Below are 60948 nucleotides of genomic sequence, written 5' to 3'. Positions count from 1 at the left end.
TCTTAGAGAGAAAGGGGAGGTTAGATATGGGCCTATAGTTGGCTAAAACCTCTGAATCAAGAGTTGGCTTCTTAAGAAGTGGTTTAATGACAGCTACTTTAAAAGACTGTGGTATATATCCTGTCACTAAAGACAGATTGATCAAATCTAATAAGGAAATGCTAACAGAGGGAAAGACTTCCTTAAACAGCCTAGTTGGAATCGGGTCTAACAGACAGGTTGATGGTTTGGAGGAAGTGATCATTGAGGTTAGTTCTATAAGGTCGACTGGAGAGAAACAGTCGAGATAAATATCAGGTTTAACAGCAGTTTCTGAGTTTCCTGTGTTAGAGGATGAATCAGTGTGTATTGAGGGCAGGGGGTGATTAATTGTGTCCCTAATAGTTAAGATTTTATCATTAAAGAAACTCATGAAATCATCACTACTTAGAGTTAAAGGAATACATGGATCAGTAGTGTTATGACTCTTTGTCAGTTTAGCCAAAGTACTGAAAAGAAACCTTGGACTATTTTTATTCTCCTCTATTAGTGATGAGTAGTAGGCGGCTCTGGTGTTACGGAGGGCCTTCTTATATGTTTTAAGACTGTCTTGCCAGGTTAGGTGAGATTCTTCTGATTTAGTGGAACGCCATATTCTTTCTAGTTTTCGTAAAATTTGTTTTAATTGTCGAGTTTGGGAATTATACCAAGGAGCTGTTTTCTGTTGTTTAATTACCTTCTTTTTTAAAGGAGCGATGGAATCCAGAGTTGTTCTCAGTAAGTCTGCAGCGCTATCAACAATACAGTCAATCTGGGGGGGGCTGAAATCAGAATAAGTCATCTCTGTTGTATTGACACATGGCATTGAGCTCAACATTGATGGAATTTTTTCTTTAAATTTAGTGACAGCACCATCGGACAGACATCTAGTAAGAACATGTCTGTCCAATGGTGTATAGTCCAGTAATAAAAATTCAAATGTTATTAAGTAGTGGTCTGATACAGAAGGATTATGAGGGAAAACTATTAAATGTTCAACTTCAATACCATATGTCAGAACAAGGTCGAGGGTGTGGTTGTAACAGTGAGTTGGCTCATTCACATTTTGAGAGAAGCCAATTGAATCTAATAATGCAATAAATGCAGTGTTAAGGCTATCATTCTCAACATCCACATGAATGTTAAAGTCACCTACTATAATTATTTTATCAGTACTAAGGACTTAATTTGATAAAAGCTCTGAGAAGTCAGATAAAAATTGGGCGTACGGGCCAGGAGGATGGTATATTACAACAAATAAGACAGGCTGTAAAGTTTTCCAGGCTGGGTGAGAAAGGCTGAGAACAAGACTTTCAAATGATTTATAATTAAGTTTAGGTCTAGGGTTGATTGTTAGGTCTGAGTTAAAAATGGCTGCAACTCCACCTCCTCGGCCGGTGTCTCGAGGGATGTGGGTATTGATATGACTGGGGGGAGTGGATTCATTTAGACTGACATATTCATCCTGACGCAGCCAAGTTTCAGTAAGACAGAATAAGTCAATATGATGATCTGATATTATATCATTGATTAATACACCTTTAGAGGAGAGAGATCTAGTGTTTAAGAGTCCACATTTAACTCTCTTATTTTGATGGTCCATTACTGGAGTGGTATTAATTTTGGTCAGGTTTTTATGTATCGCTCTTCTATTAAAAGCTGTTTTAATTGGTTTAGGAGGTCGGGGGACAGACACAGTCTCTATATGTAATTGGGTGGGTAACTGCTCTAGTGGAATCACAGAGAAGCGTGTATGTTTTGGGATAGGGTTATAATTTGTGTGTTTGACACTAAACAGCTGTTTTCACATTCATCTTGAGGTGGAGGAAAGTTTCTCTGTGCTCACTGATTTTAAGGGGCGTGCCTACGAGTTGCAACATCACAACTAGTTTGAAAGGCAGTCCTGGTCCAGTATTCACATATTATAAGTGAGGACTGGAAACTTTGAAACCTCCATTGAACATGGACTTTTCAGTGAAGCAAGAAACTTTTTGTGTCCAACAGTCAAACTTGAAATGTTATATATTTGCATATTTATATATTTATAGATGAGGATAATTATTTTTATTTTCTTAAAGTGGCCCAAAATGTGCAAAAATGAAAAAATTTAAAAATGTTATATTTTTGTATAGGTGCTACACATTTTTGGCTATTTTTTAGTTCTTGTCATTTTCACTTTCAATAAAATACATTTAAATAATTATTGCTATGTTATATTTTCGTGTCTTAAGGATAGTATAGGACATGATAATGTGTGATATTGGGTGTTGTTTTCTCCAAAAATGAGTGGTGTAAAACCTAAAAAATACACTGTCTTTGCCCTTTTATTGATTTACATTTATTGATCAGTCATATCATGATGCTTTCTAAACAGATCTGTGGTTCAAAATTTAGTATAGACACTTTTTTAAGAGGGTATTTATACTGTGAGGGTGCAGAATATGAACAGTAAGTGAAATTTGGTGAAATTTGACTCATTTTGAGAGATCAGTAAAAACAGCCTAAATACTGTTTTATTTTAGCCTTAAATTTGATGATTTCTCCTAATATGACCCAGAATATACACAAATTGAAAATATTTCGACTTCTTATGTACATTTGTATGCAGCTGATATACATTTTTGTCGAGCGTTTGACCAATATTTAATTAAAACATTCATAAATTACTGTTGCATTCTTTACATTTACTATAATTCATTGATCTCGTCATGTTCCCCTGTTTTATCTAACATAGGTGTGATTGTAAATGTAAATGTTTGATTATCCATAAACAAAAAGCATAAAAAGAATTATTAATACTAATAATAATAATAATTTCTGCTCTCTAAAAGCTTCCTTAAGGCTTAATCACACATTTACCTGGTACTGATGAGGCATTCATTAATCATTTGAGAGACTAATTATGAACAGTATGTGAGGATTAAATTAATATCCAGAATATGTTTTATTGTTGTGAATTGTGGTGCTGTTGCACCTCCTGACCAGCAGGTGGCGCAGCGCAGCTTCAACCTCACTTTATAATCCTCCATTAAAAAACAACAGAAGAAGAAGAATCTCTGCTAGTTAGCCGACAACATAAACATTTGACCATTTGCGTGGAGAGTTTAGCTTATTTTAACCCTTTTAACTCGTGCTTTATCGCCATTTTTTTGCTTTAGAGTAACTATACGATGCGGTAGCTCGGTTAAATGTCTTATATTCAACAATGCTCGTTTTTATTTTGGGATTTAAGGACGTTTACCGAGGCCTTGAAGCTGCCCTGCTAACTGGATGGTAAGAGACCCTGCAGCGGGTTTCTGCACGAAAATATGATTTTATTCAATCTGTCAATGATGTTTATACTCCTCTTGAACGCTGTATAAATGCAATTTAATATTACTGAATTGGTTTAGTTTGCAGTGCATCATTTGGAGGATTAGAAAGAAAGGAAGGAAGGAAGGAAGAGCTACTAGAGTACTAGCCGCCTTTAAGAAAACACAACACACATAAATTAACCTCTTTATTGTTTTTTTGTCCTCTAATGTGGAAACTTAGCAATATTAAAACAACCTTTAATGAGTTTGTAATTGTCAAGACCTTCTATTGAAAAGTCATTTAACGGTTTCCTCCAAAAAAAAGGCCTTTAAAGTCTTACATTTAATTCACTCAATCAAAATTCATTTTTATAGCATCTTTAATACAAACTAGTATAGTTCAAAGTGCTTAATAGTTGATTGACAAGCTGATAATAATAAGATAGAACAAGTAACAACATATTCAAATAACAAAAATTGAGACCAATACAAAAAAGAGAAAATAAGGATGATAAACATTACATTAAATAAGTACATTAAATAAATATGTAAAATAAGAGGTAAAGATGTATTCAAAGTTAGAGTTTTAAAAAACTAGGTTAAAAAAGACAAAAGAAAAGTGGAATAAAAGAGATGTTTAACAAAAGCTTAGACTAAAAGTAGGTAAAGATAAAAGCTTATTTCCATTGTTTGTCCTCTAAGTTTAAAATATAAAACATAACATTACACACTCAACCAAACCAACAGACAAAAACAGAATAATTATACAAGAAGATAGTCATACAGCAACAGTATAGATAGATAAAGTACTTCCCAAAGTGAAATTAAAGTGTTACAGCAGCCTGTTGACATGAATAAAAAGTCAAAAACAATGAGGTAGGTAAAATAAATAAAGGGAATTAAGGGCTAAATTATACATGATATCTAAATAGACTAACTAAAATATAACAAGAATAAATAAATGCTGAAAGATCTGTACTTGATTTGACTAATTTGGATGACTGATATTAGCTTCAAATAAACTATTAAATACATTTTTGCACAGAAGGAGGACTGTGGATTTGTCCTCCGTCACTTACAAGTAAGTAAGTACATTATGAAGAGATCTTTTAATGGTCAGTATGAACAGGAGGAATGAAATACGAAATGAAATACAAAACAATTTCAGTGTTCATTTGTTCTCCTTTTTAAGCTATCTTCATGAGCTTTTATTTCCAAGTTGTCTATTTGTATATATTTTTAAATTTCTTACTCAAAACTGATTTAGAAAATATGAACATCTGTAACATTTCTTGACAAAAATCCATCTGTCAGTCATATTTCCAAAGTCTCAAGAGATAAATAGGATTGCTTTTGTTGTTGAAGTGCAATTGGAAACAATGAAATAGAAACAGAGGTTAAAGTAGTTTCTGTTGACTGTGATTTAATGTAAAATGCAGCGTAGAGCATAAATATATACATTGAAACTGAATTCAAATAGCATTTAACCAAACTTACATAATCTCTGTTTGACAGTTCAAAGTTAAACAAAACTACAATAATGTGCCATGATAAAATAATAAAACATCAGCGATAATAAAAAAATTCACTCCTCTGCTCTTTTCTTCCCACACATAACTCTTAACGAAGCACCTTTTTCTCCCGTATCCTGTGTTGCTAAAAGCTGCAGAGTGTTGGTAATGTTAGTAATTACTCACAGCTATTCCTCTGAGAGAGAAAAAGCTTCTTTTATTGGAAACATTTCACGCAATTAAACTAAAAAACACACTAAATTAAAATGTCAAGTATCCAGATTTAGAAATGGATTCACTCCAATTAACATAATTGTGTATAATAGATAATTAGTCGGACTGCTGTGGTAACATTGATAGCTCAAAAATGATTATTTAGTGTAGATTTAAGTATATTAATACATACAACTTTTAAAGTTTAAACAGTAATTAGTGACAAAAAAACATGAGCAGTTTTTCTTTTCTTTGCAAAAAATGAACAAATCAAATGATCTTACATGATCCATTTGACTTTCTGCTGCTGTCACTGGCTCTCATCTTTGTTAAAACCTCTTAAAATAAACATATAGTGCAGAATCTGGGGGAGGGCAGGCAGGGAGGCAGCAGGATGATCTATGGGAAACGTGGGTCTTAACTTATGTCACTGTTTATTCTCTGACTAGCCGATGATTCAGCTGGAGAAGCCGGTGCTGACTGGTACCATGCCGGTGGTATGGCCCACCATCCTCGACCTGGGCAGGGATGAGTGCAAACGAATTCTCCGTAAACTGGGTAAGGTTCAATAAAATAAGTAATGGAAGATCTAAGAATAAAACATATATATATATATTAACATATATACAGCTTCTTTTTGTTACACGCTCACTTTTGGTGCAAGAATCTTCATGTTTGAGTTGATCTGATTGAACTTGCTTCCTCTTGTGTATCACATTGATCATAAAGAGTTTGATACTAATGTTTATATTATTGGGTATAAACTGGCTTAATTGGTGTCACTCCTTTTTCTCCCCCCTCGAATATTTTAATTGTCATTTTCTCATGTTATGACTTCCCATCAAGAAAACATTCTGTAATAAAATAACAATTTGGGACCAGAAATACACACATACCACACGCACATACACTCAACCTGCATCAATATCAGACAGAGTACAAATAAAATAAGGCCTAGGCCTTTAATGATATTACTTTATGGTTCCCAGAGTTGAACAAAGACCGTCCATATTTTTCCAATATAGTGCGATAACCCTCCTGGCTTAAAGAAATCCAAAGTCCAAATTTTAGTCTGTTTCAATGATTGTACAAAGTCCTTCTGATATATAAGCACAGAAACTTTGGCATTTAAATTTTTATAACATCCTTACAGAAATTTTGAATCTTTGGACATTCACATAGACGGTGGGATAGAGTATCTTTTTCATCCAAAAGGGTGTCACTGCTTTACTTGATGAATGAGTTGCTGCACTGCTGTTTGATGTTTGATGTTTCTGTGTGTCTCTCTCAGAGCTGGAGGCTTACGCTGGAGTCATCAGCGCCCTGCGAGCACAAGGAGACCTGACCAAGGACAAGAAGGATCTGCTGGGAGAACTCACTAAAATCCTCGGGTAATTGTTTTTTGCTGCATATTCACACAACACCAGAGAAGCACTTTCTATCTTTTTATTTGGAGACAAAGTTTACTTATATACTAATTGCTTTATTTAAAATGTGCTGTAACCTTCCTCAGCATTTCAACAGAGCGCCATCGTGCAGAAGTTCGCAGGGCTGTCAATGATGAACGTCTCACCACCATTGCGTATCAGTAAGTGTATAAATGTCCACTCGCTGGTCATGTTTTGAGGGTAAATCATCACGTGCAGTACTTTTTTAATAGTATGAGGGGTAACAGTAAATGGAAACAAGTGGATTAATTTATTACCTTATGTATCCTCTTTCCAGTGTTTCTATTGAATACAGCAACAATTAACAAATAAAATACTCAGAAGTCAGTTATGTTTTAAACTTATTTCTGATCATACAGACTTAAAACAGCTTGTCTGCTTCATTTAAAAAAGCCTAAAAAATGCCATGAAGGCGACAGGAATGGCCCAACATTTCAGTGCATTGTTGGACAACCGCAGGGATTTCTTCTTTATAAATTGCCACAAACAGATGATAAGTATAAGCCTCAGCTACAGTATCATTGTGTGGTAACGCAGCTGGATACTTATATTTGTATTAAATCAGGTTATCTCTGACAGTAAAAAAATGTATCTACTTCAACTATCCCGCCTACTTACAGCAATATCTTGTACCATTCACTTCTTATCATCAGGTTAGACACTTGACTCAGCTTTACTTCTCTGTTCCACATGTTAAAACAGCTTTCAAGTTCAAAGCACCATCAGATTGGAATAATTTACCTCTTCAGATCAGATCCATTTTATCATTTTGATTGTTTAAGCAGGTTCTGACTTCTTACTTTCATATGAATTGTACTTGTTATCAATGAAGCTGTCATTGCTCAGATCTACTGATTACTTCTACATTTGATTGAGGTAAGACATGACACAACTTTGATGTAGTCATACTTAAAAGATATGTCTGTTTTGTACAGTTTATCTTTGTGGCTGTGACTATAGAAGTGCATCACTAAGTAGGCTTGGTCTATTGCTAATGTGAGATTGTTGCCCAGAGGCTTGTAGTTTTCAAACCAGTGACCAATGACTGAAGTACTGAACGGTGCATTACATCTTTCCCAGCATGTCGGGTCCTAACAGCTCGTCAGAATGGTCGATTGAAGGACGCCGGCTCGTTCCCTTGATGCCGAGGCTCGTCCCTCAGACGGCTTTTACCGTGACAGCTAACGCTGTGGCCAGTGCAACAGCCAATCAGAACGCCTCCCTTCTGCTGCCAGCGGAAACAGGAAACAAAGAAGGTGGGCCAAGCATCACTTTGTATCAGACTAAAGCTTGTTTTGTAACAGATTTGGACGTTGAATGACATGATTTTCATCTCCTCCCTGCAGTGGTCGTGTGTTATTCCTACACGAGCACCACCTGCACCTCCACCAGCGCAACGGCAACCAGCGGCATCATAGGAGCAACAGTGAAATCACCTCGACCGCCAAGCCCTTCGTCCAACGTGGTGGTGCTGCCCAGCGGGAGCACTGTCTACGTGAAGAGTGAGTGTCTAAACTTCTGCTCATTTATCCCTTTTAGATTATAATGATGGAAAGAAAAAAAGAGACTGTAAATAAAAGCATTGTAATCACTATTATTAGGGGGGGAAATGATTTTCACTGGAAAATATAAATATTATAAAAATGGGTCAAATTTATAAATATTATATTTAAAGTATATTAATTCTAGTTTAATTATCATAAATATATTAATTGCATGTTCAAAGGAAGAGAGGCCAATAGGGGAAACCTGCCAATTACTTACTTCTCATGTATTTTTGTCATTTCTCAGTTATATTGGACTGTAGTTTAGTTTCACCTCCCAAACCCTGCACTGCAAAAAATGTAACTATTGTTTAGTTTGTTACAGATATTTAAATAGTAACTAGACAGTTGTTATTAAATTATTAGTCGATGGTTTGGGGTTCTGCACCTTTTTTGCAGAGAAAACCAAGTAAGAGTGGGAGAGCGCTGATAATTCTAATTAATTGTATGAATGTATGAAGGCGTGTTTTAAAGTTCAAACCGAGTGTTCCGGTTTTTTTTCTGTAGAGACTTTCAGTTTTCCTGCGAGAAACCTACCAGTGGTTTGAGGTTTTTTTCACTTGATTCCAGTGAAGTTTCTTTTCTCCTTTTTCAACAATTTCCTTTAAAATAAACAGTGATATCTTCAGATACGACGGGTCACACTACAGTCACTGATATGATTTACTAGATTTTACACTTAATTCAATTTCATTCTTGAGAAGAATTCTTTATTTTGTAAAAGAAAAGCAAAATTATCCGTCTCAGCTTTTACATTTAAAAGCTTCATGTTGTAGTCAGGCACAGAACAGTAGATTGTGGTTTCTAGATTTTAGTGTCTTGGACAACACAGATTGGATTTTAGGCAAAACAAAGAGAATGAGAGTAATGCATCGCTCGGCCCAAAGGAGGCAGCACGTGATTTACTTACTGATTTTTTTTTATTGATTTTTTTTACAATATGTGACGGTTCAGGCTTTCCATGAGTTAAGTTATTTAGAAATTCTCCCCACACTAATGCAGGCTCCACACCGGCTGTGATTTGATGGTGTCTCTTAGGATCTGTTGTGTGCATGTATATTAAACAGCTGGCACAAGCAATGACTGACAGACTGTTTTAGGAAGGAAATCAGTACTAGAGGAAAGATAAAAGTGAGATATAATGACAATTTCTTAAAATATTCACAGTTTAATTTGTGGGATTTCTGAATTTATAGAAAGATAGGAACTTGCAAATTAGCGTTTTAAGGTAGAGATGTTCAAACTTTTTCAGTGATTTTACACTATAAACTTTTCTTTGTTCACTTTTATTATTTACTTCAAATGATGAGAAACAAAGAAACAAACAGAGCTCCATTAATGTCAGTAATTCCATGATTTTCTGTCCTCCACCTTCCTCGCAGGCGTGAGCTGCTCTGATGAAGACGAGAAGCCTCGCAAGCGAAGGCGGACCAACTCGTCCAGCTCGTCGCCGGTGATGCTGAAGGAGGTTTCCAAAGTGTCCCCGCCGATATCCAAAAACATCACAGTGCCGATGAGCGGCAGCCCAAAGATGAGCAACATCATGCAGAGCATCGCCAACTCCCTGCCGCCCCACCTGTCCCCCGTCAAGATTACTTTCACCAAACCCACCATCCAGACCACCAACACAACCACACAGAAGGTGAGGGTGGAAATCATTTAATTGGCTCCCAGTATATTGTAGAGTAGATGTTAAACTTCTTTTACTGGTTTTTAAAGCTCCAAATGGTTTTGAGGACCGGCCTACATTTGCAGACTCTGTCATTTTAAAATCCTTCACAAGCTCTCAAATCATCTACTGCTGCACAATAAAATAGGAAGTACAGCTTTCTTTAATTATGCTCCAAAATGATGGATTACTCTGCTTAAAGCCATGAGAGATGTGAGCTCTGTGAACATTTTTAAACAACAGCTGAAAACATTGATTTAATCTGGCTTTTAAGTAGTGTCATTGTAGTTGTTTTATTGTATTGTATTTTTATTTTTCTCTGTTAAGCACTTTCAGCTACATCCCTTGTATAAAAGGTGATCTTTAAATAAAAAAAATGTCCTAACAGTGTATTTAAGTTTAGAAATTAGAATATTCTAAAAAAACAAACATTGTTTTCTGTCTTGTCTTTAACCAGGTGATCATCGTGACGACTTCCCCGAGCTCCAACTTTGTACCCAACATCCTGTCCAAGTCTCACACCCACAACAATGCTGCTTTGTCCAAGCTCGTCTCCACCTCCATGCTGACCAATCCCACCCAGAAACAGACGGTGGTCTTCCCTGCCAGCTCCAGCCCGGCCTCCAACCCCACCACCGTCGCGGTGACCACAGTGGTCTCCTCGACTCCTTCTGTGGTCATGTCTACTGTTGCATCATGTATGTCTCTCCTCTGCACTAGCACATGTAAAGTGTACCTATCACCAAGAATACCACATGTGGAGCATTTTAAACATCCTTTAAAGGGGACCTAACATGCTATTTTGAGATTTTCTGTTATTTTTATACTTTAGTCAGTGTTAAGTATACAGATTTATTGGGAAATGTTCCATTTTGAGTAAAGAACAAATCAGAAAACTATTAATTGTTAATGTTGTTTATGGAAGCTGGCCAATAAGAACACAGTGGGCTCATTAAAGAGATAGGAGCTAATACAGCCTGTTGCAGCCAGATGCTGAACTGAGGAGCCAGCATAGGATAAATAAGATGTTTTTTGAACTGTAAATCATGCAAAAATATTCTAGTAGAGCCCCATAATATGAATATAGACCTGGAAATGTGCATGATATGTCCATTTTAACACTGACACATTTCAGGAATAGCCTTTAATGCTTATAAGCAGTTTGTTATTGCCTCTCAAAATTAAAAACACATTAATAGATTTGTTTCTGGACACTTGGGGGCAGCAGAGCAAGCTGTAAAAACAACATCGACATTATACAACCTTTTAAAAGTTGTTGTTTTGTACATAATGTTAGTCATCATTTACCTTTTTACATATGCGGCAGACATTAAAAGCAAAATGATCATTTATTTGGAGTTGTTACAACACATTTAAGCCTAATATTTACTCTTTTTTAGCTGTTTGGTTTCAACCAACTTCTGAGGAACAATATATACCTATTCATGCTCAACTATGTTTAATAGCTACTTATAAACTTTGTCTGTTTGGTCGGTTAGCGTTTAGTCTCACTGTGAGTGTTCACTGTTTTAGGTGGAGCTTCAGCTGGAGTGAAGGTAGCTTCAGCCAGGCTTCCTTCACCCAAGACGCTGGTTGGGTCACCCACTCAGATCCTGACCCAGTTCCCCAAACAGCAGTCACCCAAACAGCTGCAGCAGGGCTTGCAGATGGGCTCTAGTGTAAGCCAGACCCAGACCACAACCGCCTCACCTGGCAGCAAACCCACCATTCAGATCAAGCAAGAGTCTGGTAAGAAAAAGCAAAATGAAGGATGATGCCTCTTTCTTTTGTTTTTCTTTCATTCTTTATAAGACAATAGAAAAAAAACACATTTTTAAAAGTTGACTGCCTACATTGTTTGTTCAAATACTAACGACCATAAATCATGTTGTTAACCATTAAGGCAAAAATGCATTTTATTGCAGAAATATAACTTCTTGTGACTATGTTGCATAATATAAGAGTATTATTTTCTTGTGTGCTTGCAGGAGTGAAGATAATCACTCAGCAGGTTCAGCCCAGTAAAATCCTGCCCAAGCCTTCATCAGTGGCTTTGTCCAGCAGCAGCTCCTCGCCCATCATGGTTGTCAGTAGCAACGGAGCCATCATGACCACTAAACTGGTCACACAGCCCACAGGTGGGTAATCTAAAACCAATGGCAGCCATTTTTTTTAAAATAATAGATGCAGCATGTTGCATCTGACCAAGCTTTTTATACCGGACTTGATCCTCAAGGCTATCTACATACTGGTACTCAAAAAAGGACTGAGGTTTGTTACCCAGGGCCTACTTATTTAACCCCAACATACTGTTCATATTCCGACTCATAAATAGTTTCTGCACCAATTCACATTCATAAATTCCCCATCAGTTATTAATAAATGTTTGATTAATCCTTACTGAAGAGATCAAACACAGGGTATTATATTTATCTATGGAAAAAAACAAGACATTCAAAATCACTATATATGGTCCAGGAGAACATTTTGTAGAATATGAAGAATTTCAAAAATATATGCTTTTTATCTCCATTTTTGTATATTTGGGGTCACTTTAGAAAAAATAAAGGGTATTTTCACAGCTCTCAAATGTAAAAATGGGTCAAATTTGAACCTGAACAGTATGTAAGGGTTAATAGCAACACTATATTTGTCTATGCAGCTTCCCAGGCCACCTATACGAGACCCACTGTGAGCCCCAGCATCGGAGCCAGAATATCAGCCTCCAGCGGTGGGGCCACCTACGTCAAGACCACCAGCGGCAGCATCATCACAGTGGTGCCCAAGTCTTTAGCCACGCTTGGCGGGAAGATTATCAGCAGCAACATTGTGTCTGGTGAGTCAGTGGCGTCCTGTTGCAGGTCTGCAGAGATGTAGCTCACTCTGGCTACATTAAACGTATAAGATTTATATTTGCTGTGATTTGTTCTACACAATTTGTGAATTTTTAGATAGATTAGCTATGGTTTGATATAATGATGTCTTTCCTCTGCCACAGGCACCACAACTAAGATCACCACCATCCCCATGACCTCCAAACCAAATGTCATTGTGGTGCAGAAAACCACAGGCAAAGGAGCAACCATCCAAGGACTTCCTGGCAAGAATGTTGTCACAACACTTTTAAATGCTGGGGTCAGTCAAACACCATAATTTTAAGGAATATTTTGAAATATCTGAAGTCAGTAGAGTATGTGCTTAGGTTTGCATAAATCCAGAAAGCCTTGTTGCATCTATAGTTTAAAAAAATACACCTACAATCACAGCTAAAGCTCAGTAATTAACACATTTTAACCTCCTAGTTCAATCTAAGCAAGTTGTTGGTGAATCATATTATTAGTATTTATTATTATTATCTCTTCACAAACATGAGTCAGGTACAGATACTTCCTGGGTTTTCCACCTTACATTTACATTTCCTTATTTATCCAGGGGAGTTTTCCTGAGAACCAGTCCCTCTTGTTTTTAGTATTAACACAATGACACACATTCATACCTCAAACCTGTCTAGTATGACCACAACAACTGAGTAGCTCTGCAGGAAGAGGAGGAGGTTAATTACCGAGCCCACAGGCACCTCAGTGTTATTAATTAGGGACGAGGGGAAAATACTGCTCTTTCACTTCGCCCTCTTAGATTTATGCTGCTGGTTCAGGGGACGTACCTGCTTCTCTAACCATTCGGCAACCACTGCCCTCATTTTAAATTTGCTGCTGGTATGCTTATTTATTTAACTTTGGACAAGTCAATTCAGTTTTGTTTATATAGCACAACATTACAGATCACATATTTGCTTCATTGAGCTTTACAATCTGTACAGCAATACAACATCTATCTTAAGACACTAAATTCGGATAAGAAAACGTCCTCCATAAAAACCTTTTAACAGGGAAAAATGGAAGAAAACCAACACACTTGCATGCAATGCAAAAATTTGAAAATTGTACACATAGTGGCTTTAAATGCTCAAATCCAAGGCCTTAGTTTAATGTGGTTATAATTAGTTTCTTACATGAATTTTCCTATATCTTGAAATTATTGTGCTTTTTTCAATGCTTTAAATAATTTTAAGAGAAATGTGTTTATTTGTTGCAAAGATATGAAAGATGCTGTTTTTATTTTAGTTATATATCCATTTGAATTAACTTGTTTATTTTAATTGTATTGATATGTATTGTAGTCTGTTTATTGCCCAAAAGTTAACGAGTAAATAAATATAAATATTAGCTGTCAGTATTTACTGTACATTAAGATAAGATAATCCTTTATTAGGCCCACAATGGGGAAATGTACAGAGTAACATCAGCATGTGGATCGTAAAAATAGGAAGAGTATCAATAAAAAGGATAAAGAATAACAAATAAGTACACACGCAATTAAAACAATAGTAGTAAAAAATGTTATTATTGTTAACATTATGTACAAGAGTGATATTGGTGTTGTAAGAATGATATAATATCTAAGTCTGATACTGTTTTACTGAGGTTTTATCTCATGCTGCTGTTTGTAATCCGATATGTGGAATAGTTCATAACCAGTGCTGCTGTGCGGCAGGGTGAAAAGAGCCTGCAGGCAGTTCAGGGCACCAAGCCAGCAATCATCACCGCCTCCAGACCCATCACCAAGATGATCGTCACCCAGCCCAAAGGCATGGGCTCTGGATCGCAGTCCACCGCCACCAAGATCATTCCAACCAAGATCGTCTACGGCCAGCAAGGCAAGACACAGGTGAGACATGTTCTCTACCAGCTAATCAAATGTTTTATTTATGGATGCAGCTTTGAAATATTCTAGATTTAAAGCCACTAGGAGGGGAGTCAAAGTCAGATATTTTCCAATTCCACAAAAGGTGGCTTTAAGGTTTTACCTGTTTAAACATCCTCATTACATTTTGGTGAACCACAAGACAATGAGGTTATCATATGACTATTCAACAAACATGAAGTGGACATTCATATGATCTATTGAAAATTCCTGTTAGTAGTTTCAACCGTAGGTAGAATTCAGGACCTGACATAAGGTTTCTTTCTGAGGAAATGAAAACAGGTTGCCGATTTTAGTTTTCTCAAGAAGGCGACTTGTTCTGTCTTCTGAGTTATGCATTCAGTCACTAATATGATGACACCTGCACTTTATATATTTCTGGAGAAGTTAGATCTAGTAAGAAAGAAAGAAAAAAGGGGGAAAAACACATGCATCAGTTTATATATAAAAAAGAAACATCCCCAAAACTGTAGGCTGATGATTGTATATCGGAGCTTTAACACTGACCTTTCCTCTTCCTCCCTTTACTTCCTCCATTTCTGAGAGAGACAAGTATTTAATTAAAGACAAAATGTCAAACAGACGTAGATTACAGTGTCTGTCTCATGCAACATGATCAAGTTTCTTGAACTACAAAGTTCAAACACAGTATTGATGTATTATCATCCTATAAATAATCATGTGGGAGAGATTGAAATGAGAAAATCGGGTCTACTTGGATTGGAATACGTACTAGTGCTGCACCATTTTTAAGTAAATGGGCCAAACGAAACTGTAGGTGTTTTTGGGTTCATGGGGATTTTTTAAAATATGCTTTAAAAAAACTTTACGTGGAAGGACAAATACTAAGAATGTCTGTCTGATGTGGGGGTTTGAAAGTATGCCCAGTGATTTAAGAAGAAACACCCACCTGTCTCTCATTTCCCCTCTCTGTCAAAAATACTGGAACATGACACCTCAAAACTCAAGATCCGCTTTGTCTCCAGTTATCGGTTTGACGCGTTTCAATCTGAGCATGGCACAGAAACAGCACCCAACGATATCCTCAATTCAGACTCCGGTCATCTCAAAATTCTCGGCCTCTTCAACGTTCCTCCCACTTTCAATTACACTGTTCTTCTTTCATCTTAAATCCTCCCTTAACATCACCGGTGATACCTTTTCCTGGCTGAAGGCACATTTCTCTGACACACAACAGTTCAAGAGTATCAATGGCTGCATCTCTTGCACCTTTACTCTGTTGAAAGGTGTCCCGCGGGGTTCAATGCTCAGTCCTCTCAGTTTTCATTCCCACTGAATCCTTTACTGTCACTCCACTCCCCGACCTAACATGGATGCAAACCACCTTCCTCAAACTGTGACAAATCATATATAATTAACATTATTTTCAATTAATCCTACACTAAAACCACGCACATGATCTGCCACACTATGGATGTCTGCAACCTTGAATTTGGCTATAAAAAAGTATAAGATTTAATGTTATATAAATATAATTTATAACGACGATAGTAGAAGTAATAATGTAATTCCTGTAATTCCCTCGAAGCACAGGCAAACACAAGTGGCTTTCTAACAACGGGTTAATTTGTCTCCTTCGTGAAAACTACAGACACACACACACACACACACACACACACACACACACACACACACACACACACAGTATAAAGACAAAGTTAGCAAAAATAAAAGCATTTACAGCATGTGGAAAACTGCTTATCGAAGTAAAACAAAGACTAAAACATAAATTACCTTTGGATTTCAAAATAAAAGTGGCTGTTTCACAATAAAATTTATCTCTGATAGCCCTCTTAAAATAATACAAAAACAACAAAGATCGTCTCAGATCTCAAAGCGTCCTCAGTGCATCTTGGATGCATTTTTAAGCCAGGTGTGAACAGGGCCAATAATCTTTAAAAGACTTTGATTACATTCACTGTTACTAATCACAAACGGGTTGAATCCATTTCCATCCTCATATAAGAGTTACCAAACTTCAGTATTTTTTAAATCGTGCATCGTTTACGACCATTTTTACTAGCTTGAAGCCTTGTTCTCAGCCTTTGTTGGCACAGCCGCCGTTAGATCAGTGGGAAAGTGTAAAACGGGGACCAACTCATGAAAAAGACTGCTCAGTAGAACTAGTGAAGGTAAAAAACTCTATAGAGAACCTTCAGCTTGCTGTATAACACCTAAAAGCACTCTGTAAATAAAGAATACCACTGAAATTATGTAAAGCTTTCAAAAACTTTGGGGGATTTTTTAAATTTAAGATGCAGGTGTCAAAAGATGTCCTGAGGGTAAATTCCTGGTGGTTTTTTGCTTCTGTCGCACCTTCGTAGGGATTAAATAAAAGTATCTGGTCAGATTAAGCATCTTGTCATTAAAAAAACATTATATTATTGCTTTGTTCATTCACTTTATTAATATTATGTCACAGTTTCAATATCAAACTCATCCCTCTAGTCTGGTCTAAATATAGCTTGAATTCAGTTTCTGTTTTCAGTTATCAAGAGGAAATTGAGGTCAATGAGTCAGCTGTCTACGCTCCGTATATTACGTACTGCATTTAACACACACACACACACACACACACACACACACACACACACACACACACACACACACACACACAATGACGACTTACTGTGCAGTTTCAGTGAAGCCACAAGCCAGAACAAAGTAAGCACAATCTCAAATCATCCTTAAATGTTTTAATTACATTTTTTGGTATCAACATTACAAAACACTTTCCAGTGACGAAAATGGCGGCTTTTTACAAAACCCCTCCTCTGTTTCCAGCAGACATAATTTGTAACTTCTTATTCACTGCTAGCTGTTGTACATTCAGAAATGCATCTTCTGACCTCAGACAGCTTGAGGTTTTATGAATTGCTCACCCGACATGCAAATCCATCAGAGGTTTTATTGATGCAACAAAGTTGATGGAAAAATGATGTAGTTAGTTATGTAGTAGACAACAATGAAAAAGAAACCTCCAATATCCCTGTACAAAGTTTGACAGTTATTTTAAGCCGTGAGTGTTTGTTCCCCCACGCGTACTTCTCTATTTTACAGAAGCTGTGTGGAAAAAATTTGGGAGAAGTTGAGCTTATTTGACCAACTGCACATCACGTTTTGGTTAAAAGGAATATTTATTGTGTTTATAAGTGAAATAAACACTCAAATAGGATTATAAACAGCAATCAAATTGATCTTTAGTATAGATCGGTAGTAGATCGGTCGTCCTCAAATTGGAAGATTGGCGGTTCGATTCCCGGCTCCTCCAGTCTACATGTCGATGTGTCCTTGGGCAAGACACTTAACCCCTAATTGCTCCCGTTGCTGTGCCAACGGTGTATGAATGCGAGTGAATGGGTAGCTTCCTCCTGATGTGCAGGTTGGTACCCTGCGTGGTAGCTGCCTGCCATCAGTGTATGAATGTGTGTGAATGAAATGTAGTGTAAAGCGCTTTGAGCGGTCGAAAAGACTAGAAAGGCGCTATATAAGTACAGTCCATTTACCATTTTACCATTTAGTAGGTTTAATGTCGTTATAACCAGTACTAACTAAGCTGTAACACCTGAACACCTCCAGCTGTGACTGAAAACTTGTAGAAATTAGCCAATAGAAAAGTAAAATAGACTTAAAGTAATGAATAAATGATTGAAACATCCTGCTTCTGCCTCTCCAAGCTGTAATTGTTCAGCATACAGCTACTTTTATGTACCCGCTAATGTTAAAATGACATTAAAAAGAACAAATTTGGAGCATGTTGGTGCTGATGAAGGGTTAACAGGGCCGTGTGGGGGATTCATCAGTCACCTTTTGCTTTCCTTCCAGGTTCTCATCAAACCTAAACCAGTCTTCCAGGCAGCGGTGGTGAGCGAGCAGACCAGGCAGCTGGTCACTGAGACGCTGCAGCAGGTGACCCGCTCAGTAGACATCAGCCAAGCTCAGACCTCAGGCCAGGACGGGTCCACGAAAGACGAGTCCGGCACCTTCACAGAACCAAGCAGCTTAGCCGGTGAGACTTCTCATGGCTGCGCCCAAGGTACATTTCCCCACTAGTAAAGGAATATCTTATCCTTTAAATATCTCTTTTCCTTCTCCCATGGCACAGAATGAACAGATAAGATCAGATGATTCAGTTGTTGCTGCTCTGACAGACTATGCTTTTATGGGAAGTTAATGTCGGTTTGTTTTAAGAAATTAAAAATCTTCCCAAATTGTTCCCGTCGTTCCTTCAGACCCTCCGCCTGTAGTGCATGTGGTAACCTCCAGAGAGCAGGATTGGACTGAGCAGGAAGTGGCCGTTGAGTCCAGCCCCACTATCATCTACCAGGAGGTGATTGGCGGGGAATCCCAGTCCGCCACGTCCACCATCAAAGCCCTGTTGGAGCTGCAACAAACAGGTTAGCCTATTATGTCATGGGAAAGTTTGGAAACTGATGAGGGCAGGTGGAGGTGGATGTGGAAAAACAGGAGGAGGAGGAGGGGAGGAGTTATCACCTGTACAAATGCTGACAACAGCAAAGTGTCAGGCCTAAGGAGAAAGACTATAGCTGCAAAGCTGATTTAAATTTGATTCAAATGAATGTTAATGGACTTAATTAAATAAAACCATAATTACGTTTTTATGCCTGAGGCTTCAAACTAGTAGAACTGGGTTGATGAGTAGACACAGAGGAATGAAACATTTGAATGTGGAGACAATTTTTAAACAGAGTTGTATATATATATATAAGATTTGCAATACAAAACATGACATTCCCCTCCTTCAGACTGTAAATTCCCAAAAGATCCAACCAGGTGTTGCCTAGTCATATTGTCTGCTATCTAAAAAAACACCTTGTTATCAACTTCTAAAATACTTTATTCTCAAGTGGCCTGGATATGTTAAACCAGAACTTTATGTAATCATTATTTTCACTTTTCCCTGTTTTCAGAGGTATATTTTGGCACATTTCAGCCAGAAGCGTCTGTTTTCTGCTCTGTATCATTTTTTACTTGCTGTTTACTGATAATGCAAACTTCCTCCATGTTTACCTGTCATGTCATCCTCACTACTCTCTTAACAGCAGTATTGTTATGTCTCACTTTAATTTAGTCCAGTTCTAGTTGTACTTTGCCTTTTTTATTGCTGTTAAGCTCCCATCAATAAAACAGCTTTTCCTGATAGGTTTTTAATGTGAAACATCTGCAGGAAATGTTCATTAGTAGTTTTAATTAAACAGTAGCTTGACACAGATTGAAACAATTCAAGTTCATTTGTGAACATGAACTGGTTAAAGGATAGGTTCGCAATTTTTCAAGTCTATCAGGTGTCCATATGAAAAGTGAAAGAGGTTTTCCTCGCTGTAATCATTCCTCCTGTTCATACTGACCATTAAAAGATCATTTTCAAGTGTGTTTTCAGTGTAGGTGATGAGGGCCAAAATCCACAGTGTGTCCATGCAGTCATTGAAAAGTAGATGTGAAGCTTATATTCAGCTTCAGCAGTCTGAGTTAGTCATACCAAGTGGATATCTGCCACATTTACAGTCTTTTTAGCATTAAATACCCTCTTTGTGTTTCCCTGCTGAGCTGTGGTGGAAGTATAGTAACAAAAAGAGGGACTTTGGCACTAAAAAACTGTAACGTTCAAAGATATCTAGTTGATTTGACTCATTTAGATGAATTTTAAATACATTTTTGCGCAGAGGGGGGCTTGTGGATTTTGTTCCCCATCACTTACATTGTGCATTATGAAGTAATCTTCTACTGGTGAGTGTAAACAGGAGGATACGAGTAAGAAAAACATGCTTCAGTGCTCATTTGGACACTTGACTGTTGTTTTAAGACAGATTTCAAAACCTGGAAACCCGTCCTTTAAACAATAATTAACGACTGGTTTGAGTTAGTATGTTTTGCTAAATGTGAGTGTTGTCCACCCCGACAGTGAAGGAGAAAGGAGAGTCCAAACCCAGGCAGCACACCATCGACCTGAGCCAGATGGCCGTGCCCATCCAGCTGGCCCAGGAGAAGAAGCCCAGCCCCGAGTCCCCCAGGCCCTCAACCTCAGAGGCCGAACCGAGCACCGAGTACATCACAGCAGGTACAACTCTCCGATCTGTGTCATGACATACTTTATGAAATATTCGCACACGAATGCAAAACAGTCTGCACTTCCTTTTTTGTGGTTCGCTGCTCATGATGTGTGAGCTCAGATTCAAACTAAACCTCAGATTTGGCAGAGTGGAACACAGTTCTGTTTTTTAATGCGTGGGAAGAGAAGCTGTTACGTGTGCGTGTGTGCGTGTGTGCGTGCGTGTGTGCGTGCGTGTGTGCGTTCGTGTGTGTGTCTGTGTGTGTGTCTGTGTGTGTGTCTGTGTGTGTGTCTGTGTGTGTGTCTGTGTCTGTGTGTGTGTGTGTGTGTGTGTGTGTGTGCAGCCTGCCCTACTTTTGATATGATCATCTGACAGCTCGACTGTGCCCCCCTCTCCTCCCCCTCTGCCAGGTAAAGTCAGCAGAGTGGGAGTGCCCTCGGAGGATGACGTGGTCATGTCGTCCTCCAGTCAGCTGCTGGGGAAGCCTTTCAAAAGCATTAGCCAAGTTACCGTGGTAACCAAACCGGCTGCGGTCTCCTCTGCAGCCACAGCTTCACACGTCAGCCACATGGTGAGGTGACGCCTTTAGAGCGGGACTTAACTACTGTTCCACTTTTGTAAATGATTAATAAGTAAACAAATACAAGTAGATGGTGTACAAAAGTGTGCACGCAATCCAAATAGAGCAAACGTAGAATTTACTCTAGAGCTGTAAAATAAGTCATTAACCCTTACATACTGTTTAGGGTAAAATTTGACCCATTTTTTACATTTGACAGCTGTAAAAACACCATATGAACATTTCTTTTAGCTGGACTTTTGACTAATGTGACCGACAGTATGCAAAACTGCAATTAAAATGAATAATTTTTTCATTTTTGTGCAGCTGATACACATTTTTGTATGTTCTAAATGTACACATTTGACTTGTGTTTATAAAAAAATTCAAAAATCTGCATTCAAATGTGTTTAAATGTTCTCCTTGACTATAAAATAGTGAATTTGAATGATTGATCAAACATTTATTAATGACTGAAGGGGAATTTATGAATGTGAATTGACTAATTATGAGTCAGAATATGAACAGTATGTAAAGGTTATCTTAGCAGTAATTTAAAATGCAAGATTCAAGCTTAAAGGGCCAGTGTGCCTCATTTAGTATTGTTTTATAGTAGTTTTATAATGTTATGTCGTTGTATCCCTGCATTAGCTCATGAGTTAACGTCCTCCCTCGGTATCTTCTTTCTGATTGTGTTTCAGCCCTCTGAGACTAAGACTGAGACAGTGCTGGAGGTGGGCGAGCTGGAGGGCGACACCTTGGATCCCCAGACAGGCTTGTTCTATCGCTCCAGCCAACCAACCACAGATCCAGTAAAGCAAACCCCCCTGTCTGCTGGCGCTCAGCCGCCACCTTCCAGCCAGGCAGAGACGGAGCAGCAGAGCCGGCACAGCTCCGCATCAACCCAGCCACCTCCGACACCGCTCCCAACGCCACCTCCGCCGCAGCTCCAGAGCAAACCTCAAATCAGCCAGCCTCCCTCTTCCTCCACTGCTTTCCCCTCCACTCCTCCTCTGACTAAGAAACTCCCTAAGCTACGAGAGCAGATTCAGCCGAAACCCCAAACCTTAAGCCAGAGCCCCAAGGACCGGCCCCTGCCTCCACCAGCCCAGCCCGCCGCAAAGCTCATCACCCTGGGCACGCCGACCAAACCCCTGGTGACACCGCAGCTCCCCAAGCTCCAGCAAGCACCCACGTCCCACCACAGGCCCCTGCACACTCCGATGTCCCACCCTCCTCCGCTGCAGGCGCACCACCCCGTCAGCACCGAAAAGGTCGCCTCCAGCCAGGTGAGTGGTTTTAGATTAACAAAAACAAAACCCTGCGGAAGTGGATACCCCCTCACTAATAATTCCAGTATATGTGAAGGTGCTGTGGTTTCCCTTCCTTCGTGCAAAGGGCAATAAAACATTTGTCACGTTTACCTTGCTGCAGCCTGATAAGCAAGAAGAAACTGATTTATAGCTGCTTGACGTCGCTGTTCTTCTGTTTTGTATCACTGTGAGTTGAATTCTGACTGTTCAGACAAGATAACAAACCAGAGACTTACATTTTCATCATACAGAGTCATTTGTGCCATGTATTAAAGCAGAGTGTCCTCTCTGTCTTTAAGCATATAGTAAAGACTTTACTGTTCTTCCCGTTTGCACGCGTGTCATGAATCAGGTTTCTCGTTTATGTCGCACACAAAAACAGGATTTTGGAGTAGAATAGATGCTGTAAAAACAAACTCCCACATTCATTTTTACACCCTACGCAATTAATGACAAATCAGTCATGTAGTGACAGGCTCAGATTTCTCACTAAATGATGAGTTACGTTTTTGTGTTGTTTTTTTTCCTTTATGTAAGACTTGGTATCAGAGGCGGAGATAATCTTTAAGCAATGGTTCGGCGTAATTTCAACCTAGCGTCATTTGCACCATGATAATCTATCTAAACACCCCCTCACCCCTTTTATTCTCCCTTGGTTGCAAATTGGTGGAGTTAGAGCCATCAGCCGAATGGCTTAGTACAGGCGCTAATGGAACCAACAGTGTATCTCGTAAATTACCCCACTAATAATGCCTGGATTGTTATCAAACTTCTACAGTAGTACTTATTGCATTAAGAATAAGAATCTAAACTACCTAAAACGTTTGCACCGTACTGTATATCAGTTATGTATGTGTGTGCTTTTTTTAACATCCCCACCAAGCATGAAAAGAAACCCCCTGAAAGCCACGGTATAATTATAACGCTCAACCAAAGTATTTGTGAAAGTGAAAGTCAGAGCAGCAAAATCATTAGCTCTGAGCCGTTTCGATATCTGCAATGAATTTCATGCAAGATATTGAGATATTTCAGTCTGAACCAAAGTGGTGGAACGACCGGTCATCCCTAAAGCTTTGCAACAAACATGGCTGAATATATTTAATTTATTCAGGGCCCTTCACTTATCAAACAGTAAATAAACACGTGGGACTTAAACTCTCATCTTACCTACATTTGTTTTATTTTCGCTTTTATTTACTTTTGAATTTAGTTTTCCTTTTTTCCAACAACATAACAGCTTTGTAATACAGTCAGTATGAAATACCAAAATACCAAAGATTACATGTTGTCCATTTTTGTAATGCCCCCCATCCACCCTCCCACAGAGTCATACGTGAATAGTGAACATCTAAAATGATATAATAAGCAAATGAATAAGAAACTAAGGAAAGAAACTAAGCAAAAACACAGAAGCAAAAAACAAAACAAATTACAGTACAGATAAAGCAGTGATTAATAGACATATACATACACATTTAAAACATATAATACACGATAAGGTAGATCAAATGTTATCCATGGCCCTTTATATTGAGATTTTAATTCAGTTATGGGAGAGCGCACAGTTTTAGTATTTTCTTATTTTCTTTTTAAATATCTTCACCACAGCAGCCGATCATCACACAGAGCGCCACCGTCACCAAGATCAGCTTCGGCAGCTCCCACCACTCAACGCCGGTCTTCAGCAGCGGCGAGGCCACCGCCAAACTGCTCCCAGAGTCCAGCTCCGGGCCCTCCGGAGAGAAGCCCTCTGTGTCGGACATCCTGAAGATCTCCATGATGGAGGCGGAGATCGACCCGAGCACGGAGCCCATGGTGGTGGATTCCTCCAGCGACTGCGGCCCTCTGGGGAAAGCCCTGGCGGTCCAGGCCGTCTCAGGCACATTGGACTCGGGCCAGTTCATAAGCAGCTCCGGGGCCTCCATGCATCATTCCCACACGAAGCCCCAACAGTTCAGCTGCATGCAGGGCCTCACAGCACAGAGGAGCAAGGAGGACCTGGAGGTCATTGAGGTGAGAAGTTCTTTACAAAAAATATGAACGCAACAAATCAAAGAGCTCAAAGTAATCCGTCAGTATTGTGAAGCCCTTAAAATGCAAACTCCACTGATGATGGTTATGTTTTCAAAACTACCATAAAAAAGAGTTGTTTGTAAATGTTACAATTTATATTTAAAGGGATAATAAACATTAATAAACAATTAAATCATATAAGAACATCATTTTAAATGTTTCTAGGTTAGCTAAACGCTTAATTTTCATCAATATACCTTGCAGCTTTAACGTTTTTGAACACTTTACAATTTTTCTCTATTTCTGCATAAATATGACCTGAAACCTGATTAGATTTTTACACAAGTCCTAAAACTAGATAAAAGGAACCCAATTAAACAAATGAGACAGAAACATATTCAATGTATTCATTAATTTATTGAGGAAAATCATTACATCATCTTCTATCTTTCCATGTTGGTGTGAGGCAAAAGTATGTGAACCGTAGTTCATCTTTCACAGCAATAACTAACAACTAAATATTCCTGATAACTGTATTAGGAAGACTTTTAGCCCGTCTCTCCTTATAGAAGAGATGTTGTTGGTTTGCTTCAGGTCATCCTCTGCAGCAAGTAGGTTAAAAAAAATTAGAGATTTATGAGAAAAATATTTCCGTTCAACAAGAACATTATCATGAAATATATCAGTAAGGGCTGCGACTAATGAGTATTATCATTATCGACTAATCTGTTTCTCAATTAATTAGTTTCTTGGTTTTAAAAATGTCAGAAAATAGTGAAAAATGTTGATCCCAAAGCCCAATGAAACGTCCTCAAATGTCTTGTCTTGTCCCCGCAACTCAAAGATAGGAAAATATAGATAATGTAAATAAAAATATATATAAAGGAAATAACATATATAAAGGAAATATTCACATTTGAGAAGTTGTAATCAGAGAAATTGGACATTTAAGACTCAAAACGATCTATTTATCATTGCAGCTCTAATATCGGCCGATAGATATTTTTCAGTTCACATATCCTTAAAAAAATCAATATCGATACACATAAAAATATGCGTCTAAAACGGAAAGTGAACTGACTGAAACCTAATGTGACTAACACATGCAGGTGATTCCTCAGTACTCTATCCTGCCGGACTCCAGCCAGTCCAACGTGGTGGTGGAGCCCAGCGGCTTCCTGGAGATCACCAACTACACCAGCCAGCAGCTGGAGGAGGACAGCCCCATGGAGCAGGAGGTGGACAGCAGCAACGACGAGGCCACGGCGGCCAGCCCGCCAGACCGACCGTAGTCGCTCCACAGCAGATGAGCAGCTTCGTGGCTTCGGACCCACCAGACAAAGACGTGCTGACTGTTTTTTATAGTGTTTTTTGTGTAAAATATGTTAGTTTGTTCTTCCCCCCTCCCCTCCACGAGAAATCGCACGTTTTTTTTTATTGCCAACGAGGAGCCCTGGATGTAAAAAGTGGCAGCGAGGTGGGAGGATTAGTTCTAGTCCGGTCTGAGACATTTGGAAAACAGCCTCTCCAAACAGACTTTATTATTACATTATGTCAGCACGGTTACCTGCAGGACTTTGCAAGACAGTCCACACATTCATGAAATTATTTGTATTTTTTTCAAACCGTGCCACCGAACGTCATTTCAACATATACAGCTGGGGTCGGACCAGCTGCACCCGCTGTTTTTAAGAGGACTGCATTTATGTTTGTGTTGTTTAGTGTTTCCCAAAAAAGAAGAAAGGAAAAAAAAAACCCCACTGACTGTGCTCACACAGACTTTTGTACAAAGTGACGTCTTCTTTTGATGACTCGAAGGTTTTATCAACATAGGAATTGTATTTTCTTTTGACCGAGGTGCAACTTTGTAACAGTAAAAAAACAGAACCAGAAAAAGGAATCCTGGAGGAAGGATTGAGTGCAACATATACGTTACTGATCATTCGAACTGATGTAAAAAAAATAATCATAATAACAATTTCGCAATGTACTTTTTTTTGGTAAAATATACTCTGGAGTTCTGTGAGAAAAAAAGATGTATTTGCTTTTGCATAGTGTTTTGACTATGCATTTCTTTTATACCTTTTCAGACTAGTCGACTACTTGAGAGAAATCATGTAACCTGCACAATAAATCAGCTGAGTAGAACATTTCAGTTAATGCTGTTTCTTTTATTTATTGGTTGCCAAAAGATACAGGAGGTCAAAGTGTGGCGCTGAATTCATTAGAGAGCTGTAGGTGTTGGTGTTCTCATTCACATAAAAAAGTGAACGGTCTTTATAAACAGATTTTTTTGAAAATGGTCTGAACCAGATGTAGTGGATCTTGCACAAATCTTTCATGTCAATTCCAACTTTAGTAAGCTTTCATGTGCAAATTCAAGCTGTTAAACAATAGAAAAAAACACCAAATAAGAGCTCTGGTGTCATTACCAGAATGCCAGAAGAATAATACTCATACCTAATACCTCATTTCTTGTGAACTTCCTGTAAAAAACTTCTTAAAACAACAAAGAAGCAGCACTTGAACTCTAAACACTTAAGCTTCCCGTCATTGTGAAACTTGTGTAAGAGTTGACAAGTGACCCCACCACTTTGTGCCACAGATAGTTACAGATAGTTACAGATAGTTGTGTTTGAGGTCAAACCAGAAGATTGCAAACAGACAGTGTGCAGACAGTGGTACGATTCCTCCATTCAGCAGAATACCTCGAATACTCCAAATGCTTTTAGGCAGCAGTTCTGCACTAATAAAGATTCATGTGAATGCTCCAGATGGTTGAGAACAGAATATTTTACTGCTGTCACCAACAGGAATTGATCAGATATGTCACATTGTCATTGTGTCATTTACTGTAGGATATTTCATGTAGGCTGTGCACACTTGCTGCAAAGTTTCTACACCTTCAAATCAAAGACAAATCAAAGATCTTGTGACTGAATGCAGAATGTGCAGAGGCTGCTCACACCTTTATCACTGTCTCATGAGTGCATCGGCCTACCCTAATTATCCTTTTAATGTGCTTGAACTTTTAAAGCAGGCGATAATAATCCGTATTTTTTTTCTGTCAACAAATCGCATGAAAACACCAAAATCAACTAAATGTGTTTGTCTGTCACTTAATACTTTGACGTCTCCACCCTGTCCGTGGCTGTCAGCCCAAACCTATTCACTCCTGCTCATCACGTAACTCTTTAAAAACAGCTCTTAAATATATATTGTGCTTGTTTTGTTTTTTTGTTTTTTTCAAAGGCTAAATAACTTTCTTTTTAATGTTCCTCAGCTGGGGGTAAATAGTACATTTGTTGGGGATCATTTTCAGCTGTGAATTAACAGGCGTTAATCAGTGTTTTTAGCAGCTGACGGTGTGTATGGTTTGTTCATTATACTGAGTGTCCTGTAGTTTTTAACAGTATTTATAACAACAATGGAGCCCTTCTGCACAGAGGAATGAGATCTATCAGGCTCTGACCTCACAGACAAAACATGTTACAATGATCGATTCACTGTTGGTTTTGGTCATTTTACGGGATTTGCTCACAATTACAAAAAAAAAAAAAATGACATATACCAACATGTGAAACCATCACCAATAAAATCAAACCAGTTAAATCACCACTAATATTTTGTAGTTCCCCAATGGTTACGCTCTGTTGTAACTGCTAGTACATGTCAGCTGCTATTTAGGGAACCATAGTATTAGATTAAACTTGAAAAATTTTGAAATTAGTATGAGTTGATACAGTGAGTTGGTACACTGAACTTGAACAACACTTTCAGATACGTACATCAGTTTTTATAAAGTGTTATGAGCTGATTTTTTGGCCGTGTGCGACGATTGTATATCTACTTAATCTTGGCCTGAAATCTGCTCAGGCAGCCAAAATACATTTCTGTAATTTATAGTGGCTCCTACTGGCAAATGTAAAAACATATTTTATTGCATTATAACGACCGTCTGAGCCAGACTTGATGTTTATTGGAACCTCTGCCGTGGTGATAGAGGGTTTTTTTCTTTTTGGCTCTGCACACGTGTAAAAATGCACACTTAATGCACACTTCCCGGCTGAGTCCTGCTTCACACTGGGGCTTTTCCTCCTTATGTTGAAAGTGATCCAATGGGCTCCAGGGGTGGGGGGGAGTAAGGAGGGGTTCAGATCCAGCCTGCAGAGACTGATTGGCCTGCCTCGACCTGAAGACATGTGGCTCTGTTTAGGCGCATGCTGAGTTACCGTCGCTCCACCCTGCACCCCCTGCTTGGATTACGGTGCCAAAGTCCCGCAGGATACCGCAGTTTACTCTTCTCTGCTGACTCACCTGACAGCAAAAAAAACTGCTAAAAACAGATAAATCAGCACAGTGTTTTAGTAAGGAGCTAAAAAAAAACCTGGAGTGAATTCTAATGCTGATATTCAGATTCAGATAAGTTATTTTACCATTAGGTAAATTTGTTTTTCAGTGAGTGAGTCATCTCATGTTGTTACACCCACAGACAGACAGTACAGGACAAGAACATGTTAGACAAAGTGACAACAGTGCTCAGACTAAAAGGACAAAAGAAGAAGAACGGCCCCAAGAAAACAAGATACAAGAATAAAAACATTTTAAAAATAAGAAAAACAAAAAGTCGATAAAAGACACAAGACAAAGGATCAAATATGTGCCATTAGTGAAAACAAGATAAAAGAATAAAACATTTTTTTAAATGAAAAGTCGATAAATAATGTTACATTTTGCAGTTTCTTTCACTTGTTAATAGCACTGATGGCTGCTGGTACAAAGCTGTTTTTGTATCGTAAAAGTGGAAAGTTTTCTCAAAGAGAACAGGCACTGGCGTCCCTTTTTACACACAGATTCGCAATTGAGAACATGGAATGGAAGGATATGAACCTTTTTTTGTCTTAAAAATTACTCAAAATGATTAATTCATTATCAAAATAGTCGACAATTAAAGGGCCAGTGTGTAGGATTTAATGGTATCTAGCAGCAAGGTTGAAATCACATCAAACTGAATACACTTCATCCTTACAAGCATGAAGGAAAACCTACAGTGGCAACGAAACTCAACCCAATCGATCAATTAATGGACTAATAGAGTGACTGCAGTTACCAGGTTTACTCTCATGTAACATCTAAGGTCACAGATATATTGTTTTTAACCCTTACATACTGTTAAGGGTTTTTACATCTCAGAGCTGTAAAAACACATTTCTTTTAGCTGGACTTTTCCTAATGTGGCCCACAGTATACAGAAATGGAGATAAAATGCATCTTTTTATTTTATTCTGTGCACTTGATTCTTATTTTTACACATGCAAAAGTACAGATTTGACCTGAGTTTATTCAAAAAATTCAAAAATCAGCATTCAAACATGTTGAATTCATTATATTCAATAAAATGTTCTCCTGGACCATAAAATAGTGATTGTGAATGTCTTTTTTTCCACAAGACTAGTCAAACAGAAGGATTAATCAAACATGAATTAATGACTGATGGGGGAATTTATGAATGTGAATTGGTGTAGAGACTAATTATGAGTCAGAATAGGAACCGTATGTGAGTGTTAAAAGGCCAAATAATAAGCTGCTGAGCACTGTAGTTTTTATAGCAAACGTTGCTCAAACTGAAATAAACAGAGCATTTTTTGGTGACTATTTTGCAACTGTGAATTAATACACCTTTGGGCCTCTGATGAATATTTCTGGCAGCAGGATGATGTGAGTGGGATTAAACTCAAACAGCATATTGTTGCAGTGGCTATTGTTGTTGACTGCTACTGCTGTCTCTTATTTTTCCTTCACACATTTATTCACATTGTCCTTGTTGAATAGTTGAATAATTTGGCGTGAAGTGTGTCAAAAGGATATAATCACGCCACAGATTATACATTCATGCTCTCATCAGATCAGTGGAAATGATGAAACCCTTTGGAAAAATGATGAAACCCCCTCGAATCCAAACAAATCCAGCTGTCCTTCACTTGCACATATTTAATGGATTACTAAAACTCTTCATAGAAATACACCCGGAGACCTTATGTGTGTGGTGGTCCGTCTGCATTGTTGTTAACAGTTAAAGTCTGTTGGCCCTTGTGGGAAAGCATTGTGTGTGTGAAGGGTTGAGGTAGGAGTTTCCTCTGACATGTCTGTCATTTATCATGGGTGCCAGAGCTGCATTCCTTGAGCTTGAGTTTACTTGATTTCATTTCTTTTTCTTCAGAGTTAGTCCTTTAGTCCTACTTGGAAAGCTCACATGTTCTTCAAACACTGGTTTTCCTTGTGTTAAAGAGTAGTCGATACTCAACCAAACAAAGACTTTTCTAATAAAGTCTTCATAAAGGTATACTTATCACTATCACGTACTCATGCAGGATGCTTCTCAGGGTTTTTAAGAGACACAATGGATCCTTTATTGTGATTTGTATGAAACTCGAGTTCTCTGAATCAATGCGGTTTTTCGAGTAACACCGTGACCTTAAACACTGAGGAATTTTTATGATTCTATCAGCTGGGAAAAAAAGACTTGTTTGTTGGACCTGAGCAGCAGTTTCAATTCAGGTGATTTGATTTAAACCGCTACTCGTCGTCGTCATCGTCTCAGTCGAGATACACAGAGGCGTTACTTCTTCATTAAAAACTAAATAAAAGACCATGAAAGCCACACAAACCTTTATGTGATAACTATCAGCTATTAACCTTATAAACAGTGCTTGTATCTGTGTTTTTTTCTTACTAAAGGGAACATTTAACAGCTTCAAGCAACAGACTGAACTTACTGAGCTGCACGTACTGGAGTGCATTTGACCGATGATGTGATTATGTAGCCTGGAAATAAAATGGAAGAACTACATGATGACTACAAATCTTTGACTTTCCACCTCTAAGCGACATCACAAAAGAAAAAAATCAGATTCATCAATAACTGAATGATCACCATCACTGTTTTCCTCCTGCTTCAACTTTGACCAGTGGTGTGGTCAGCTCTTATAATTAAAGGCAAACTTTGTATTTGTATTTTAAAACCTTTTTTCCATCTTTTTGTGTCTAAGTGACTAATGGGGACAGTAGTTTTTGAAATTGCTCCAGTATTGAGTGAGAGCGCTTCAGTCAGCAGCCGTAAAACAGGCTGCACTGTAATCCTTTGGGGGCAATCGTACCCCATCAACATACGTCCACTAAAAGTGTTTTTTTCCCCAATGAAAGGCTCAGATTGTTATTATAAGTGTCTGAGAAGATTATGGAAAGGACCCTAGAGAGACATAAAACTTTTTTCTTAAGATTTCGCTCAATCAGGTCTGTTTGATTGTGTCTAAAGCCCAATTTCCACTGGGTCCGTCAGCGGCACGTTACAGCTGCGCCGCGGTCACCGGAGCTGATAGGTAACACTATAATCAATGAGAGTATTTCCACAGGGAGCGTGTCAGCAACGTCTCAGCAACGTCCCAGCAGCGGCTCTCCGCGCCGCAGCGCTATCAATCCGCAGCATTTCTATTTTTCACGGACACGTTTCTAACTCGCGACAAGCTTAACAGAGCAGATTGCACCAGACAGGAAGTCAGACACAGAATCGGCATAATAAAACTTCCGTCCCCTTTCAAAATAAAACACAATGCGCAGATCACAACCTCACATCCACATTACGTCATAACCGGTGGCCCCAGGTGAGCAGTCAATAGATCAGAGGGTGTCGTTTCACGTCCGAGAAGCAAAGAAACCAGTTGTTTGTTGTTGTTGACTTTATACACCCAGTTCGCGGGATCTCGCGGTCTCACGATTATCGCGGGATCTCGCGGGAATACTGCTGGCGCGCAAGGCACCGTTCCGCTGCTGTAACGCTCCCGGTGTGAGTTGACGCTGGGCAGAGGACGGAGCTAAACTGTGGCGCAGCTGTAAGGTGCCGCTGACGGACCCTGTGGAAATCCAGGGTAAGTCTCACTCGAGGAGAGTTTAGCTGTTGTTGAAATCGGCTAAAGACTTGGAGAGAGGAGTGGTAGGAGTAGATAGTTGTGTTGGAGTATAGAAAGCCTAGTTTAGTGTTATTTAAAAGAGTTTTAAGAGTCATGGCTGAATATTTAGCTTAACTTTTGCTAGATTTCAGAGCAAATGTGAGACTTTGTTAGACACAAATGCTGCGTCTCAAATCACATATATCTGTTAGTAAACTGTGTACACTATGAACTAATTTCGACAGGTTAGTGTCTCAAATCAAACACAGCCATTGTGCACTTACTGGAAATGACGATTAGCTACTTAGCAAGCTACCATTGGGATTTGCATTATCGTTTGTGGTGCCAAATCATTACAGACTGCTACATTAACCCGATAAAACTGCTGATAGGTTTTATGTGAACAGTAGAGTGGTGCTTAGTGTAAAAAAACACATGTATAATTTATATTTGTATAATGTGACAATGTTCACCTTAGTTACAACATCCCCAGACGCCATTTCCAGCTTGAAAAGTGGTCCCTCCCCTTCCGCTATGTAGCCAAGATGAGGGCGAGAAGTGTCCCTAGATCCACACTCAACGTTTTCACCGTTTGAATGCAACCATCCAGGTACTAGTAGTGCATTTTCCATACTTCTCAGTGTGAACGCACTAAAATATTAAGAAGTGTAAGTATAGAAGTATGAGATTTGAGACCCAGCAAATAACAAACAGATTGGATCAAGTGAAAGGTGAATAATAATGTTTTATTTCTCTTTAGGGTCCTTTCCATAATGATGTGAAACACATAAAAACAATCTGAGCCTGTCAGTGGCCAAATAAGTTAAAGCACTCTCACTCAATACTGGACCAGTGTCAAAAATTATTGTTGCTATTATTCATTTATGTTGGATACAAAAAGATGGGAAAATAGGGTTCAGGTTGGAAAAAACACTTAAGTTTCCCTTAAACTCACTGCTTGTTTTTGGTCCACAGGAGGGTAATCTTACTGGGCCTACTGGGAGCATGTTGGCCTGGCGTCAGTAGTCAATAAAATCTGGGATGTAACTAACATCCTCTCTCTCTCTCTCTCTCTCTCTCTCTCTCTCTCTCTCTCTCTCTCTCTCTCTCTCTCTCTCTTTCTTTTCCTACAGGAACCATTTGGTTGTTCAGTTCAGAGTTTTATTGTCCCTCAAGGGGAAATTTGATTTGCAGTGACAGTAAAAAAAACAACTAACACATCAAAAAATAAATAAACAGTGACATAGAACATCGTCACAGCATACAGCACAACCAAACTTGATAAGAAACAATCACGATCAGACTAAAAGTATCAAAAGAGTATAAAAGGAGTGAAACCTGTCATCTATTAAAGGATCACAGACATTTGAGTGCCACAAGAACAGTGCATTTAAGGGTTGTACAAGTTAATTGCATTGATTGCACATGGAACAAAAGTCAAATTGGTACCTATTTGTTTGTGCTCTAGGTAGCTTATATCTCCGTCCAGACGGCAGAGGAATGAATTCCTCCAAAAGTGTAAAACTTGTCTGTCAAATATCTGTGTTGCTTCTTTTCTTTACTTTGTCCACATGCACCACAAAACATTCACACACCATCTTCACTCTCATGCACCCTACTGTTACCACTGATCTTCACACTTTAAGTTTACTTAGTAAATGACTTTCTTTAACCTTTTAAAATAGTGTGTCCCCCTCTTTCTTGGTGCCTAATGGTTTTCAACAGTGCAAGCGAGTTCACGTTCAGTTTTTACTTCCAGTGGCTAATCTATCTGGCTGAACAGTCAGTTTGTTTTATTGTCTGACTAATCATATTTCTTGGGACCATTGGACTTACTTTTAGCAAAGTCGACAAGTTCTAAGATCCAACATGTTTAAAGTGTTATCATAACTGATGGAAACAGTGGCCAAAGCCACAAAAATAGACCAAAGTTATGAAATACTGTAGTTTTCCTTAGAAGAAAAAAAAAGCTCCTGCTGCCTAAAGATGATAAATTGAGATGATCTATGCTTCGTGTGTAAGTCATACCAGACAATGCTAATATCATTTAGTGACTGATAATGACTAAGTCCTATTTCCATCTGTTTCAGGTAAAGAAACTTCTACGGGAGTGTTGAAGTGGAGATGGATGTGTGTGTGTGTATTTGTGTGAGATTGGCTGTGCCTTGCTCCATGATCTCCAGGCTTAAACACAGCGAGGCCAGTGAACTGAGAGCAGGCAGCATCCTATTATTCATCTGCAGTAATCCCAGTGCACCCACGCAACAGTTTACTATCCCGATTTATCGCCAAAGACCATGAGAAAGGTCAGATGTGACGTACTTGAGTTCATTTTCCATCCAGTTACATGAATTTGCTGATATCCACGAGATATCACAGATTAGATCCACTGATGTTTGTAAGTATAACAGTGTAAGAGTAAGACAAACAAAAGGGTAGATGCATGTTGACAGTTTCTTCACTCTTTTGATTTTACTTTAAAACTACCATCAGGATTAAAGAGGTGTTCAATTAAAGCAGACTTATTTCAGCAAGTTAGGCTTATTTCCAGAATATTCTGTTTCATAAATGTGGTTAAAAAAACTCTACGTTACCATGCAAACTAATCCATTTAGCCTGGTTATGGTCAGGTTCATAGTAAAGCTTTTAGCCTCACCTCAGGCTGAACCAGTGATCCAGTCACTCTGTCATACTGAAACACAGTTTTCTCCAAAGTTCCTCCCTGAGGGTTTCTCTTTACGGCTGCACTGGGACCATAAGAGCATATAAAGTGTATCACATTTTTGATGCATACTTAAAGGGGACATATTAAGCACATTCACAGGCCTGTATTTATATTCTTGGGCTCTACTGGGATATCATTGAATGATCGACAGTTCAATAAACTCCTTATTTATCTTATACTCGCTCTTAATGCAGCCCATCAGTTCAGCCTCTGTCTGAAACAAGCCGTTTTAGCTCCTATCTCATTAAGACCCCCCCCCCCCCCCCCCCCCTTCCGATAGCACACTCTGATGAGCCTCTATAGCAGTAAAATTTCAATTCTTTTTTTTTCGTTTTTACATGAAATATTAACTTCTCAAATACATCTGTACATGTCCGAGACTATACGTGGCTATTTATGGGCATGTGTGACGAGCTGACAAGGTAGAGGAAGCAGTATTGCTACATAAACTAACCTCAAGTTTTGGGACTTTGAACATGTTTAACATCTGACATCATAATATCAGTATAAAAATTCAGTCAGGAACACTCACGTCGTAGATCAAACCATTTATTGCAACAAATGGAAATTTGTTTTGCTTGACGCTGAAAACTCCACTCTAAGATGCTCCCTGGATTAGGCAGCAGCATGCTAAACCAAAAAAAAAGGGAGTGCAATGCGAAACCCCCTATGCAGAGTGGGCTGAAGGAAAGACACAAATTTCAGATTGACCCTTGAGCCATGATGGGATTCCTGAACCAGAAAGGTGGAGGCTGGGGTGATGGTGGTAAGCTCAGCCACAGAGCGACAGCACATGTAGCAAGGATCAGTGTAGGAGGGAGTGATATTTAAATAAACTGGAACTATATATTTATATAGGTATAGATATAGGGTAACTTAAAAATCTTAAGTACCAAGATTTGTGCAATATTCACAGTAAACATACTATGATAAATAACGAGCTCATGGCAGTAACCTCACAGTAAAAGACATTTTCACATCTGTCCTCTTTAAATGTGACTTGCTGCAGTGAAGGCATTTAAAATATATTTCCTCTATATGGAGGCCAGATGGTAGGGAACTCTATTTTCAAATGATAATTATTGATCGTTGTTGTGCTATAAAATACATTGCCAAGTTGGTGTTCTATTTGTTATTAATTTATTTAAATGTCATGTAGCCTTTTGTGTTAATTGTCGTGTATATAATACAAAGAAAATTCATATTTTCTCTCACAGATGTCAAACCCCAAACAATATAATATCCAGCAGAGCGCTTCAACAAACACAGAACTGTAAACTGTTGAGTTTGGCCCTGAGCTTAAGTCCACATCATGCTGAAAAGTTATTTTATCTTGTTAGTTACTGTGATTATAGATTGATCAGTGCTTGATGTTTTCTGTTTCAAAGTCAGTTCATGAGCCAGCCTTGAATTAGTCTGATCTCATCAGCTTTTTTTCCTATTGTTCAAGTTGACCTCTGTCCCTCCCGTTACGTAACTTCCTGTTCGGCTTTTTTAGATGCAGAAGTACATTTTTCTCACAAAAATGACTCCAGAAGCCTCAGTAGTGTATTTATAAGTATATTTTAAAGACAAGTTCCTATATTATTTTTATAAACATTGATTCAATGGGGGAGCTCTAACCTGCAACCTGCTTTTTAAGTTATAAATGAGTTTTATCTTTGTTCAATTTGTTAGATTCATTTGAGACAGGAGCTGATTTTAGGATGTGAACACAAACCAGCGCTCTAAATTGCACAAATGACAGGAGGCGAAAATTCACTTTCTGTGTAGGTCAATCCCAGCTGTCATTAGGCGAGAGGCAGGGTACAAACAAACATTCAACGTCAAATTCACACCTAACAGGCAATTCAGATTGACCAATTAACCTAAGCTGCATGTTTTTGGCTTCTGGGAGGAAGCCGGAGAACCTGGAGAGAACCCGCACAGGCACAAAGAGAACATGCAAATGTCACAACTCTGTGTTTATTCCATATTAAACTTTGTGTTGTTGTATCTCAAGTTGTTAGTGCTAAACAGCTGTTGTGCCTTAAGACACATCGAGGAGGGCAGCAGACAACATGCAAACAGGACATACACTCAGGACAATGGAATCACACATCCTGCTGTTTCTGCAAAAAAAAAAAGTAAATAAATATATAAAAATAAAGGGCATATTTAGTCTACCCGCTTTGATGTCTTTCCAAGAACATTGTGTTTGAGAGTCCAGGTTGAGTTTGTTTTATGAGCAGGACAGGGTTTTGTGCACATGGCTGTGGAGATAAACATAATATAATGCCAAAAGTCCAATCTTATTGTCCACGATGAAAAGTTTATTTGATGGATTTGAGTCTACGATTATGCTCAAGGCGAAAGGATGACGTAAGTTATGCTCAGAAGTTCAACAGTTTTGTTAAAGTGTGTCTAATTTTCACCAAAAAAAACCCATTTTCACTCATTTTTTGGTTTGGGTTTCATTTTCCGAGGTTTTAACCCTTTGTAGGTCTGCTCAACAGTTTGGTACAGGTCACTTTGTGTCATGATATCTGGTCAAAAACAAAATCTATTTAACCCAAACTTCTTTGGCAATCTTTACCACTAGTATGAGGTATGTAAAGCACAAAAAGACCATCAGATTGCACTATTGTTGCTAGATACAGGTTCTGCTAGTGTATAACAAATGAAAAAAAAACACAAATCACTGCATTTTTGAAGTTGAGTTTCATTTTTTTTCATCTTGTACACGGACAGAATGAGTCTCTAACATGTTTGTTTTTTTGGGGTTTTTTTAAGTTTTGAACAAATGAGGTCTGAATGATGTCTGTAGAAGTCTGTAAAACATCAAATCTAGGGTCAATGAGGGAAAAAAAATCCATGTTTTATGTTGTCATGGCCTCAAAGAGGAAGGAAAAGCAAAGAAATTATTTTTTAAATAGCACTTTCTAGGTGTGACCTACAAATGGTTAACGGTATCTGGCACTGACATTTCTGCTTCCTCTCCTGAACAATGGAGCTGTGTGGAATTTAATATTCTGATGCTCACAACTTTGAAAGATTTAGCAACAACACCTGTTTCCAGACTGAGTTATGGTTGATGTATTAATAAACCGCTTTTCGGATCATCGGATCACCATTCCTTCTGCACCTATCTGACACCGACAATTTGACATTTACAGTCTCTTCCCTCTGGTGTCTGGTGCTGTCTAATAATTTATGTTTTCGTTCACTTCTTACGTCAACAACTGAGTGTAACACCATTTAATGTGTTTCAGGAGAAACTGTCTGAAAATGCGAACCATTATCCCCATGATTAAACAATATCACGCCCCTACCCTTTTCCCCATGGGGGTAATGTGAACCATTATCCATTGTAACCATTACTTTGGCTAATCCACCCAGAGACTCTGTAAACAGAGCCATCGTCAGGATTTTTCCAAAAACTGAGCTCATAAATTTAATTTCTTCCAGCACAAACTCTCAAAAACACATTTTTTTGATAACAAACATCATTTTGTAATTTTTTCCTTTTTTAGCCATGCCAGTGATGTGACAAAATTAAGAGATCACCCACAAGGATCAGTGTGTTTAGCCAAAGACTTGAAGCCTAGAGCCCTCAGAAGAGGAAAAATACATCTTCTTCCTTCCTCGTGTAAGGCACATTCCTGGAAAAATGTAATTAATTATAACAATTTACCCATTGAAAAAGTATTATTCATTCATTTCCTTTTCCCCAGGTCCTACAAATCACATTTTGTAACACGTATAATAGAAAACAAGACATCATGTTTCAACAGGCAGCAAATCTACACTTCCAGTTAAGTCAGTTTTACTTATATGGTGCTAAATCAGAAGCTATTTCATGGCACTTTTCACATAGAGCAGGTCTAGACTGTACTCTTTATACATTCCCACATGAGCAAGCACTTGGCCACAGCAGCAAGGAAAAAACTCCCTTTTAACGGCAAGGAAAAAACTCCCTTTTAACGGGAAGGAACCTCGAGTAGGACTGGGCTCGAGGTGGGTGGCTATCTGCCTTTACTGGTTGGATTGAGAAAGAAAGAAGGAGGGAGAGAGGAGAGTGAGAGAGACAAAGCAGCACGATATCAATAAATGGTAATGTTTGCTTAACCATGGTGACAGCAGCTCTCCATGAGACATAACATGTAAATAAGACAACTTTTGAAGTGCATTTCTCGAAAGTTGAAAACATCACGTAGTTAGGTTTTAGAAACCAGAAATCTAAAGCCAGGACCACGTATCATCCAGTCATTAGATTAATTGACAATGCCATATCCTCTACTTGTGGGTATGAAGTCTTTACAATTGGATTTTAAACTTTTACTTTAATTGTTTAAACCTGCAGTGTGGAGCTTTTACATGTAAGTGAAAGTCCATTGCATTCAAGGCCTTGCCAAACAAGTTCACTCAATGCTAATTAATCCAATCACCGCCATGTAAATCTCTGTATTTTAAAGTGTATTTCACAGTATTTTTAAATCTCATGTCTGGCATGACATTCCCACGCTGGCTCTTTGGCAGTTTTTCATGCGGCTCTTATAGACTTTCCACATGTTATCAGACCAATTAGATCAAATTCTGATAGTGACTTGGGTCATTTTGCGGACGTTTATTTATCCAACATTTTACAGCCTACCAGTAGGTTACGCTCAGTGGTGCACTGACCATCGAGCATACTGGGACAAAATCGTCAAACATATCTGTTTCTACTTTCTCTGTGTGCCTATAGTTCGGGTTGTGCATGAGAGCACGCTGCATGCCTGTGTCAGGCAATCACAGCCGAGCGCCCTCCTTTGATATCACTGCCAGAGGGTGGAGACAAAAGTCCCGCTCTCCAACTTTAAGGCAAATGTAACAGTCTTATTTAACTGTTTATTTTAACTTTAGCGTTAAGCCTGTCTATTCCTCACTTCACATCTGACAGTATGTAAGCATATCAATAACTATGAGACACTTACATTTTCAATGATCTCCATTTTCTGTCATTTCTGTGATTTAAAACAATACAGTAGTATACCAAGTTGCAAAGTAATGTTTTCAATTGACAGCAGTGATACACAAATTAATTTACAGTCACTGTTCTTCATCTTGAAGGAGCTTTGTTGCTTTGTACATTTGCAGTTGTTTACAGATGTTCAAACATTACAGGATGAAACTTGTTTTCGATTTCCCCCTCACTTTCCTTGGAATAAACTCCTGCAAAATGAGTTAATTCTGCCCATGTGACTAAGTGAACTCCTCCTTTCTTGGTCACGTCTCCTCTTCTTATAAAGGAATTTTTTTGATGTCAGCAAGTCTAAGCTATGATAAATACAGGTTAATGTTCAATTATGACTCAATGCCCAGTCACAGGGAAGAGGAAAAGTGACTGAGGTCTGCTTCCAATTAAGGAACCGCAAATACTTCCTGCAGGCCTCCTCTGGTTCTACAGTATCTCTGCTCATCTCATAAACAAGGAAAAAGTGGTGGAATTTTACAAAAGGAGAACAGGAAAAGTCTTTGAAAAGAAACGATGCCTTTCGGCAGGTTGGTACAGCTGCGCGGACTGTTAGGAGGCTGCCAGGACTTTGTTTTGTCTCTGAGTCTTAATGGGGATAAGGCTAAAAATCAGTTTAATGCATGTAGAGTTAATTTGGGGAGGAACACAGTATCCCTTCAGTAGCTGAACAATCATGACCCCCACCTCTCCCCAAGGAAGAGAAGCTTCACTACTGTCTATTTTTTACTTTGCCCTGGAGAGGTTGTACCAAGGCTGGAAAAATAAATGAAGTTGCTGTGCAGTAGTCTCATTTAATCTGCCAGTGGATCACTTTTCCTGGAGCTAAATAAGTAAGGGAGGAAGTTTCTGAGTGTTTGTGTTGACCTGACTTTTAGCTACTGTTGTTAGTAGTAGTCTTAGTGGTGCTAGTTTGTTGCAAATATACACATAAGCGTTTAAGCAAAGCAGTGTTTTTTCACTTTATTCCTTAACATATTTCAACAACTAGTACTGCCACCATTTGCAGAGAAAATTCTTAGTCCTCAGAGGATGATTAATGTTTTTGGGTTGTCATTGCCTCCCAAAATTACCCATATGGATGTTCTACGTATGGTTAAATCTTGGTATAAGTTACACTGTACTTAAAGTTCACTGTCATTGCTACAGGGTTAAAGGAGACGCATCATTTCAGCCTCTGTCAGAAACAGGCCGTTTTAGCGCCTATCTCTTCAAGGCCTTCCTCTTAATGAGATCACTGTGTTCTGATTTCACTACTTTTTCCTCATTATTTACTTAAAATGTAAAATTCAAGTACATCAGCACATATTTGGGCCCAAGTCTGATCTGAAATATGAGAATTAACAACTTTAGCCAAAATAATTGCTAAGGAACGATGGCTGTTTATGGGTATGCACAACAAGCCAGGGTCAGCTTTTCGGCAAGTTAGAAAAATAACATAAGCTTTTAGAGCAGGTTGAAGCCCTGGTATTTGACTTTTTTTTTTTTTTTTTTTTTTTTTTTACATACGTTCAGCTCAAGTTTTGGAACTTTGACTGTGTTTAAAATGGACATCCCACATCATAACAGTAAATAAATAACAGAAAAACCAGAATACAAGGTTAACCCTCATTCAGTTTATGGTTCTTCATAGGAGCCATTATAGCGAGACCAGATTATCAAGGATTTACCCAAACCTTTCTGACATTTGTGATAGGTGTTCTCAGGCGCCAGCAGACCTGGCTCATATGTTCTGGTCATGCCCAGGCTTGGCTGAGTACTGGAAGTCCTTCTTTAATTTTATGTCAGAGGTACTACAGCTAACATTAGTCCCATCACCTCAGATCGCTATTTTTGGAATCCCTGAGGAAGGAGCTAAAATCACTGCTAAACAAATTAATGTTCTCTCCTTTGCTTCATTAATCGCCCGTCGCCGGATTCTCTTCCTCTGGAAGAGTCACTCGCCCCCTTCAAACACATCCTGGCTGCAGGACCTGTTATCATTCTTAAAATTGGAAAAGATCAAATACACCATTCATGGCTCAACAGACAAATTTTACAGATGTTGGCAGCCTGTCATCTCTCACCTTCAAAGAATGAAATCTCTCACTGAACTAAAATATCATGGCATGATGATTATAACTCACTAGAGATCCAGGAAGTACATGTTGACAATATATAACATGACATATTTTTGTTGCTGGCGGTGTTATTGCTTTCTGTGTTGTTGTTTTTTTCGGGGGGTTTTTCTTTTCTTTTTTTCTGTTGTTGTCGTTATTTTGTTTTGTCTTCTTCCTCTTGTACTCATGAATGTACTTACTTATTTGCTATTCGCTTGTCTGTTTTTTTTCACTGTAGTTGTTGAATAAAATTTGGTTATAAAAAAAAACAGAATAAGAACATTATGTCCTCTTTAAGGATAGAAAAAGTAAGTTTACATGCCTGTTTCTGTGCTGTAACTGAGCAGCTAATTAGCTATCTAGCCTGCTTACTGACATTAGAAGTGCACTTTTCCCCAATGAAAGTTTGTTTGGTGTCTTATTCAACAAACTACGATGCTAGACAAGACGTGTGGTCATGTTTGTAAGTTAGATAAGAAGGAAGAAGGAAGCAGGAATACTAACGTGGGTTGTAAATCAGAGTCTGTGGCTTTTGTGTAGCAGGATGCAATCAGGCTAAGTGAGACCTCTGATAGGGGTCACACTGCTTTATGTGAAGATTTGATTCACTGCATCTAAATAAGGACTCCAGCTATGTAAGTGGATGGCTCAAGGGCATTTAATCAAAATAATTGAAAAGTTGGGGAATTAAAAAAAATGTAAAATGTTCTGATTTTTTTTCTCAAAGGAGAACACAGGACATTGCATTGTGATTTCCAGAGCAGATATGCATGCTGTAGTTGACGAAAAAAAGACAGTTGTATTTCAGTTGGACTTTGTAAGTTGATGTCCGTTATGTAACTTTGAAGCAAACAGTTGAAGGGCTGCACTTGTTAATTAAGGCAGTGGGCAAACATAATTATCATAAACACAGTCTAGACATTTGATTGTTTTTATCAGATGGAGGAATCCGTTTCAGACACTAGAAACGGATGTAGATTACCTCTGGTGTTTCCTGTAACTCTACAGAGAGATATGTACATAAACTCATCTTCAATTATAAATCCAACAAAAACACTTGCAGATTATGAGCTGGGTTCATATGGTTAATGTTACTGAAATAACCTTTTTCATGCTTCAAAGTCTTGTTTGTATTAAAATACTGTTTATGTATTTATTTATAGAGTTCATCCCAGCCCAAACTGTATCCTAACAAAAATATATATAGATAAAACTATATTTGTTGTTTCAGTAAATACATGCTTGACAGCATGGAGGAGCTTCTTGAAGTTAAACAGTATCTTCTTCTTTAAACACTTCACTGTGTTTAAACAGGTTCACGGTGTGATTCAGGGCTGTATTTAAATTCAACACAAACCCACAGTCACATGTTGACATTAGTGTCATGCTACAAAATAATGTGTAAACTAATGTAGTGCGTTATTATCAAGATGATATCCCGTGTCTTTGCCAAGTGAATGTGTTAGATACTCATTTCTGTCTTGACGGTGACAAAGAGGCTTTTTCCTCTTTGACGTAAAACAGGACGGTGCGTCGACAACTTCCTGTACCACCCTGGACATTAAATGCGTTCCAACTGTGTGTTTCTCTCTCCTGACAGGATGGAGGGTCTGAGTCACCGAGGGGTAAAGGGCTTTCATTAGACCGATGAGATAAAGCTTCTCATGCTGAACAGCACTTTCTCACTCTGAAAGCTTTAATCCAAAGATAAACACAAGAGGAAGAGAACAGAGGAGGAACAGAAAACAATCTCAAATTAAAAGTCTCTTCACAGACCTCGCTGAGAACAGTTTTATATATGCAAGCATAAACCCGAAGCTTTTAAAGGCCATAAAATCTTTTATTTCTCTATAAATGTTTAAAACTGAATAAGCAACAATCAAAGTAAGTAAACTAACATCCTTAGTTATTTAGAGTTTAGCGGTCAAAATCTCATGTTCTGCTTGATCAGGACTTTGTTGATTTAAACCACAAATACAGAAATTTCCCAGATGAAATAACAAAAACTGTGCTGAGTTTGTTAGAGAATATTGTGCTCCTTTTATATATATATTTATTTTTATTTCACCTTATTAGGCAGATTGTTTTTATTGGATGTCGTCAGGGCCTTTAAGCTACTTTCAGTGAAGTGACCTTTTAAAGCTGCCAGAGTCATCTTCTCAGGCCACATTATGCTGCGTCATTATGCCATAACTATTTCAGCTGTTTGCATGTGGATGGTTATTGGTCAGAGATAATATTCAATGACGTGCACCCTAAGCCTGTGTAAAAAATGCAAATAACAGAGGTCAGCCTAGATAAGCAGCTCTCCCTGCCATGTTAGAGTCACATTATAATAGAAGAGGGAAGTTAGGTGAATATAATTACCCGTCACCTAGTTCAAGCGAACAATCATAGCTCATAAACATGAATGTCATATAATGTCACTGGAATTCACCACTTTACTCACTGTTGGAGAGCAACTTAGTGGTGTTAAGCTTGACTTACGTAATACCGGCAGTAATTTATCACTCAGTTGACTGAAAATTATGTTTGATTGCAGTAATTTAGGATTGCAGCAAACAATTATTTTCATCATAGATTAATCTTTATTTTCTTATATAAACATTTGGTGAGTCATCCAAAGTACCAACTAACCACCCAACATGTGTTAACAATAACTAGACTAAAAAAACTTGACAAATATTCACCTTTGAGAAACTGAAACGAGAGAATTTTTGGCTTTTTAAATGTTTTATTAAAAGATGACCTAAACAATGAATCAATTATCAAAATAGTTGCAGACTAACTTTCTGTCGACTGTCTTATTGAATACTGGCACACACAAAAAGTGAAAAAAATAAACCTTTCTTAAACTCTTTCTCTAAGCTAAAAAAAACCCCATCAAATTCATCTCAAACTTGACTATGCATCTTATTAATTTACATTTTGAGTTATCTAAGAGAACATTGTTGGTCTGAAGCTCCAAACAAACTATCTGAACTGCAATTACAGGAAAGTGTGACTGATATTCTGAGCTGTTGAAGGGTTTGTTTTACAATACATTTACACCATCCAAAAGGTTCATTTGCACCCAACCAACCAACCAGTTGTACTAATAATAAGGAAAGGTGGACAATCATTTAAAGATGTATCAGGTTTACATGCCCTTTAATTACAACACTGTGTGGATTAACATTTCCATTTCTTCACCACTGACATTTTAATTTGGGACAAGCATTGTAAAGCTATACACTGTAAGTATATTCAAAGAAAATCCTAAGGTGTGCATCAATCATTATAACAATAAGCATTTAATGAATATTTAGCCTGTATCTGCGATGGCATTTCTTGCAAAACAGAATTAAATCATATATAAGATAAATATGAGACTGTCATTTATGAAACTCAGATACACATTTTGTTCAATAATGATACTCCAGAGACAAACAGAAAATTCAATTCAAACATCCAATTTAATATCATGTCATGACTTTTCTCATAAAGCTTAGACAGTAATGATTAAAGATCCAACACATTGGGAAGTGCACTTATTTGCTTTCTTTCTGAAAGTTAGATGAGGAGATCAATACCACTCTTCTCATCTGACTCTCATCAAGGAAGCACCGCATTACGTAAAATGTTATCATAATGTGTGCCAAACCTCCAAATATTCTGAATATGTACAGAGTGAAATGCAACTTTTAAGGCGTAAGCTGAGTAATGAGGAGTGAGGTAACTGAAATGTGCTGGTGTGGTTACAGTGTTCAGAGGTATACATATTTTGTTTTTTTAATCACACAAATAATTTTAAAAAGGCCTTCATTTGGTTTGCTTGTTTTACAAAAATTTAGTCACAGGATAAAAAAGGTAATCAGCTTGACATAATTTGGTTTTAGGATTAAGCGCATTAGCATCATATGAAATTGTGTATCCCAGTGTAACCCACTACAATACAGCGCTGGATTTCATGTTTATTTATTTAAAATATATACAGTACATACTGTATATGGTACTCCTATATTGGAGTATCACAGTTATTAATGTCAGTGCTTACTCTGGCTTTCAGCTTCATCCCGAAAGTTAATCAACATTATTGTGTCCAGAAGGAGCACCACAGGCCTGGGATCAATACAGACAAACATACTGTTTAAAATGTCCAGCTTAGTTTTATAGTAAAAAAAATAATAAATTATATGCTTGAACATTATACATTTCTTAGTGTTAACAGTCACAGAACAAGAGACAATCACATAAACAAGAGGAAAGGTAAAGTGCAATCTATATAAAGGGTAAAGGGACTGTGTGCAGTCCTCTCAGATAATGTCCTTAATCTAATAATAGCAAACATACATCCAAGAACAAAGGGCATTTTGTTTCTTGACCCTTTGTAGTGTTGTCTTCTTTATTCTTAGCTTCAAGGAAAATTCCACTCACAGATAATCTTACACTGAACTTCACTGAGTGAAGACATCTGACTTTGTTCCACTCTCCGTCAGTCTGTTTTATCCGTCTCTGTTTCAGTCACTGATTTATCTACATTTTCAAGAACCCCTTCATTCAACCTTTAAAGGAATATAGATAAACATTGTGGTAAATAAGCTCATTGCCAAGCCTTCTTGCCAAGAGTATAAGATGAGAGGATTGATACCACTCTTCTCTTATGTTAAATGCAAAGCAAATGCCAGCAGCTCTGTTTGTTTGGTGGCTCAGCTGTCAGTTTAGCTTGGCATAAACACTGGTAATGGAGAAAGAGCTAACTTGGCTCTGTCCAAAGGTGGAAAAAAATCTGTCTACCAGCACCTCTAAAGCTGACTAATTAGCATGTTAAATCATTTGTTTAGTACGATTAAAAAAAACGTAAAAATGTATCTATAATGATTGGCTAAGAAACTTTCAGACATTAAAAAAAAAAACAATGTCACTTTTACACTTCTTTTCATTTGAGTGCTTTAGAGGTGCTGATAGGCTGATTTTGTTACCTTTGGAGAGAGTCAGGCTAACTGTTTCACCAGTGTTTTCAATCTTTATGCAAAGTTAAGCTAAGCGGTTGCTGGCATTAACTTTTTATTTAGCAGACAAATGCTACATTGCTATCAATTTTCTCATCTAACTATTAGCAAGAAAGACAATAAGCATATTTTCTAAAATGACAGACATTTTTTATTGGCTGCATTTCAGCCTGGTCTTTTGTGACCACTGTATAGGAGAAAATGGTAAACAGTGTTCATATGTTTTAGTGTGGATTTTTCCTTTTTACATTCATTATAATCATGTGATTTGATATCAAGAACCAAGCAGAAAACTACTGCTGTAGCCATAAGGGTCTAAAGTTGCAGTTTCTTCAAATTGCCACTAGATGCTGACTGCAAAAAACTTTGAGTTCACTTCTCCAGCATTATTGCTTCATTGAGGAGATGTTAGGGCACAGGTTTGCTTTATGTTGCTTCTTCACTGTCCCTTCTCAGCTTCACCAATCTGGATTTATTTCCTCTATGAACAAAGACTGCAGTGGTAAAACCAAATCAAAGCTTCAGGTTGTCTCTTCAGAAACCGCTGGGCGCCATCACAGAAACTACATTCATGTTGTTTTTTTTTTTAATTGTCTCTGCTTAAAACCCACCAACCGTCTTGTGAAAAGAACGTTTCCAAATATAAATTCCTTCAAAGAGCTGAATATGCACAGTTTATTCCCATTACGCACTAAAGCTTCGGTTGTGCTTTCGTTTCCTCGCATGGCAACATTTTGCCACCAGTCCCACCACGATGATCGTAACTAACGCTAGCACTACAATAACAATAATATAGTTTGGCTGTCCTTGTCTCTGACACATTTCCTGGGTCACTGTCTCTATGTTGACTGGCTCTGAATTCTCCTCATGGATGCAGGTCACAGTCTCAATGTCGGGAACAACCACGGCTGAGTGCTGAACCAAGTGAAGGAAGCCATGGTTTTTGCAGCAGCTCAGAGGATTGGAGCCCATGTAGAGGGTTTTCAGAGAGCGTTCCAGAGCCGCCATGGTGTTGTACTCCAGAGTGACAAGATTGTTGTTTTGCAGGTTTAGTGACTCAATGGAGGAATCTTTGGTCCACATTGGCAGACTAGTCAACTGGTTGGTGGAAAGGTCTACGTGTTTGAGACTCCTCAGCGAGGACAGGTCCGTGTTCAGTTTGGAAATGTTGTTTTCCCTCAGGAGCAGGTGAACCAGGGAATGCTCGAGACCAGAGAGGGAGTCTTTATGCATGTCTAAGCCCGGGTTCAGGGACAAGTCCAGTAACCGTAAATGGGTGTTTGCAAACGCATTCGCAGGCAGAGTCTCCAGGTTGTTTTCAGAGAGGTACAAGAACTGCAAATTTGGAATAGAAGAAAAGGAGACACAACCTGAAGGATCCTGGTGGTCGAGGTCTGTCAGTGATGGCTTTTTCTCTGAAGTGCAGATTTTCAGATTGTTCTGCTGAAGATGCAGGTGTATGATACTAGGAAGTCTTTGAAATGTTTGATGGTCCAGGGTTGTCAAGTCATTTCCTTGTAAGACAAGCTCTTCCAGTGATTGCAGAGTTTTTTCTCCAAATGTCAGACTCTGCAGGTTATTATTGCTGAGATTGATAATCCTCACTCGCGAAAAAAAATGTTCATTAGTGATAGAAAATGAATCAATACAGTTATTGCTCACATTGAGGACCTCAAGAGATATCATGCAGGAAAAAAAGGACTCTGGTATGCTTTTGAGTTGGTTGTAACTCATGTCCAGGTAACTCAGATGCATCAAAATAATGTTTGTATTAGTTTCTGTAACATTGATGCTCTGAAGTTGGTTTCGTGAAATGTCCAGATATTTAAGTTTGTTAATTCTCGGAAGAAGAGGAAAGGAAGAAATTTTGTTTTGACTCAGATCGAGAGAGAGAATTTCATACGAAACAGTTGATTTTGAGCTATGGAAAAGCTCCATGCTGTTCTTGCTGAGATTAAGCACCTTTAAATTATAGAGGTTGAAGTCTGTGATGCATGTGATTGAGTTTTTGGACAAATCGAGTTCAGTCAGATGATTCAATGAGTCAAAAGCTCCATCTTCTATCTCCAAAATGACGTTATTGTGGAGGCTGATTTTCTTCAAAGACAAGGATCCAATGAAGGTGTTTTGTGCTATTTTGGTTATGCTATTGCTGTTCAGAGAAAGGTTTGTCAGTGATGGAGAATCAGCCAGGAAATAGTCTGACATCCCTGTGTACAGCCCATTGCTTGAAAGATCTAGAGACTCTACAGCTGTAAGAGGCCCAATGTTAGTTTTGGAGAGAGCAAAAACATTTAAATGATTCCTGGACAGATCCAGGACTTTGAGATCGGTCATATTTCTGAAAAGCCCAGGCTGGATGAAGTGGATCTTGTTTGAGTGAAGATTCAGATGGTGGAAGCTGGTGTGGTACGCTAGAGTTTCCTGGGAGAGATTTTGCACCTGGTTACGTGAAAGGTCCAGCATTTGTACATCAGGAGGAAGGTCGTTTGGTGCACTTCTGAGGCTCAGATCGCTGCAGAACACATCCATCTGGACCTACGAACAAAGACAAACACACAAGTCTGATTATGTCGGCATACTGCCAGACTGAGCCTGACCGAGACACAATACAGACCAAATGTTGACAGCATATTTGCTGGGTTGATTTATGAGTCAGTGTATCTGCAGCATGTTCTCGGCAGAAAGACAGTACTCTGATGTTTATGAGAGCCTTTTGTCCTACTTTACCACAGCCTTTTCTCTTAAAATGCATACAAATGTATACTTGAGTAATTTCCTGTTTAATAACTGAAGATATGGCTCTCATTCTCAGCTATTTTCAACCAAGAACTTTAAAAGTAAATAGTTTCAGTTTTGAAGAAAATCCACCTTTATTATGAGTCCACATTTTTAGTCACCTTTTGTCCCTTTTCCTGTTAATAGACTCAAATATTTAAGTAACTGAGTGTAGTTTATAATTGAAAGCATATGGCCAAGACACCCTTGTCCAAAAAACAGCTCATAAAACTGCCTCCTTCTCTGTTTTCTCTCTGAGGTCAAGTACATTGAGGTTCTTGGCATATTTGTGGTATGTTGGAAATGGCATTCCTCATTGCTTACAAGCCAGCCATGGACAAACACACTGACTAAATTAAGGATCACTGGAAGGTGAAATATATCTTATCTTTTATCAGGCCTGGAGAATATTCTTAAGAAAGTATGATCATTAAAAATGATTATCTGATTCATGTGTGTGTTGTTTTACCACACATTTAGTCACTTTAGTACTGTAACAAATGAAACCAGTTCAACAGATGGGAACCCAGGTAAAAAAAAAAAAAAAAAACAAACTAAGTATTTTGATAATTAAAAGATATACTTATATGCCCACATATACATTTAAACAGTTATTGATCACTGTAATGATCTTCTCCATACTAGGCGTAAAACACTTCCCAAACTTTATAAAACAATACTCCTTTATTTTTCATTGCACCCCTCTAAATCTTTCCAATCAGTTGCTCTGACAGTCAAAATTTATGACTAATGTGAGCTTGAAAAACTTGTGTGCCAAACAGTGTGTTGAGTCACTGGCAACCACAAACTGCTGTAACCAGTTATAGCTGCGGGATGATTGATTATTTAAGGGTTTTTGTTTTTTGATAATGGTAATTTCTTTTCCTTATTTCTTCAGTTTCTATGCACATCTACGTATCTTTCTCGTTCAGGTGCAGAGTCCAAAAAAAGACTTTCTGTTTCCCGAGGACTCACAACACTGAAAAATACCCCATTTCAAAAGTACTTTTCTTCTTTATGATTAAAAATTGTTCAAAAGTTTTGAGTCCTTCATCAGGTAAAGAGGTTAGACGATTAATGTAAATGATGCCTCAGATTGTATGTGGTGAAATTATTATCAAATGTTTAACAGAAAAACAAAAGAGAAAATAAATCTTGTGCCACTCTCGGTCTGTCTTTGGCACAGCTGAGGTTCAAGGCGTTGACCATGAACCATCCAATTTCCGGTCAAGAACCTTTGTTGCATGTCATTCCTTGTCTCTCTCTCTCTCGCTCGCTCTCTCCATTTCCTGACATTTCTCTCCTGCCAGTTCTGTAATAAAGGCGTAAAATATTTCCCATATCTTTTATTGAAGTCGAGCTATGAAGGGATCCGTTTAGGTCCAGTATGGAGAGGAGGAATGATTAAAGCAACCAGTAGCTCTACCCATGTACAGTTCAGAGAGGCATGTGATTATTGTAAAAAGACAAAATATGAACCTATTCTTAAATGTGTGTAAAATCCTGCAAATAAATATACATACAGTTCTTGAAATGTGGTCTTTGCTTGGCTTTTGTTGTTTATTGTGGCATATATTCACTTATAATACATGAAACAGAAAGTGAACATAACGTTTTTTTGGATTACATTCATGTGATTACAAACATGTGATGAGGCTTCTGCATTTAACTCTGTACAGGCTTTACTAGTGAAACCGTTATTGATAATTGGATATTTATAGAACAATTATTACCACATTAACCAAAAGTGAAGTACCTTTAGTTTCAGTATCAGGCCATTAAAATAAACCATATGACCATTTGAATCCAAGTCTTTTATACTCATACTGATGCTCCTGTATTTCATTCATCCTCCATGTTTCTATGTAAGGGCTCAGCTGTGTGTGCTGTCCATTCAAAACCTCCCAGATACACACTACATGGCCACATCTGAGTCTGTTACACCTTACATCACTGAATGTTATTTTCTCAGTCACCAATTGCCACAATACACAGTAGTGATCTAAGCTATGGTCACTTATCGAAAGCTTTTCTACATATTCGCTGGCCTTTCGTGGAAAGAAAATGCTCTGACACACAGAACATTGAGGCAAGTTACATTTCCAGTTTTTTACGCAGTTAGAGCTACTGTACGCAATTTGCAGCCAAAAGTAAAACATGATTCCTCCAAACTCTCCAAGGAAAAGACGTCACAGTACTATACAGGACAGGTTTGACTGGCAAGTAACGTCTGCAGTATCGTACAAAAACTACACACTGTTTCTTCCAGCGAAGCCAAAAAAATGTTTCACTGAAGTCTTAAGGTCTGCTGGCAGCACAGTTCACGAGCTAAAACTAATAAACCAGACCTTTGCAGATCAAAAGCTTTCAAATAAACCATCTGCCCAATGAAGATTTGAAAATACCTCAAGCACCTGATGGATTAGGTACCTCATCTCAGTTGCCATGGGCGACCCGTAAAAATAAACTAACAACAGATGAAAAAAACTTGTGCGTATTCTCTATTTATTTAAACAGAAATGTAAGGAATGTGCTGAGAAGACATTAAACAGGAGAAAAATCTGAATTTAAATGTCAGTTTGTGCATGTGTATATGTGTGTGTGTGTGTTTACCAGGATTTACTTACAACTTGACATGAAGGGAGGTGGCGAGGAGGGCGTGCAGATGCCGCCACACAGCTGACCAACAGCGGGAAAAACAGCTGGAAGGCGGCCATGGTGCTGCACAGGGAGAGTCCAGATCACACGAGTAAGAAATACATGAATGCAGGAAGCATGCTGGAGGTGATATGACTCAAAAAGGGAAGGAAAGCTTACCTACTGTGACATGTGGACATACGACAGTGCTAGTTATGCCTAAAATACAAAAGGGGCTTTTTGTTCTATGAACAGTATGACATTTCTCCTTTACACTACTACTGCACTTTGTATTTAACTGAAGTGAGAAAGAATGACTAAGCAAATGCAGCTGAAAGGGTTTCCATCTGCTCTGACTAGACGTTATCAATTCTGTAACTGAGGGTTATTGTTTTGAAACAGAAAAAATAAAGATTGTCTGCCAGCCTCAGTGAGTCATCTTGTACGAAACACATGTGCTGTAGCTCGTTATGGTGCGGAAACTTGCCAAAATATTTCCTGATATGTTCCCCAGAACAAAACAAAACAACACGTAACCTTATAGGGTAGACAATGTGGGAGTAATTAGTATCGCAGTAATGGTAAGTACCCGTGGGGATGGTTAGCATGTGGAAATTTAGAGCTACCATAAAGGTTTGCAGATAGCGCAAAAAGAACAAAGAAAACCCAGACAGGTTTTTGAATTAGAGATGCTATTTGTGAGGGCTGTTACAAAATGAAAATGTATCTACTTTTCTTCTTAGTGTCGCACATAACAAAAGTTTAGTTTACTTTGTGCAAATTCAAATATATTCATCAAAGTGCTCTTGTGATGTTTGTGAGTAAATGCTGACTCTAAGCAGGTGAAGAGCACTTGTAGGTGCATTAATTCAAAGAAACATTCATGTAGTGCTGCTGAAAAGTATTTGGATTTGTTGGCAATCAACAAACAGATGTGTATAACTCATCTTTGTTTCAATAAGCACCGTGAAAATCTGCCAACCAGCTGAAATTCACCTGCAATTTAAGGCAGATCAAGAGGCTGCAACATGATGTTTTTAAAGGTAAATACAGAAGATTTATTGTACATTTATAATCTGATAAAACACTGCAGCGTTTAATCAGCCACCAGTACACTTCCTCTGTAGACTTTGACTAAGGGTGACATATTTTCTCAAGAACTGTATTTATAATTTGGAGGTATTTTTTATAGGGGGGGGATTTATTGTACTTTCTATCCTGCTACATTTATTTGAAGAGTTTCTGGTTTCTTTTAAAAACATGCAATAGGCTTTTGAAATACAGTGTACAGTTACAAATTAATAGTTTTGGCTTGTGATCGCTTAGAGAAAAAAGTGACTTGATAATCACATTTTAGATGTCTTGAGTCGTTAGCAGTTTCACAAATTACATGTTTCTCTTATAAAGTTCTCACATGGTTTCAGGTTAAAGGCTGAAAGAGGTAAATTTATCCAATATTTCACACAAAAAAGTAGAGATTATTTTTTAAAAGTTGATAAATATATACATATATTTTTGTAGCAGAGCTTTATCTTTTGAATGTTTGACCTTTTAGGTTGGGAACCACTGGATTAAACTACCCAACTGTATACAAAAAAAAGTTACCTACTTATTACTTACACATTGATGCATCAGTGATAACAATCTAATAATGTCATATGTCATAATTTATCAGCCACATGGGCCAATTTTCTGCAGGACTTTTGTTACTTTAAGTACATTTTGATGATAATCTGTACATATGAATTTGAATGCAAGACTTTGATTTGTTATGGGGTATTTTTTAATGTAACTGTATATAAGCAAAGAGTACTTCTTTCAACACTGTTTGTAATCATGTACACAGATTCCAACAAGTAGCATCTGCTCCCATGGTCCTGTCCAAGTTATGGAACCACCTCCAAAGCTTTCCAAAAAACCAAAACATGCAACAGCAACATCATCACACTTGAAGACTTTTTAAAGAGAGCTGAACGTTTACCTTTACTTTCAGCTGATGACTAATCTTTAGCAGTGTCTCCTGACCATGTTGATTTCACATCCTCAGCATGCACACCCACCCACTCACAGATCGATAGTAACAAACCAAACACCGAAAACCAAAAAACTCCTCTCAGCTGACTCTTCCCTTCGCATCGCACGGCTCCGGCTGCTGTCCAGCCATCACATCCTGTGAGAATATCCTGCATCGCTTGGCCTCTTCCCCCCTCCCACTGTTCTCATGGAAATGCCTTATAAGGGGGTTGGGAAGTCCAGTTTTATGCTTGACTTCAAGTAGACAACCCCCACAACTCCACCGTACCTCCTCACCCCTACTCCCCTCCAAAAATACCCCCTTATTAATCCTAACATTGGTTGATTTCTTTAGAAATAGTTTGGATGTTCTCACACACCAATCTCCACTTGGAATTTGGGGTATTTTAATATGTTTTACCACAAAGTTCAAGGGTTGCATCTGACTTTTTTTTTGCTGTTGACATTTTTCAAAGCAACCTTTTATGGAGAAATTTTTAAAAATATTTTAATGCTGCACATCTCAACCCAGAGAAAAAAGATGATGGAATTCAAAAAACTAAAAAGAAGTCCGCCCATCAGATTTGTGTGGGTGTGTTGAAAAATCACACATCCTTTTTGAGACTGTGGGAGTTAGTCTGACTTGTCATGTAGCTTTTTTATGGTTCACCATACTGTAAATAAACAACCCTTCAAATTATAATGACTAAGATGCGTACAGACAAATTTCGTTTAAAATGACTGTGCAACTGTCTGAGTGTCTCAACCAGCAGGGAAACTAAATGAGTAACGTTTTCTTCTTCTTCTTTGTCAGTGAAAACAGTTTTTAATTGCTTTTGAGCAAGGCACTGAACCTCAGACTGGTTCAGTGGAGCTGTTAAGTGAATCGCCTTTTACTGCGGTGTATCATGTCTAATTTTGGACTTATTTTTAAAGCTTCTGTTGAATATTGTTAACTTTCCATCTTTCTTATATGGCAGGTTGACAGTCCACATACACATGCACATACATTAAGAATGTAGTTTACAGTGAAGTAGGAGACATCTTTATCTTTTTTATGTGCAATGACAATAAAGAGTCTATCTATCTATCTATCTATCTATCTATCTATCTATCTATCTATCTATCTATCTATCTATCTATCTATCTATCTATCTATCTATCTATCTATCTATCTATCTATCGATCGATCTATCGTTGTGTCCAGCAGGAAATCTTCTGAAATTAAACATATTTGCACATTCATAGATTCTGGCAGATTTCTAACGATTTTAACAAGGTAATCATACCTTTTTTTTTTTTGTGGAAAAACCATCAGACATAAATTATTATTAAGCAGTGTATTTTATATACATCTTAAAACATGTCTGGATTGCATCTTTAAAGAAACAGTGTGTAGGATATAGTGCCATCTAGTGACGAGGCTTCAGATTGCAACCAACAGAATATCTCTTTCCTTTGAGAGGAGAGTGGGAGGAGAACCCACGGTGGACCAAAACCTTGAAAAAAACGTGAAAAGCCCTCTGTAGAGCCTCTGGTTTGTTTATTCGGGGCTACTGTATGAACCTGGTGGTGCAACACCGAGGACCTGCTCTCTATGTAAATATAAAGGGTTAATTCTAAGGTAACACAAACATGACAATTCTTATTTTCAGGTCATTATAAACTAATTAAAAATGTTATATTCCACATCTGCCAACAGATCCCCCTAAAAAAACACTGGTCCTTTAAGTGAAAAGTAGTAAAAACACAATGCAAAATACAGATAAATTTAGCCTATATTATGATGAGTTTATGAGTGGAGATTTACATATCACTGAATTGCCTTGTTTATTACATAGTAAAAGGTATTTTACATATCTGACCTGAAGCTTTTCATTTCACATAAAAACCCCCACTAAACCTCAAATGATGCAATAATGTGTCGGTAGCATTTTAATGTTGTTGCTGGTTGAGTTGGAGCTGATTTGACCTACTTCATATTTTGTTTAAGTACCTCAAATGTATTTGTAAATGTATTTTGTTCCTTTAAACCCCAGTATTCAGAACTTCGGTACATACTTAAATTAAAATAGCAATACTACAGCATAAAATACAATGTTTTCTATCTTGTTTTATCTATTTTTTTCACATTTCTTCTTAGTACAAATATGTTTGGAACCAGTGCTGGGAGATGTATTTTGATATTTTGATCAATGAATGATAACAGTCTCTTAATCTTTACCTAAGTAAAAGTGCATAAGTTTTACCAACAAAATTAACTTTAGCATTAAAAGTAAAAAATACTCTTGCAGAAACATTTTACTGTTACGGTAAAAAGATAATTCCAACTACTTCATCTACATTAACTCTCCCACAAAGAGGAGAACCTCTTCAACCTCTCCACAACATCTGTTGATGAAGACTAATATGGTTGAAAGCTGCAGTTAAAAGCTAGTAAGTAGACCTTGAGTTGATGTAGTTTTGTCAAAGAATTATTTCCAACATTAGGAATAAACTTTGATACTTAAACTTCAGGCAAAAAGTCCTAAAAGTGTAATAGGTGCAATGATAACAGCTTCACAGGTGACAAACACTGTTTGAAGAAGTATTCAGTACTTCAGTGCATAATTAAGTAAAAGCAGCGATACTACAGTGTAAAAATACAGTGTTTTTCATCTTGTACATGCTTTTTTTCATATTCTTTCTCTGGGTGGTTGACACTAATGTACAAGATGTATTTTTTGATATTTTAATTATGCAGTAACAAGAAGTAAAAGTAAAGAAGTATTACCAACAAACATAACTTAAGGAATCAAAAGTAGTTAGTGGAGATGATGACATGAAGCTAATTTTAACCGCTTTTTACACACTTTGACAAAACAGAACCACAAAGAAGATGAAGAAGATGGTCTCCATCTGCTGATGAAGACCATATAATACGGTTGAAAGCTGCACTTAAAAGCTGTTTCCAATGTTAGGAATCAATTTTGATGCTTAACCTTTAAGACAACACAGACCTGTAGGCTAAGTCTTGTAACTGTAACGGATGCAGTGATAGCAGCTGCTAAATAGACCCATCACCATGACAACAGAGCAAACGCCATCTGCTGATGAAAACAGTGCGGACCTTGAGTTGTTTTTATCAAATTACTATTTACAGGGTAAAGAATGAGCTTTGATCCCTTTACTTTATACAGTTTACAGTTGGGTTGTTTAATCTATATTGTTTTAAATAGTTTTGAGTATAACATCTTAGAAAACTAACTAAAAATACAATATTTATCTCTGAAATAAAGTGAAGTGGAAGTATTTTAAGTGGTGTAAAATGGAAATACACAAAGAACAAGTACCTGAAATGACTACCTCAGTGGAGTACTTGAGTAAATGTTATAAGCTACTTTCCACCACTGCGGAAATTTATGTGCAAATAGGTGAGAAAGAATTTTAAACATGTAAATATTAAGACGAGCATATAAGATTCAACCTTACCTGGTCTCTTGTCGCACATTAGTAGCAGGTTTGGTTTCACATTCAAAACATCATCCTTCATCCTTCATTATGCTTTACCGGCGGTGTAATGTGTTCAGCTCACACACACACACACAAATATATACAAACACACACACACATACATACACACAGCCCCACAGCTTCGAATTACAAATAAAAAGCACCACATGATGCCTCCCTCCCTAAGGGGGTTGTCCCCTTTTATTTTATTTCCCGGGATTCCCAGCCTTTCAGTTTCCCTTTTGAATGCCGCTCAGCATCATTGTCACCGATGGTTGGGGTGTGTTTTCCATATGTTTTTGTTTCCTGAAGGGACAGGGTGGTGAGATCAATGAGATGTCTTTCCACACATTACACACATTACACACAAACACACACACACATTAATCAGTGGGACTGATGTGCAGTTTTTCCACTGTTAGATCAACGCTGACTCCTACTGCTCAGACTCAGATAATGCACTTTTTTTCCCCTTTGAAATTATGCATCTGACTTTGATATCAGTAAGTTATATACACTATTTATTTTATTTTTATAACTGTTCTGGTTGTTGTATAACTGTGTGAAAGTAGAGGCTGGAGTGAAATATGCATCGGATTAATAAATGTGTTGATATTAACAGTCTGGATGACATTATAGTAGAGATAAAGAAATGAAAGTTATAACAGTGTATGTCTGCATTTGATTTTTTTTTTCTATAGTGACTGCAGCTCATGATTATCTGTAATTATTGATTCAAATGTCTGTTTTTTAAATCATCAATTTAATCTATAGAACATCAAAAAGAAAGAAATAGAGAGTCCCATCAGCAAAAAGTGATGTTGTCATCTAGTTTTTTAGGTTTTTTAACTCTTACTTGTAAAATAGGGAGCAGAAGCCTGTATTACATGTGTGATATTAATAGGTTAGCTGGCTAGCTTTGGGTTTAATTCAAGTTTTTTTCTGTGCCATGACGCTGACTCACTTTTAAAGTAGATCACCATGGTAACCAATGCTGTGTATATCCTGTATATATCGTGTTCCTGTGTGCTGTGGACTTCCGTTAGATCAAAAACTATTAAAAAGTAAGTCAGTGATATATCATAAAAATGTCATAATTATAATGACATAATCATATAGGAGAAAACTTCCTATATGATTATGTTTAAATCTCAAAAGAAATTCATCACAAAAATATATAGAATTAACTAATAAATTATTTAATAAAAACTCTTAAAGGTATCATCACAACATTTATTACAGTCTCTTAATTTTACAGGACTACATTGAAAATGTCTATAAAAGCCTGAAGTACAAAGTCAAGAGTTTGTGATACAAGGCCCAACAAGCTAGTGAAGCACCGTAAATTGATGAACCCACACTTGTTTAGTTGTGTCTTCCTTACCCTGATCTACTCGACTAAACAAACTAACATGACTGTAATCTTTGTTGTGAAGGAACATGTCACAGAGGTCTTTGGCTCAGAAAACACTATATATCAGGCTTTGGATACAAACCGGATCCTTGTAAGTACATCAGACTGTACAATGTTGCAGCCTGGTGGTGTATTAATGTAAATAAGTAGGTATTCACTAAATATAAGCATCAGAAAAAGAAAGGATCTTTATTTAATTGTATGTGGGAATGCCCCACATACAATGCCCTCCCTTTTTGGAGGACAGTGTTGGACCTGGCCAGTCGAATCATTGATAAAGAAGTTCACAGACGACTTTGTGGCCTCTAAAAATGAAAGATCCTTAAACTCCTTAGAAGCTAAAATATGTATAGCCTGCTCATGGAAAACAGAAACATCTTGTGTTACTTCGCATTGAATGACAGGAATTACCTTTTTTACTTTGCTTTAGAAAAGATACACCACAAAGAACAAGCTTGACAAGTTTTGGAAAATTTGGGACGTCTTCGGTAATTTCCTTGAGAACAATGATGTGTTTTTTTTAAACTAGTATGATGGTTGTAGTATACAGAGTGTTGTAATATACATATTTTCATTGCTGTTTGTGTATTATACATATGAATAGGTATGTGTACACGCTAAGGTGATCATTTTTTACCTTTTCTGTTCTGTGTTGTTCCCTGTTTGAACAATTAACAAAATGTTCAATAAATGCTTTAAAAAAAAGAAAAAAGGTATTCACACAAACAAAGCATCACTTAAAAGGCACTTACTTGCTTTTTCTGGACTACCAAGTGTCCGTTGAGGCGCCACAAGGCAAGTTTATCACACCCATGAACACACTAAGGCGACACAAAAATAGACACTCCAGTGCTGTAAAACATAAAAGGCGGCACATAGGAAGTGACAGTTTACTGAGCATGGCTCCACAAACACACAAGTATCCTGTGTTGTAAAAGAAAAACAGTCTGGAGGACCATGAGACTTAATAGTCTACAGCTTGCAACATGTACTGTAATAGCATCAGTTTGACTCATATGTAAAATACATACACACACATATTTACATGAAAATACACATTACACAGTCTGGTTTATCTGTCCTGTTGTTTTTGTCCTTATTTTTGACTTTTTAAATCTATATTTAGCCTAGCAGGCTAACAAGCACCAACAAGCTTGGTCTGGTGAACTTGTTAGCAAACAGATGCCCTTACACACCCAACAGATTCAAAGCGACGTTAGCATTCATGGAAGTAATTTTTTCCTGGCCACCTGATGAATTTAACTCACATTTGACATTTTTCTTTTACCTGTTTTTGGTCTTCATTTCCTGATGGAAATATCTAGCTGGCTCCACTGTGTCCATTAGCTAGCTGCTAGCTTTTGTGACTGCTGTTTGATAGGAGGGTAGCTAGCACGAGTGTGAGCGTCTCATGTATTTTCTC

At 37.9% G+C, this 60948-nt stretch overlaps 2 protein-coding genes across 6 annotated transcripts; one reads left to right on the top strand and one right to left on the bottom strand.

Moving 5' to 3' along the window:
* Nucleotides 1–3101: 3101 nt before the first annotated feature.
* Nucleotides 3102–26587, top strand: emsy (EMSY transcriptional repressor, BRCA2 interacting). Of its 5 annotated transcripts, none has more exons than XM_062433581.1 (20): nt 3102–3291; nt 5485–5593; nt 6327–6426; nt 6549–6623; nt 7564–7739; nt 7830–7985; nt 9410–9669; nt 10154–10394; nt 11230–11445; nt 11685–11834; nt 12359–12532; nt 12695–12831; nt 14260–14424; nt 18307–18517; nt 18714–18878; nt 20405–20560; nt 20963–21123; nt 21813–22400; nt 24033–24437; nt 25547–26587. In XM_062433581.1, the coding sequence occupies exons 1-20, from the start codon at nt 3289–3291 to the stop codon at nt 25727–25729; spliced, it is 3831 nt and encodes a 1276-aa protein (XP_062289565.1). In that variant the 5' UTR covers nt 3102–3288; the 3' UTR covers nt 25730–26587. The 5 variants fall into 5 exon arrangements, with proteins under 5 accessions (XP_062289565.1, XP_062289564.1, XP_062289561.1 ...); XM_062433580.1 differs by having other exon boundaries at nt 14224–14424; nt 18307–18490; XM_062433577.1 differs by having other exon boundaries at nt 14224–14424; nt 24036–24437.
* Nucleotides 26588–45641: 19054 nt separating this feature from the next.
* lrrc32 (leucine rich repeat containing 32) lies at nt 45642–52686 on the bottom strand. The gene is made up of 2 exons (XM_062433256.1): nt 52597–52686; nt 45642–49729 (listed from the first exon to the last, which is right to left on the bottom strand). The coding sequence occupies exons 1-2, from the start codon at nt 52684–52686 to the stop codon at nt 47876–47878; spliced, it is 1944 nt and encodes a 647-aa protein (XP_062289240.1). The 3' UTR covers nt 45642–47875.
* Nucleotides 52687–60948: the final 8262 nt, after the last annotated feature.

Source organism: Scomber scombrus, chromosome 14 (genome assembly GCF_963691925.1).
Source record: "Scomber scombrus chromosome 14, fScoSco1.1, whole genome shotgun sequence".
NCBI lineage: Eukaryota > Metazoa > Chordata > Actinopteri > Scombriformes > Scombridae > Scomber > Scomber scombrus.
Note: the sequence above shows the minus strand (reverse complement) of the source record. Positions and strands in the feature narration are given on the sequence as shown.

What these genes read in the sequence shown, in the direction of transcription:
- lrrc32 (XM_062433256.1), bottom strand. Translation starts at nt 52,686, where the DNA reads ATGGCCGCCTTCCAGCTGTTTTTCCCGCTGTTGGTCAGCTGTGTGGCG. An exon ending in ACCTCCCTTCATGTCAAGTT is followed by an intron (nt 49,730 to 52,596) that starts GTAAGTAAATCC and finishes CTTTGTTCGTAG; the next exon opens with GTCCAGATGGATGTGTTCTG.
- emsy (XM_062433576.1), top strand. An exon ending in CAACACTTTTAAATGCTGGG is followed by an intron (nt 12,832 to 14,223) that starts GTCAGTCAAACA and finishes TATGTGGAATAG; the next exon opens with TTCATAACCAGTGCTGCTGT. An exon ending in AAAAGGTCGCCTCCAGCCAG is followed by an intron (nt 22,401 to 24,032) that starts GTGAGTGGTTTT and finishes TCTTCACCACAG; the next exon opens with CAGCCGATCATCACACAGAG.